At 47.8% G+C, this 69,441-nt stretch overlaps 5 protein-coding genes across 8 annotated transcripts in view; 4 read left to right on the top strand and 1 right to left on the bottom strand.

The window, feature by feature from the left end:
- The first annotated feature begins 2,097 nt into the window (after positions 1–2,097).
- LOC130888382 (lymphocyte antigen 6D-like) lies at positions 2,098–3,864 on the top strand. The gene is made up of 3 exons (XM_057791289.1): positions 2,098–2,146; positions 2,940–3,041; positions 3,680–3,864. Exons 1-3 carry the CDS (start codon positions 2,098–2,100, stop codon positions 3,862–3,864), a joined length of 336 nt encoding a protein of 111 aa, XP_057647272.1.
- A 16,129-nt stretch (positions 3,865–19,993) lies between these two features.
- LOC130888950 (cytochrome P450 11B2, mitochondrial) lies at positions 19,994–25,031 on the top strand. Of its 2 annotated transcripts, XM_057792348.1 has the most exons (9): positions 19,994–20,232; positions 20,633–20,788; positions 22,273–22,472; positions 22,587–22,790; positions 23,058–23,212; positions 24,034–24,200; positions 24,416–24,494; positions 24,582–24,770; positions 24,918–25,031. In XM_057792348.1, the coding sequence occupies exons 1-9, from the start codon at positions 19,994–19,996 to the stop codon at positions 25,029–25,031; spliced, it is 1,503 nt and encodes a 500-aa protein (XP_057648331.1). The 2 variants fall into 2 exon arrangements, with proteins under 2 accessions (XP_057648331.1, XP_057648332.1); XM_057792349.1 differs by lacking the exon at positions 24,582–24,770.
- A 13,162-nt stretch (positions 25,032–38,193) lies between these two features.
- On the top strand, positions 38,194–43,998 carry LOC130888945 (cytochrome P450 11B1, mitochondrial-like). 3 transcript variants are annotated; one of them, XM_057792342.1, is made up of 9 exons: positions 38,194–38,438; positions 38,839–38,994; positions 40,486–40,685; positions 40,808–41,011; positions 41,266–41,417; positions 42,751–42,917; positions 43,129–43,207; positions 43,295–43,483; positions 43,885–43,998. In XM_057792342.1, exons 1-9 carry the CDS (start codon positions 38,194–38,196, stop codon positions 43,996–43,998), a joined length of 1,506 nt encoding a protein of 501 aa, XP_057648325.1. The 3 variants fall into 3 exon arrangements, with proteins under 3 accessions (XP_057648325.1, XP_057648324.1, XP_057648326.1); XM_057792341.1 differs by having other exon boundaries at positions 38,200–38,438; positions 40,808–41,017; XM_057792343.1 differs by lacking the exon at positions 43,295–43,483 and having other exon boundaries at positions 38,200–38,438; positions 40,808–41,017.
- An 8,340-nt stretch (positions 43,999–52,338) lies between these two features.
- On the bottom strand, positions 52,339–55,128 carry LOC130889199 (lymphocyte antigen 6K-like). The gene is made up of 4 exons (XM_057792815.1): positions 55,110–55,128; positions 54,722–54,804; positions 53,801–53,902; positions 52,339–52,700 (listed from the first exon to the last, which is right to left on the bottom strand). Exons 1-4 carry the CDS (start codon positions 55,121–55,123, stop codon positions 52,393–52,395), a joined length of 507 nt encoding a protein of 168 aa, XP_057648798.1. The 5' UTR covers positions 55,124–55,128; the 3' UTR covers positions 52,339–52,392.
- A 13,533-nt stretch (positions 55,129–68,661) lies between these two features.
- Positions 68,662–69,441, top strand: part of LOC130888859 (glycosyl-phosphatidylinositol-anchored molecule-like protein) — a 4,215-nt gene continuing 3,435 nt past the window's right edge. Inside the window, exon 1 of the mRNA XM_057792222.1 lies at positions 68,662–68,785. Within this exon, the coding sequence (XP_057648205.1) occupies positions 68,662–68,785 (124 nt within the window). The remainder of the gene's footprint in view (positions 68,786–69,441) is intronic.

The following is a 69,441-nucleotide window of genomic DNA, read 5'->3' as shown; positions in this document are numbered from 1 at the left end:
GCATCCCCAGCCCACTGTCCCCCAGCATCCCCAGCTCACTGTCCCCCAGCACCGCCAGCCCACTGTCCCCCAGCATCCCCAGCCCACTGTCCCCCAGCATCCCCAGCCCACTGTCCCCCAGCATCCCCAGCTCACTGTCCCCCAGCACCGCCAGCCCACTGTCCCCCAGCATCCCCAGCTCACTGTCCCCCAGCACCGCCAGCCCACTGTCCCCCAGCATCCCCAGCCCACTGTCCTCCAGCATCCCCAGTCCACTGTCCCCCAGCATCCCCAGCCCACTGTCCCCCAACATCCCCAGTCCACTGTCCCCCAGCATCCCCAGCCCACTGTCCCCCAACATCCCCAGTCCACTGTCCCCCAGCCTCCTTGTCCACTGTCCCCCAGCATCCCCAGCCCACTGTCCTCCAGCATCCCCAGCCCACTGTCCCCCAACATCCCCAGTCCACTGTCCCCCAGCATCCCCAGCCCACTGTCCCCCAACATCCCCAGTCCACTGTCCCCCAGCCTCCTTGTCCACTGTCCCCCAGCATCCCCAGCCCACTGTCCTCCAGCATCCCCAGCCCACTGTCCCCCAACATCCCCAGTCCACTGTCCCCCAGCATCCCCAGCCCACTGTCCCCCAACATCCCCAGTCCACTGTCCCCCAGCCTCCTTGTCCACTGTCCCCCAGCATCCCCAGCCCACTGTCCTCCAGCATCCCCAGTCCACTGTCCCCCAACATCCCCAGCCCACTGTCCCCCAGCATCCCCAGTCCACTGATACCCAGAATTCCCAACCCACTGCCCCTCAGCATCCCCAGTTCACCGACATCCAACATCCCCAGCCCATTGCCCCCCAACATTCTGAGCTCAATATTCTCCATTGTGCCTCATTTTATCCTACCTGTGGCATGAATGTCACTGTGGATCCCTCTTCTGTCCCCTGGCAGGCCATAGAGGGAACCCTCCCTGGACTTATTGGAGGAACTGAGGGGCCTGAAGGTGCTCTGAGGAGGTCAGTTTCATACCCTTCTCTCTTTCACACTTTGTAATTATGAACAGGGTCTAGACCCTGTTGAAACTTGGGGAGGAAAAGGCTTATTTTGGTAACACTTCTGTACCACAGTTCATCTTCAAAGGCAATCAAACAGAAAACTCAAATAAATAAGAACTCAAACAAGGCAGGAAACTGGAGGTGGGAACTGATGCAGAGGCCATGGAGGGTGCTGCTTACTGGCTTGCTGTTTATGCTCAGTCTGCTTTCTTGTAGAACACAAGACCACCAGCCCAGGGATGTCCCCATCCACAATGGACTGGGCCATTCCCCACCAATCACTAATTAAGAAAATGCCCCCCTACAGGCTTGCTCACAGTCCCATTTTATGGAGGCATTTTCTCAACTGAGGCTCTCCTCTCTCAGATGACTCTAGCTTGTGTCAAGTTTACATAAAACTAGCCAGCACGTGAGTTGAACTCTATCCCCTCAAAGTCATATGTTGAGACCCATAGCGCCCAGTCTCTCGGGTTGGGACTTTTGGGAAACTGCCCTCTAATAGACTATTAAGGTACGTGGAAGTTACTTATATGATCCAATCCAATCTGGCAGGCATTCTGTCTAGAAGAGGTCAGGGCACAGGCTCATAGAGAGGGTGACGTGTGAGGATATAAAGGGGAAGTTGCCCTCTATATACCAAGGAGTGGAATTTTGAAAGGATGTCACCTATAGGCACTGTGACCTCGGGCTCCTTCCTCCTCCACCAAGAGAAGACAATTTCCCAGTGTTTCAACCCAGCCTGAAACATCTTCTAAGATGGACAAGGGACTGAAAATGGTCCCTGGACGATGGCCTGACTGGAGTAGGAGCAACACAGCCGGATGGGGTTAGGAGGAGGCTTAGGGAGCAGGAGACAGGGAGGATGGACATGTGGAAAGGGGATTGGAGCACCAGACAAGGCAATCCTGGAGGTATTTACCTTTCAACCACACCCTTAGAGGTGACACACGTCAGAGGTGGGGGAGGGACTGAGGCCCCACCCACCACAGCAGGAGGAACTATAAAGACAGGCTGGTCCAGCACTAGCCTCATCCAGACACAGGCTCTGCTTGCCCATTGCCCAAGATGAGGACTCATCTGCTTTGGTTGTTGCCCCTGATTCTGCTGGGCTCAGGTAAGCCAGGAAGTAGGAACCCTGTCCTAGGTCACCAGAGTCCTTCAGGACTCTGGCTGACATCCCAACCTGGCTGGACCTGCCTCCAGATGATGTGGTCCTGCTGTCCAGAGGATGTGCTGGTATAGGGGACAGAACCTGCTGGAGGCCTCACAGCCAGGCTGCCTGAGCTGGGAGTGGGACACAGTCTAGCCATGGAACCCTTTTGTGATACCTTCACTAGCCGTAAAATTCTTTCATTACATTTATATTCTCTCTCTCTCTCTCTCTCTCCCTCTCTCTCTCCCTCTCTCTCTCGTGTGTGTGTGTATGTGGTCATGTCAAAGTGTGCATGTGGAGATCAGGGGACAACTTGTTGGAATTAATTCTTTTCCACCATGTGAGTTTTTGGAGATCGAGCTCAGATCTTTGGGGGCTTGGCAGCAAGCGCCTCTACCACCTCACTGGTTCTCCCTACCCATCTTTTCTATTAAGTCTGGATATTCTGTTGGACTTGCTGTCTCTTTTGCCAAGTCTTGTGGGATTAGCATCATGTGGCTGGTGACCTTCTGCTGTGGGTATGACCAGCAGCATGGACTGCTGGTTGCTTAGAGCTTTGGTTTCCTGGACCAGAGACAGAGCCCTATGCCCCTGTGCCTTAGTGTGGCTGCTGAGGGGCTGTCCATGTGGGTGATTGGGGGACAGAATGGGCTGCTCGGTGGTTAGTGCTTCCCACAGAACTGTCTATGCCTCCTGTGCTGTCTGGTGTGGTTATGGAATGCCTCCATCTCTGACCCCAGCTGTGTCCCTCCAGCTCAGGCGCTGAAATGTCACGAGTGTAGTACCACCACAGGAAACTGCTACAACCCTAGATCTTGCAGCGATAAGAGTCGCTACTGCTTGACCAGCTGGTATGGTGAGTACCTTGGTCCTAGGTAGGTGGGACAGGGGATGGAACCTTTCATCTGGCACCCGAGGATGCTAGGGTAAGGCAATTTGCTGATAGAGTTGGGGGGGGGGAGATATGGCCCTGAGAGTTCTCTCAATTGTTGAGAGGTTTTGAGTGCACTGCCCTCCCTTCAAAATGGAACCAACAGTACTGTTTTAGAGTGAGTGGGATATTCCAAGTGAGCCACCGGATGTAGCGCAGACATGTGAAACGTGCAATTCTAACCCTTCCCAAGAGTGCTGGTGGCTCAGAAAGGAAAGGGGAGAAAAGTAGGGAGTGGGTAACCCTAGTCGCATTCCTGAGCCCTGACCTTGGATCCCACTTTAAGTCTTAATTCTGATCATATTCTGAACCTTATACCTGGTCACAATCTGAGTCTTGGTCTTCATCACAATGATCTCCGACCCTGGGTTACATATTAATCCTTAATCTTGACCACATACTGAGCTCTGACTCTGGTCACAACCTGAGTTTGACCCTCCTGACTTCTTGCTGGGGGTCCCTCCGAACTGGAGGTTGTAGGTGGCCTGGGTTTGTTAATAGGGCCAGGAGTGGGTCTTATAGGTCTCTTAGTAAATGGCTCCCCTTCTGCCCTCTGTTTCCAGCACCCCCAGGCCAGCAAACGCTCATCACAAGAACATGTGGATTTACCTGTCCTGATGTCCTTCAGAACCAGAATAACTCCAAGGCCTCCTGCTGCAACACAGACCTCTGCAACAGTACCGTGAGCCTTCACGCCAGCTGGGTGCTGCTGATTCTCAGTGTCTGCTTTATCTATCTCAGCCGATAGGCGCAGAACACCCACGTAGGCTTAGACACTGCTGCTCGGAGCCAGGTGTCACCATGTGACTGAAATGTTTCATAGCCTTAGGTGTGGTACTTCTACTCCAGTCAGAAGGATTCTAAGAGAGAATGTTTACTGAGTACAATCACAAGAGCTGAAGATGGGGGTCCTGGAGCCGGACCACAGGCAGAGGCTTTAGGCTGAAGGAGACCCTCGCCACTGTCCAGGGTGCTGTATGTGGAGCTCTGTCTCCAAGGTCGCCATCTGCTGGCCTCCAAGTGCTGGTGCAAGGAAGACATCATGGCTGTGAATCTGTTACCGGGGATTGTGGAAGGCCCCCCAGGAGGCACAGTGAATTGTTTGGGGGGCTTCTTCTTTTCATATATCCCACGGCTCCCTCCTTGCAACTACCTCAGAGGACCTGTGTCTGAGCATCACCACTTCAAAAGAGCTGAGCTCCACTGTTACCTGCTGATTCCTGGACCGGTAGTGAAGTTTGCTGCTTTAACCTGAGTTCAAATATTCTTGGCAAATGGAAACCCTGTGGAGAGGCCCCCAGTCTGGCTGTGGACGAAGGGCAGATGCTGGGACAGTTTTTCCTTGAACAAGGTGTAGGTCAACCCTGGTATTAGCACAGTTGCTATGTGCGATGCCATCTGTGTAGCCTACAGCCCCAGGATACCTTACCCTTTGGATGGACCCTGAGGATTCTATTCTAGGATGACAAGAATCTCATCAGGACTTCGGGAGCTTCTGTGATCTCTAGTCTATTCGGAAACAAAGGACAGTCACAACTGGGAGGGTGAGGGCAGGCTTTGTCCAGCTGTGAAGCCTGAGGGATTTCTGCTGTGGAATAATCCTTCTGTACATTGTGAACATGTGTCTCCCTCATTGTTAATAAAAACGGACTGGCCAATAGCTAGGCAGGGCTTTCAGGGCAGAGAGAATGCTGAAAAGAAGAAGGGAAGGGTCTGAGGAGTTTTGAACCAGATGTGGAACATGGGAAGTTCATAGATGAGGTAAATGAACCTTGAGGCAGCAATAGACTAATAGAAATGGGTTAATTTCAGTTGTAAGAGCTGATTGAAGATAAGCCTAAGCTATCGGTCAGTTATTTATAATTAATATTAAGTCTCTATGTGGTTATTTGGGAGCAGCTGCTAGGACGCAGAGAAACTCCACCTACATGTTTCCTCCCTTCTCTGCCTGTGGTCCAGCCCCAGGACTCCATCAGTCAGCTCTAGTGATTGATTGTACATCCCCCATCAAAGAGGAGCTGCCCCTTCCAGTGTGTGTCTGTTTCTCTGCCCATATCTGAAAGCCTGGTCAACACCATACCCCCATTAAGGGAATGAGCCTGGGAGCTAAATTCTAGGCTGGCAGTAGTTTGGGTGGTTAACCCCATTGATTGGATTCTCCCTAACTTTCCAGACATGTATAGGGCAGAGAATGAATTCATGCTTGTTCATTCACTTCACGCCCTTGTTCCATTCTGAGCCCTTTTACTATGGTGTTTTCCATGCACTGTGCCTCATCCAGACCTGATCACAAGGCACCCACATGGTGCTGCTGCCGCTTTATTACACAAAGCTGTTGCTGGGAGGCACCAGCTCAGTGCCCTGGGAATGACAGAGGGCTGAACTCAGGTGGCCTCCCACTGGTCGCCTCACCAGGTACCAAAGAGCAATTCTAGCCAATGGAGGCAGATGGGCTGTCCCTGGACATAGGGTTGGTTAGTAAGGGCAGAGCTGGGGCTGAGCCCAGGATCTTCCTTGGTGCAGGTCACAAGGATCCTAGAGAAGAGCAGACCTCTGCTGGGGGTGGGGACTGGCGCTGACATTGGTAGGCTGATGAATGAAACTACAGGGCTCCAACAGAGGGGAGGTCATGAGGTGAGAGCAGAATCGCAACAGGGTGTGTGGAGCTTCTCGAGGGACATTGTTGCTCCTGAAATGGAAACTTCCACACACGCCTTGTCTGGTCCCTAAGGTCCTCGGGTTGATGGGCTCTAGTGCAGAGCATCCTGTGGTTGGGGCTTCCCACGTGCTCTCCCCGCAGTCCAGGCATTCACTGGCTTTCTTGGCAAAGTGTCCAGGTGCCGGGGACCCACTGCTGCTGAGCTGCCCACCCCCGAGGCTGATGCCGCAGAGGTCTGGAGGCTGGGGATGGGGCTGGGGGCTGGTATTCCATAGGTTTCAGAGGTCCCACAAAATTTACCTTATTGCAATGTCCCTCTTTCAAGCATTCACTAAAGGATGGTTTTCCATGCTGCCACCGCTCATATCCCACTACCCACTGGCAAGATAGACCCAACCTGGCAGGAACCACCCCATGCTGCCTTTCACTCCTGTGTTCTCAGGCACAAGCCCTAATTTCTCTGCTTATCAACAAAATGAAAGCACGAGACTTTGTGTCAAAAAATGAAAACAACAAATTAAGGCCCGAGGAGGCGGTTCAGATGGTAGAGGGCTTGCTTTGCGTTGGGTGACTTCCTGGGTTCCGTCCTCAGCGCTGTGCTGACAGAACCTTGCCCATCTGTAGCCCCAGCACTTGGGAGGTGGAAGTTGGAAGACCGGAAGGTCAAGGTCATCTTTGGCGTCACAGCAAGTTTGCAGTCACATGAGGCTGACTTGGATGGCATGTGACAGTGTTTCCTAACCCCTGGCAAGATCTTTGCAGCACCAGATTTATGGAAATGATGAGGACCAGAGAAACTGGACCCCAGGGTCAGGCTCCACAGCTGCTCCCAGAGCTGGAGCTGACCATCTCTTAGGCAGTATATACCACTGAGCATCTGGGCTAGGCGCTCACTCACCAGCCTGGAGAGCATGTGCTGTGACTCAGAGGGCTAACACTCTGTCTGGTGTTGCTGGCCAGACACTGAGGGTCAAAGGGGGTTTCTCAGTGCCCAACTCTGATTGTCCAAGGATAGGAGCCCACCGCGCTGCTGAAGTCGCCTGAGCTAGCTGCACCAGCTACTGCTTACCTTTGATCCCGGGTTCCTCTCTTGTCAGTTGGCGTCTACTTCAGTCAGTGTGATTGATTTCTCAGTTCCCTTGAAGTCCCTGGTCCTTATCTTATCTATGATCATTTTTCTTTCCTTTTTAAAAGCAATTTCTGAAGGTTCTTGGGATGAAGGTCTTCTGATTTCCAAACTGATTCCGTCATCTGTTGTTTGAAATGTTTCATATCCCGTCCTTTTTTTATTTTTATTTTTTTATTTTTCGAGACAGGGTTTCTCCGTAGCTTTTTGGTTCCTGTCCTGGAACTAGTTCTTCTAGACCAGGCTGGCCTCGAACTCACAGAGATCCACCTGCCTCTGCCTCCTGAGTGTTGGGATTAAAGGCGTGCGCCACCACCGCCTGGCCTATCCCATCCTCTTGAACAGACCCTGAGCTATACTTAAACTGCCCCTGTCTGCTGACATTTAATGGTGCCACCAAAGTACATTCTAGGTCATTTGTCTTTGCTTCCCAGGGACTCTGAACACATTTCTTTCATTATAGACCCATGCAGAAACTATGAGAATGCTGGTTTTGCTACACAGTTGCTTCTGGATTTGGGCAAAATTGCTTAATCCATGGCCCACTTTATATTGACATGTTGGCTTGCTTATGTCAATTACTGTGTTCCAAAAGGAATGGCTCTAGAGGGGTGATAATTCGTGGTTATAAAGTTGATGAAGAAGGCACTGCCCACACCACAGCAGGGATAATGAATGCCCCAACAAACATCTGCTTTGTCCACCTCCTTCCTCCTTGTCGAGCATGCAGACTTCCTCCAAAATACTCGTTCACTGGAGATGTAGCATCATAGACAAATATGATCGTACTGAGCATTGATCCCCTCTTTTTTGGGGAGGGATGGGATGGGGGAGGAGTTCAACCTGAAGGCCAGAAAAACAAAACAGCCAGCCACTGACTCTTGTCTCTACCTCGGTCCGAAATGGCCATCCTGCCTCCCAGAATCTCAGAGTGAGACAGAGACAGAGAGCTGTCTCCTCCAGTTTTATAATCCTCTCTAGATCTGGGATTAAAGGTGTGAATCATTGTTGCCTGGTCTGTGAGGCTGGCCAGTGTGGCTGTTTTACTTTCCCCATCCCCAGGCAAGCTTTATTTATTAAAATACAAATGAAATGCCACTACATTACCGAAGGCAGAGCTACAGTGAAGAAGAGAATGGCGTATGGATTTATGTTCACACTATCACAAAATCAAGACACTGTAGGCCCAGTTGTTATAAATCGGGAGCATCTGGGCATTGTGTCTGTAGGGTGTATTTGAAAAAATAGATAGGCAGGACACCCCTACACCCTCCTATGTCACTCTGTTTATTGCCCCATGAGTAATAGTCCCATTGAGTGTTTCCACGTGGAGCCACTCTTCCTGACGTCTGGCCTACACGATGGGTGGCGCTGCACCTCAATGAGTCCTTGTTTTACCATAAGCAATCACATTACGTCTATATTTGACATCACCAAAATATTTAGTCTTGTTATGCTAGCACCCCTTTCTGTAGCTTCGATTCACTGTATATAGTCACCCTGAAATCGGAGACTCCCCTTTCACTGACACATCACTCAGTTCCTGACACAGTGTTCTCAGCAAATACATGTTGACAGAGCACGGAAACAGGTGGGGCTTGGCTACTTTGAGTTTTTATAGGCAATGACACCGCTGGCCAGTATTCTACAGAGACCAAAAGGCCAATTAGCAGCCATATGGTCAGATTCCTGCAAGGAAAGCTTGGAGGAGGCACAGAGTAAGGAGACTTCACCAGCACTGAGGCAAATGCTGCCGTGTTCTACTTGCCTCTCCGGTGCTGCCATGGGGGCTCTTCCACAGAAACTGCAGCAGATGTTCATAGGGCCCCCCTGATGCAGAGACTCTGGAAGTGCTGACCCTCTTTCTACCTCCATCAATTTCAGATACTCAAAATCATGTTGAAGTGCATCTCTGGAATGCAGAAAGCGCATAGCATCTTCTGGAGCTCGTAAGGAGGAGGGACCTGGACAAGGGATCAGCTGACATAGAAGCCAGGCTAGCAGGCCCTTGGTGTGGATGCAGTTGACACCTGTTAGTGTCCAGTGGCCTGATATCTAAGGTGAAAGATAAGGGGTTGAGTCAGATTAGAAACTAGAATGGAAACACCATAGAGGTCCTCAGTCCCCAGAACTGTGGATTCCTAAGAAGGTACAGCCATAAAGGGTCTCAGTTCCAGGACTACAGATTCCTGAGAAGGTACAGCCAGCCATAGAGGGTTTCAGCCCCAGGACTACGGATTCCCAAGAAGGTACAGCCATAGAGGTCCTCAGCCCCCAGGACTGTGCATTCCTGAGAAGGTACAGCCAGTCAGAGAGGGTCTCAGCCCCAGGACTACAGATTCCCAAGAAGGTACAGTCATAGAGGTCCTTAGTCCCCAGGACTATGCATTCTCAAGAAGGCACAGCCATAGCGGGACTCAGCCCCAGGACTGTGCATTCCTGAGAAGGTACAGTCATAGGGGGTCTTAGCCCCCAGGACTGTGGATTCCCGAGAAGATACAGCAGCACCTGTCCATCCACAGTGGCAGAAGAAAGTCTCTTTCTTCTTAAATATATAATAAAAGTTTAGTAGGAGACATTTAGGGGGAAGTATGTGAGAACTCTGCTTTATTGTTCTGAAACTGCTCTTATATGAGCAAAACAAATCCATTAAAATGAAACCATTTCCCAGGTAAATAAGCATTTAACAAGTTCAACTCAAGGTATCAGGAGACACCGAGGATGGGTAAGACCCTGCACACTGTTAGAGGCAAGCTGATTTGTCTATAGACACTTCATCATTTGTCTTAGTAGAAACGGGAGGATGGATTCCTAAGGACTAATGACCCTTTTTGTTTTGTTTTTTTTTAAGTCATTATCAGGAACACAGAAGGTTTCTTTTTGCTTCTTCTAAGTCCTTCAGGTCAAAATAAAACCTTGTTGTTATCTTGAGTGGCCTATTTGGGAGTAGCATAGTGTGTCTCTGGCACAGATTCTCTCTCTGGTGACAGTTATTTCTGTCGTGATCTTCCTATTCCTTTGAACACATTCAGGACATTGAACACTATTTTTTCTTTTCCTGGGGACGGGAGAACACAGGCTGGTAACAGGGAAAGCGAGTTCATGGCCTGGGGACAGGAGAACACAGGCTGGTAACAGGGAAAGCGAGCTCATGGTCTGGGAAGTACCCCTGACCCAGGTCTGGTCCTTGTGAACTTCAAGTACACTCAGCCTGCTATGTCTGCAGAAAGCAGTCTGCCCTGGATGGTGTACCCCTGGCACTAGGGACTTGCAGCACAAGGCCTCCTCGCAAGCAACTCATGGCTCAAGGCTGAACAGCTCCAAACATGGACTCCTGAGCTGAAGTTATAACTTCGGCTTTCACTTGCTCCTCTCTTACACTTTTTCAGGTGTCTTGAGGTCTTGGTCTCTCCCTCATTCCCTTCTTGGAGTCCGACTTCAATGCCTCAGATAATGAATTAGAATATCTTTTTTTTTTTTTTTGAGGAAATGCATGTCTCTGAAATCTCAGACAAACCTCTATTAAACTGTTTGACACCAGTCCCTCATGGTGGCATTGACAGGATCAAGGCAGCCATAGGGGAAGCACTGGTCTCTTGTATCTGAATTTTTCAAGAGAGTTTGATTTGCTCACAAGTTGGCCCAGGGGGAAAATTGGTTATTTGAGATTTCTGGTGGATGAAATGTTTGATTTCATTGGATGTTATGTGGCAGGCTCCTCAGTAACTGGGTCAAGCGTTAAATCACACTCATGGAACAAATGCCTTCTCCACGTTGTTCTTGTCAGTGTCCTGACTGGTGGGGCTGGGAGAAGGCAGCTCACCTCTGTTACCCAGAGAGTTCCCAGCACTTCCTCCTTTATGCCTCAGAGAGAAAAGCATTCCCTTCAGAGAAGTAGACAAATGCCATTACATGGCCTTAAGGCTTATTTATTTACTTATTTAGGTTTTTTTTATTTTTTAAACAGGGTCTCAGATTGACCAGAAATTTATAACATAACATAGCCCAAGATGGCCTGGAGTAGGAGCATGCAGGAATTCTTCTGTCTCAGCCTTCGGAAGTGAAGTAGTTCATGTACAATGTGTGCCTCTGCAGAAGCGCTCTTGGGAAAAGCAAAAGAGATGATCCCCAGCCCATCCACATAACACACCTAACAGGTACTAGAATCTGGAGAATCCAGGGGCTACAAAACCCAGAGTCAAGTATGTGATGGAGTCTCTGGACATCTGCAGTTCTCTCAAAAGACCCAAATCTCCAGTCTCCTTGTGGGTGTACTGTGAAGGGCCATGGGACCCTATGCAGAGCAGAAACCCTCCAGGATTAGCCAGGGATTATGCAAAAGGGTAGAGTTGGGTAAAACATTCTGAGACTGGAGGAAAGAGCTGACTGCTCTGCTCCCTGAAGGCTGCAAGTTTCTGCCATGGTCGTCTTTGATCTCATATGGACTGAGGCATACAGCAGGCCTGCCATATATTACAGTTTGCAAAAGAGCTATGGCAGTTCTGATACGCCACCTTCCCCTCCCCACGGCCATCCTGCAGAGAAATATGGAAAATGGGGAGCTGGGGGAAATTAAAGAGAACTAAGAGAGCCACGAAATTATGACCATCCCTGATAACACCCACACAGTTCCTCCTGGCCTCCAACACTGAGCCCGGGGGTCCCCTCACCCATACCTTGCTCCTCTTGAACACGGAGGATCCATCTGTCCTCTCTGTCCAGAGGCTTCTTCTATTCCAACTCCCTGGCAGCTTCATTTTCTTCCTTCATATCTGGGTGGAATTCACCTCCCTCCACTTTCCCTTTTAGTCTTAGGGATTCTTGGGGTCTCACTGCAGCAGCAGCAGCAGCAGCAGCAGCAGCAGCAGCAGCAGCAGCAGCAGCAGCAGCAGCAAGAGACACGCAGGCAGGAACCCCACATGCTTGGGTATCCTGAGGCCTGTGTCATTTGGGAAGTGTCTCAGCTTGAGTCCAGATAGTCTAAAGGGGTGCAGATGTGTGAACCTGACCTCAAAGGGAATCCTATCTGATTACAGCCATTGTGGTCCATGGGGAGTGCAGCCCCTGAGACATCCCCACCAGCTAGAGATGGAGTGCCTGCTAAGTTTGCCTTGGAGTGCCAGTTCTCTGGAGTTTTGGGAGCCTCTGTGCTGGCAAGGCTGGTGGAAGAGTCACCTAGTAGTTTTTGAAGAACTGAGAGATCGATGGGATAAAGCTAGACTGTTCCCTCTGAGAAATATGTAGAATCAAAATGGAGTCATGTTTGCTAATGCCTAACCTATCCTGTCCTGGTTACTTTCAACTGTTAACTTGCTACAGTCTAGAGTCATCTGAGACAGCCTCAACTGAGAAACTGCCCAGGTCAGATTGGCCTGTGTTCATGTTCGCAAGGGATTTTTTTAAAGGGATGTGTTTAAATTACCTTTCTGTTGAGTAAAACACTCTGACCAAAAGCAACTTAGGGGAGAAAAAAATTTACTTCTGCTTATACTTCCGACTCCCAACCCATCATTGAGGGAAGTCAAGGCAGGAAATGGAGCGTTGCTTACTGGCTCACTATTTGGCTTACTCACCTGGCCTTTTTATACAGTCTAGGGCCACCTACCTAGGGATGGTGCTTCCCACAGTGGGCTGAAGAATCCCACTACAATCTTCAGTCAGGACAATTCCTTGCTTAGAGTAAGCATCGGAGAAACCAGGACTGTCAATCACGTGGGGCTGTTTCCTTCAACGGAAGGAAATGAATGATGTCTGGTCACCTGGAACGCCAGTGTGTGTAGTTGTATCAGAGTTTCACAATAGTCCGGAATGGAGTATAACAAAGGTTTATTTTGGGGAATAAACTCACAGTACGGGTAGTCTACAGTCCTCTATGTATGCTGGAAATTGGAAACTGAATCCAGCAGGAAAAAGGGACACCCACACTTTTTATCTGCACTTATAGTACCTGAGACCATACCCAAAGTGGGCCAGTATCTTATAGGCTATTGATTGAAGGAATTCCCACACCAAGAGTGAAAGTGGTCAGGCAACCTGGTGATCCTTCCTATTCTATCAGGACTTAGCCTCCACCAAGATTCCCCTCAGTATCTGGAGAATTGTTTAGGCTTTAATCCTCAGATTTGTCTCTCAGTGAATAGAACTCATCCCCATGAAAGAGGCCCTGTGTACTCTGCAGCCTCCAGCTACAGAATCTGTCCTTATGCTTACCACAGACCCTTCCTCTAGGCCCTAGCCCCAAGCTTGGCTTATCAGTCAGTAGAACTCATTCTTATTGTAAAGGTCACAGGTGCTCTGCTACTTTGCTAGGGAGTTTAGATGTAGCTCTCCCTAAAGCTCTGTTGTGACAATTGCCACATGCAAACCCTTCTCGAAGGTTTTACTATGCTTAGAGTGTAAGAAGAATAAACCACGAGGGCGAGAACTTGGAGGTTTTCACCCAGGGCCTGCAAAGATGGTACTAACTCGAGTTTCATCCTTCATCTCACAAGAACCATTCCCCCACTGGCTGTGAGGCTTGCGGGGGGGGGGGGGGCCAAGAACCCAGTGTTTGCCCTGGAGGCTAGATGTCTCAACAGCCAGAGAAGCACCAGAATGGCTGTCTCTCACAGAGAGGGCAAGGATGCTGGTGGATGTGAGATGGTGTTAATTTCAAAGATGGGAGGAGGAAGACCCCTGTCTTAGGGTTTCCATTGCTGTGACGAGACACCATGACCATGGCAAGTTTTATAAAGGAAAGCACTTCATTGTGCTGGCTTATAGTTTCAGAGGTTCAGTCCATTATCATCATGGCGGGGAGCATGGAGGCATGAAGCAGACATGGTGCCGGAGAAGAGAAGCTGAGGGGTTTATATCCAGATCTGCAGGCAGCAGGAAGTAACTGTCTTGCACTTCTGAGACCTCAAAGCCTACCCCTAGTGATGCACTTCCTTCAACAAAGCCATACCTGCTCCAACAATACCACACCTCCCAATAGTGCCACTCCCTATGGGCCTATAGGGCATTTTGTTTTCAAATCTCCACAACCATCAACCCAAATCATCATGGCCAAGTTAAAGCAAGCAATTAATTAAAGCAAGCTTTTTAATTCATGTACACAGGCTGCCTCTTCCTAAACCAGGGTCCAAGAGGTCTGCATTAGATGCAAGGAAGACAAGACTTTTATAGTTCAGGGGTAGGAGGTTTCCAAATGGGGGATTTGATGGGCAAAGTAGGTGGGATTACAGGAGCAGAACATAAGCCCAGCAAGTTAGTTCCTGGGGAGATAAAGACATTGTTGTAAGGTGGGCATAACAAGGTAGTCATAGGTGGTCACATAACCTTTTGAAACAAAGGTAAGGCTGCAAGATGGTTAAAAACAATGTTTTGAAGCAGACATGATTGGCATTCCTAGAACAGGCAGTACTGAACCATTTGTAGCTAAGGTTACAGGTGGAGTATAGCCCAATCCTTGAGAAACAGAGATTTAATCATAAGCAGGAATGAACCTAGTTTGTCCTTACTATAAGATGGCTTTGAAGCCTAAGATGAAGGCAGGCTGGTTTAGTGGCTCCCCGCATAGCAGCATTGTCATGCGAGCCTGGTGACCTGAGTTCAGTCCTTGGATCTCAGAGTGAAAGGAGAGACCTGACTCTTGAAAACTGTCCTCTGAGCTTGGCTTAGGGCTTCTACTGCTGAAACAAAACACCATGACCAAAAAGTAAGTTGGGGAATAAAGGGCTTATTTGGATTGCAATTCCACATTGCTATATATCACTAAAGGACGTCAGAACAGGAATTCAAAAGAGGCAGGAACCTGGAAGCAGGAGCTTGCAGAGGCTCTGGAGGATGCTGCTTGCTGGCTTGCTTTACTTGGCTTACTCAGCCTGCTTTCTTATAAAACCCAGGACCACCAGCCCAGGGATGGCACCACCCCCATGGACTCCCCTCCCCCACTGATCACTAATTGAGAAAATGCCTCACAGCTGGATCTCATGGAGGCATTTCCTTAACTGAGGCTCCTTTTTTCTCTGATGACTCTAACATGTGTCAAGTTGACACAAAACCAGCCTGCACAGGCCTCTACACAAGTACTATGGCATAAGAACATCCATACACATGCATAAAATAATAATAACAATACAATTGAAGTTTATTTTTCTAAACAGTCTTAGCTAAAATGTAAACAACATGTTTACCCCAGAACTCATTTGGGAGAAAAAAGGTAAAAAGAGAGGTTTTAAAAGGAGACTTACTTATTTTTAATTAAGTATATGTGTCTGGGTTTGTGTGTGCATTGTGTATGCCACTCCCGGTGTCAGATCAGAAGTCGGATCCCTGGAGCTGAAGTCACAGGCAGTTTTGAACTGCCTGGTATGGTGCTGGGAACTGAACACGGATTCTTTGCCAGAACAGTGAAAAGTTTCTGTAACCTGATGAGCCTCTCCGCTGACGCAAAAATCCAAATCAGACCAAATTAAAGTGAAATAGAAAAAGCCCAGGTTTAATGGATACAATGCTCCCGGATGATTTGCCAGCTCCCCAGAGAGGAGACGGGAAAGGAAGATGGAAAAACCGCGTGTCTGTTTTCTGGGAGGGGGGCAGTTTAAATACCCTGTGGGAGTAATCTTGAGCATCTCTGGGGGAGGGGTCATCATCTGGCAGGCTTTCTGAGATACAGCAGGGTTTGGAGAGAGATGGGGGAGGGAACTTGGAGCGGAGCTTCCACCCGAACATTCCAGACTCTTTGGATATATGGATGCCAGGGACTGGGGTGAAGCTTCCACCAGAACATCCCAGACTTTTGGGTATGTGGGCACCGGTTCAAGTCTGGCTACTTCCTGCAGGCATGGAATGATGTAGGAGGGGGAAGAGTTGGGAGTTTGTGGGCTCAGGCTCAGCGGGAGGTGTGGGTGGAGAGCCATCCAGTTAACTGCCACCCTGGAGACCTCAGGCATCTGTTCCTCGAGAGAGCTGAGAAGGCAGGCTGCAGGAGAAAAAGTAGATTGTTATCATCTACCATCGGCCCTGTGAACAGGGCTGGCCACGGGAAGGGTCACACTGTCAGAATGATAGGACCGGAGAAGAGCCCCGGTTCTGCAGGAGAGGAAGGGTGATGAGTAGTCATGAGAGCAGATGAGCCCTTTAAAACCAGAGTCCAGTTGCTGGGTAAGTGCCCGCTTGAGCCTGGAGAGGCGGTACCAATGGTGAAGTGCCAGGAGCTGGTGCAGGTGCTGGCATTATCTGGAGAACCTGGTTGACCTTAGCACGAGTCTGGTAGGAGGAGTGGGCCTGTCGGCGCCCATGTGGGTCCAACATAGATTCCCTAACCCGGCTGAAACGGAGTCGCGAGGAATAAAACTGACACAGCTTACAAGGTCATCTTGGAAAAGGCCATAATCCCTCTTTATTCTTGGAACATCTTATATCTACATTCAGTGGGGGAAAACACATTAGGCTGTCTCCTAGGCAACCAGGTGCCTGGGCTTAGGTCATGTCCGCATCTAGCAGTCAGGTAGACCATGAATTAGCATCTCTATAAGACATCCTCTTAGTTACAAAAGGAAGGAAGCACCGAACCTCTGAAACTCTTTTTTTTTTTTTTTTTTTTTTTTTGGTTTTTCGAGACAGGGTTTCTCTGTGGCTTTGGAGCCTGTCCTGGAACTAGCTCTTGTAGACCAGGCTGGCCTCGAACTCACAGAGATCCACCTGCCTCTGCCTCCCGAGTGCTGGGATTAAAGGCGTGCGCCACCATCGCCCGGCTACCTCTGAAACTCTTGAGTCATCAGCTTTAGCCAACATCTCTCCTCAAGTAATCCACATTCTAACAAAAGAAACTAGGAGCAGCACATCCTGGCTTTTGTTAAGGAAGCGACAGCTTGTCTGCAGAGCTATGTAACTAGCTCAGACCGGGCTAATGGCTACTGTGCCAAACTGAAATATGGGCCCACATGGACCTGCACAGAAACCTGCATGTATCTGTAGAACAGCTGGAACAGATTCACCCCCAAATTTTATCCATATTTACTCCATTTAGAATGTATATATATTTTAAACCAAGGATCATGTACTGAAGATATGGTCACCAGCCTGTGGCACTAATGGGAAACAGTGGACTTTTTAGGGGTTAGGGATTTTTAGGGTTAGTGGGAGGAACTTAGGTTATGCTGGGAGAGTGACCCTAAAAGGATCTAGACCCTTCTTCTCTCTGTAATCAGATTGGTGACTACCCTAATTGTCATCATAGAATCTTCATCCAGTAACTGATGGAAGCAGATGCAGAGATCCATAGCCAATTACTGGGTTGAGCTCCCGAAGTCCAGTCAAAGAGAGGGAGGAGGGTCAAGGGGTAGGGGTCAAGATCATGATGGGGAAACCCACAGGGACAGCTGATCCGAGCTAGTGGGAGCTCATGGCCTCTGGGCTGACAGCCTGCATGAAACAGAATTTGGTCCTCTGAATGTGGGTGACATTTGTGGGATTTGGTCTGTTTGTGGGGCCCCTGGCAGTGGGACCAGAATTTATCCCTGATGCATGAATGGGCTTTTTGGAGCCCATTCCCTATGGTGGGATGCCTTTCTCAGCCTCCGTGCAAGGGGGAGAGGCTTGGTCCTGCTTCAGCTTGATCTGCCAGACTTTGTTGACACCCAATGGGAGGCCTTACCTTCTCTGAGGAATGGATGGAGTGTGTAGGGGTTCTGGAGTAGCTGAAGGAGGGGGATGGAGAAAACACAGTTGGTCTGTAAAATGAATAAAAACCAAAACCAAACAAACAAAAAACGAAGTTAAAAATGATAAAAAAGAAGCCTATGTGTAAAGTCTACAAGACTTAGCGCTATGAGAAAAGAAAGCAGCAAGAGAGCCTGGGACGGCTCTGCCCGGCATCAGGCTGGAGAGATGGCTCTGAGGTTAAGGGCACTGGCTGTTCTCCCAGAGGACGCGAGCTCAGTTCCCAGCTCTCATGTCAGGCAGCTCACAACTGCCTAGGACTTGAACTCCAGGGGTGATCTGACCCCTCTGACCGTGGCCAGTACCTGCATTCCCATGCACATGCCTACATGCTTACACACACACATACACATAATTAAACATGATAAGAATAAGTCTTTGTATTTAAAAGCCCAGAATGCGGCATGCACTTGCAATCCCAATGCTGGGGCAGTAGAGAGAGTTGGGTCCCTGCCACTCACAGGCTAGCCAGTCCTTCCAGCTCGGCAAAGATTCAGGCCAGTGAGATATTCCTGTTCAAAAAGAGAAAGAAAGGGTGGGCAGTGTCTGTAGAATGATACCCAAAGTTATCTCCTGACCTCCAGTTCTCTCTCTCTCTCTCTCACACACACACATAAAGAAAAAAAAAAGGGAGATTAGAAAGGTCAGTGGTTCTCAGAGATGTGTGAAGGGCACCGATAAGGCAGAGACAGACATCTAAGGAGATGACAGCATCCTATATGGGACGCCATTGGTGCCACAGCATCCTGTATGGGACGCCATTGGTGCCACTCTACAGGTGTCAACCCCACAGCATGTGGAGCCCCAAACCCCCGTGGAAGCTGAGTCATGGAGTGATGGAAATATGTCAGCCTGGGTCCGTCGACTATGAAGAGCACTACTGACATACAGGTTGACGGGGGAGGCTGTGCCAGGGAGGGGCGTGTTCGCGGGAGTTCTCTGTGTTTTCTGACCATTTCTTCAATGAGCCCAAACAGTTCTTAAGGAAAGTTCCAGTAGTCACTTCTCTCGTTGTAGGTTCTCACAGTGTCACACAGAATGCCAGCTTCATTGCAGGCAATCCTATTAGATGTATGTGCCTGGGACTCTAACCATTGTACATGCTCACAAGAACGTTCCCAATACTTTGTGTATACTCTGACCCGCTAACATAGTGAGAGAACGAGCAGATGCTGAACTGTGACATTCCTGAGGTAGAACTAGGGGTATGTTACTATGAGTCCTGAGAGTTTTCTCTAGATGTGGAGATGATGTCCGTCCTCCTCTTTATAAAGTCCCAACAGCAAGCAAAAGCACAGTTCTACCAAAGTTCGCCGCTGGGGAAGCAATGAGTTTATTAGATTTACTTACAGAGCAATGGGTGAAGGCATTTGGGGCAGGAGATTCGTGGCCAAAAAGAAGCCACGTTGGAAGGTCTGCACCCAGCTGGGATGCTAGCTTTCCCCATGGCCTTAGTAGATGGAGCCCTTCCTCCCCTTCTTCCCATCACATATCCTCTAGCCTCCCTCGGAGATCCTGAGGCCATTTGCGATTAGGGTACAATGACATACAGTGGGTTTGGAGGGGTGATGAAATATTTAGATGAGGACCCTTCTATGAGGGAGTGCCAATAGTCAGCAAGCTCGGGTGAGAGGATCTTCTACAACCAGGCCCAGCAGATCTCCTGAGGAAGGTGAGAATTTGGTTTGGAGGATAGATCTATACAACACCATTGCCCCAAGACAGCAGACACCCCCGCAGTCTAGAGGCCCAGCTACTTGTTAGAAGGGGATGAGAGCTGAGGGTGGGACTTGTCAGACCAGACTTAGGACTGTGCAGAGGACAGTCCTGGCGCACGAGCAGAGTTGCCCTCAGGGTCTCACGTGTTACTGGAATGTCACCTGCAGTGTTGTTCTGTTTCACATGTAGGGACAATGAGACGTTGTCTTCCTTTTTAAAAAAGAAACTGAATTCAAACTTGTTGTGGAAAAAATACAATGCTTTCCTACACTTTCTAGTCCTTAGATTTATTTTTACTAAAGTCACTAAAAAAAGACGAAGTCTATTAAAAGAAACCAAGGTCTCCTATTATATCTTCAAAAGATAAAGAATCCATCCATCTTCCTTTTTCCATCTATAGGGAGAAGAGAGAGATCTCTGTCCTCCTCTTCCTCAGTCAACATAGCTCCCCCCCCCCCCATGTGGACACTGTGTATGTTCCCAGTCCCCACCCACCAGCAGACTTTAGTGAGATACACGGCTACTGACAGGTGAGCCCCAGCCATGATCAGAGCCCGGATCTCTCAGGCAAGTCCAGGGACAGTTTCTTCCATGACGTGATCAGTCGAATAGAATGGTCCATAGGCAGGATAAAAGGCTGTGGGCTAAAGAAGAAAGGAGGAAGCGATGGCACTCAGGGTAAAGGCAGATGTGTGGCTGGCAAGACCCTGGCAGTGCCTGCGCAAGACAAGGGCACTGGGCACCACAGCAACCCTGGCTCCCAACACACTGCAGCCCTTTGAAGCCATCCCGCAGTACTCCAGAAACAGGTGGCTGAAGATGATACAGATCCTGAGGGAGCAGGGCCAAGAGAACCTGCACCTGGAGATGCATCAGGCCTTCCAGGAGCTGGGGCCCATTTTCAGGTAAGGGCCTTCCTGACCCTTAGCTGAGCTCAGACAGAGCTTCCTGGGCCCCTGGTTGCTCAGGCTCTGCAGGGTATGAGGGGCTGCACTCCCCAGTAGGCACCAGGCACTCTCTCCTTAGGGAGACAGGGAAGGAACGCAGGAGGTTATGGACCTGACTCATGGAGACCATGGTTCTCCACATGGACAGAGAAAGGCACTGCTCATGGCTGAGAGGACAGAGTGTCAGGAGTGCTGAAGTGGAGAGAAGTCAGTCAGACAGTGGGAGGAGCCCTCCTGGGGGGAAAGCCAGGGCTAGGGGAGGCTGAGGTGAGGAAGCACACAGACAGGGCTGGATTCTGTAGGGTCCTGAGGTGGAGGACATTCCCCCCACAGGAAGGCACTGTTCTTCACCCCATAGGTACAGCATAGGAAGAACACAGGTTGTATCTGTGATGCTGCCGGAGGACGCTGAGAAGCTGCACCAGGTGGAGAGTACGCACCCTCGTCGGATGCACCTGGAACCCTGGGTGGCCCACAGAGAACACCGTGGCCTGAGATGTGGCGTGTTCTTGCTGTGAGTGGACATTGGTCATGAGGAGGGAGGTGAGATTGGTAGCCCAGACACAGGTTGCAGCTCCTACTTGGGTGTGGAGACCAATCACTGCCAAGCATGGGTTGGTACCATGCTATGTAGATCCTGGGCCTGGGGAGAAGGGAGGTGGCAGAGGAATGCCTCCTGCCCCAAACTCCTGCTCTGAATAGACTTTTTCAGGCTATGGTTCTCCCTCCTACCAGTTTCAAAGTTGGCCCAGAAAGGGGAGCCCCTGGCTGAGGGCCAAAGACATCTTTAGCTACAGCTTGATGTTTGTCAATGCAGTTTCCCTTTGGTAGGGGCAGTTTCACTCACAGATTTGAGGTAGGCAGTGGAGAACAGGAAGTTGGAGCTCCTATGGACTCAAAATCAAACATCTCCTGAGTAAGAGAGCATTCCCCCCTGCAGCAGGGTCCATACTTGGAGAGCTAAGCAGGGGTTTCCGGTGCTTGGGGTGGATAGGCTGCCAAGAGGCCACTAGTGGGCATGGGGAAGCCTACAGGAGAAAGTCAGGCTGCACACAGGCACACCAGTCCATGTCAGAGTGAATCCTTTCGTTAATAAGATAGCTTTGGGAGGTGGGCATGCTGGTTAGGCCCTTAATTGAGGGAATCTGGCAGGGAGGCCAGATGCAAATGGCAGCTGAGGGCGAAGTGTGAGCATGTACCCCTGAGAAATCAGGGAGCCTGTGTGTGTGTGTGCATGTATGCCCCTGCGTACATTCTTGCATGTGTGTATGTGACCATGTGTTTTTTCTAGATATGAAAGTGTGTGCTGTCTGAATCTGTGACTCTCTGTGTGTATTTGCATCTTTGTGCATGGCTGTTGTCTTAGTTTTGGGCACACAGGGACTAAGGTGTCCACACGTGTTTTTGAGGTCCTGTGTGGGCACGTGTACATGTACATGTGCATGTGGTCACTGGCAGTTGTTGTGGGTTTTAGAACACCAATGGACAGGCCTTCTGCATGTGTGGCGCAGGAGGCAAACTCCTGCTGTCATTCATTGAAGAATCTCCATGGGAACCCTGTGTCCTGGGCTGTGGTGTGTGCATGTTGTAAGTGGTCCTCTGCTGTGCTTCCTGCCCTAGGGAGGATGGGATCCCTTAGCTGAGACAGGCAGGTGCTGATGACTCAGAGAGTACACACTCCACAGTGCTGACAGGGTGGGTAAACTCAGCCAGGGCTTCTCCTCTGTGGGGAGGTGGTATAGGTCAGGTGGGCAGAGCTTGACAGCCCAGCCTCCTTTCTGCATGGGTGTGGCTATGCCAAGTCCACCTTAGACTTAGTGACCTCTGTCCAACACACGGAAACTATGTTGGAAGAAAGAAGTGGAGACAGTACTTGCTGAGCCTGCTTCTGAGCCTGCAACCCCTCTGCCCCAATTTCTCTGAGGGGCAGAAAGATGGGCACAGCCTGGGCCAGGCCTTTTCTGGGAGGTGTCTATACCTCTACTCTGTGCTCTGCAGAAATGGGCCTGAATGGCACTTTAACCGACTGAGGCTGAACCCAAATGTGCTGTCACCAAAGGCTGTTCAAAAGTTTGTTCCCATGGTGGACATGGTAGCAAGGGACTTCTTGGAGGCCCTGAAAAAGAGGGTGTTTCAGAATGCTCGAGGGAGCCTCACCATGGATGCCCAACAAAGCCTCTTCAACTACTCAATAGAAGGTATGTGGCCCGGGGAAGGCCCCAAATTAAGGCTGTTAGGGAGGGGGTTGTGCAGTTTTGAGTCCAGGAACTGCCTTGTCTCAGGGATATCATTTTTTTTTTTTATTTATGCAGCCAGCAACTTTGTTCTTTTTGGGGAGCGACTGGGCCTCCTTGGCCACGACCTGAGCCCTGGCAGCCTGAAGTTCATCCATGCCTTGCATTCCATGTTCAAGACCACCACACAGCTCATGTTTTTACCCAGGAGCCTGACTCGCTGGACAAGCACCCAGGTGTGGAAAGAACATTTTGAGGCCTGGGATGTCATCTCTGAGTACGGTGAGGGTCACTGACCTGCGCAGTGCCATGGGGCAGGGACAACGGTCAGTTAATTGCCATTCCCCTTTACTTGTGGTTACTTTGGGATCGTCTCAAATGACGGTGACTGCTGCTTCCTGTACTTTTAACACGTTCTCTCCAATCCTATGGCTGAACTGACCCAGAGATAGTGGGAGAAGATCAGGCATTGCCACGGGTCATGGGGGCGGGGTGCACATCGGGAAAGTGGGAGCTGCCCTTTCTCAAGCTCCCATCTCACATCTCCAGCCAACAGATGTATCCGGAAGGTGCATCAGGAGCTAAGACTTGGCAACCCTCAGACCTACAGCGGCATCGTGGCAGAACTGATAGCCCAGGGAGCTTTGTCTCTCGATGCCATCAGAGCCAACTCTATTGAGCTCACCGCTGGGAGTGTAGACACGGTCAGACCATCCTGTGGGAATCCCCTGTGACTCCCTGTCTGTGTATCTCCCAAAGCATTTCCTAGGAACTGAATTCCCAGGTTATTTTTGCCAGGAGCCTGTTGCCCTTGACTGTAGGCTGCACCCAGAGGTGCAGGAAGAGAGATCTTCAGGTGAAAATACAGGAGCAGTGCAGAGAACAAGGGAGCTTAAGACAGGGGACCCTTCAGGGCAGAACCATTTGCAGGGAGCATCACAAAACTCATGGGGGTGGCAGACTGTCTAAGGTAAGAGACAGGAAGACAGATGAGGCCATCAGGGGTGAGGGCCCCATCAGGAAGGGCCATGGATCAGGCCATAGATCAGATGAACCCAAAGTCAATAAGCTGATGACATCAGCAAGAGACTGGAGACTGCTTCTGTGGACTGAGCCATAAAGAGAAATTCTGGACATAGGCGCTTAGGGCTCACTCTGGGGCGTCTCACTGATGGAGGGAGGAGGTAGCGTGGGGAACTAGGACCCATTTCAGGCTTGAGCAGTGAGGTCAGTGCTGAGGGGTCTATGGATGACCATCAGGCACTGGGAAAGGTAGATGTGAGTGGCAGTGTCTGTCCCTAAGTGACACTGAAGGTCTACCCCAGTACCAGAGCGGGTTGTAAGCAGCAGACCCTGCAGGTGCTGAGAAGGTGGCCAGGACTGGGATGTCTGTGGCTTGCCCCTCAGGATTTAGGGTCATGGTTCCCAGAGTCATACCCTGCACAGAGAGGGGCACTCTTTTGTAGTAGGGGTTCTCTTTGTAGACGACAAGGGACAGTGACGGAGACTTCTGTGGCTCCTGCAGACAGCCTTCCCCTTGGTAATGACTCTCTTTGAGCTGGCGAGGAACCCAGATGTTCAGCAGGCCATTCGGCAGGAGAGCCTGGCAGCTGAGGCCAGCATCGCTGCAGATCCTCAGAGAGCTATGACAGATCTGCCCCTGTTGCGGGCTGCCCTTAAAGAGACCTTGAGGTAGGTGCTGGCTGCCCATTCCCTGCTGTTCTGTTCCCTGTCTTTTCTGGGGCTGAGGGCACCCATGTTCTCTGCTCTTCTTCCTGTGGCTGGACGCTGTTGCTCCTCTGGAGGTTGGCTGGGGGGGAGGGGGGGAAGATCTGAGGGAGGGAGGTGCAGATGTGGACAGAAGTCCTCCAGAGCTGAGGCCTCTCCTGTTGCTCCCCCACCTTTAGGCTCTATCCTGTTGGTGGCTTTTTGGAGAGAATTCTAAGCTCGGACCTGGCGCTTCATAATTACCATGTCCCTGCTGGGGTGAGTGATCCTCATACAGCCACCAATTGCCCTGTTCTGCACCTTCCCAAAGAGGCAGCTGACCTTGCCCTTGGCGTCTGCCCACAGACATTGGTCCTGCTCTACCTCTACTCCCTGGGCCGAAACCCTTCAGTATTCCCGAGGCCCGAGCGCTACATGCCCCAGCGCTGGCTGGAGAGGAAAAGGAGTTTCCAGCACTTGTCTTTCGGCTTTGGGGTGCGCCAGTGTCTGGGGAAGCGCCTGGCACAGGTGGAGATGCTGCTCCTGCTGCACCACGTGAGCAGCTCTGGGCGGGGCCTGTGGGATGGGGGTGCTAATGGGCAGGATTTGTATTAAAAACATAGGCCTTCAGGGTCTGTCTGGGCTTCCAGTGCTCTGTTGAGGAGGCCAGAGGGAGCGTCTCCTCCCTACCTTGTGTTCCAGGTGCTAAAATCCTTCCGGGTGGAGACACTGAGGCAAGAGGATGTGCAGATGGTCTATCGCTTCGTTTTGATGCCCAGCTCCAGCCCCCTCCTCACTTTCCGGCCTGTCAGCTAGTCACCTTTGCCCCTGGGGTCCCAGTCGGGCCACCAGCCTACCTCTGTCCCGACAGGCGAGGTGACACTTCTTTGCCAACGGGTTGTTGTTTTGGGGCCACACTGTCAACATTAAGCACTTGTGCAAGGGTCGCAGCTAAAGACCTCCAAGGTCAGGGACTGCAAGGCCTGGAAAGGGACAACAAGCAGTCCCTGCTGTGTGATTGTTCTGTCCCTTTCCAGCAGTCACTCCAGGCACCAATGACCTTCAAGGGCCTCAGAATAAAGCCAGAAGACACTCCCTTTCTTATGTTCCCATTATTATGACACGAACCACAAAAATACATCCCACCTTTTCACACACACACACACACGCACACACTCACACACACACGGGTTTGAAGGCGGATAGATTATGTGTAGATATAGATGTATAGATACCGATAGACAGATAACTAGGTATCTCTGTGTTTTGGCTCAAGTTAGCTTGACAACGGAGTCAGAATATACAAACTGGTGACTCGGTAAAGCATATATAAGCCTATGCACTCGCTAAGGACAGGGTAGTGGTGAGATCAGAGATGCAGGCAAGAGGACTTGCTGGAGCCCCGAGAAAGAGTGAAATCTCTACTGGGATGGTTGTCTTTTTTCCAGGAGGTCAAGCTGCTGACTGACTTGGGTCAGTGTCCCCTGGACAAAACTTCCATCTCCTGAATTGTGAAAGTGGCTCAGAACACAAGGCTCTGGGGGTTTCCTTTCAGATGTGAGGGTTTAGGGGGAAAAGCTTTGTCCAAGAGCAGCTATTTCCTAGGCTCTCCTGTTCTCAGTACTAAAGTGTGTCTGCCTGAGTTTTGTGTGCCAATCTCCAAAGTTCACGGCCTTTGAGTGTGGGTCACTGTGGAGACAGGACCTTTAACCAGGTAATTTCTATGAAATGAGGCTACTGGGCTGTGCCTCATCCAATGCCCCAGCTCCCTGCCCCCACCCTCGTAAGAGAGTGAGGTCACACGTGGGCAGAGATAGCCTCTACATGGAAGACAAGAAGCTGACTTTCTGCAAGCCATGGAAAGAAGTTGGGGAATTCCTGCTCTGTCAGCTCCTTCACTCTCTTCCACTTGGTTGTGGAAAGTAACTTCTGTTGTTGAAGTCTTTCTCCATGACTGTCAGGGTCAAGTAGCAGGACTCTGCTAAACAGAAAGCACCTGTGGCTAATAGTCCCCTAACACCAAGGAAAAGTGTCTAGGTCATAACACAATTGTGGGGTGGTGAGATTTTACAGGATATAGATCAATGGAAGGAAGTCCAGGCTTTAGGGGTGTGTTCTTAAAGGGGCTGTTAGGATCTGGGGGCTCAGGTCTTCCATTTCCTGAGAGTCACAAGGTGAGCCGCCTCCTCTGCCTGCCCTGTGCTTGTGACATATTATCTCATTGCAGGCTCGAAGCAATTGGCCTGTATGTTGTAATGATTCAATCTTTAGTATCAATATTATTTAAATTAGTGCACCGATGTTGGCTCCATTGTGATATTCTCATACGTGTGTTCTTCATGATGGCTGATCTTGACTTGCACTTCTAGATATGGCTCTGGACCTGGGAAAGCCTCAGGACTTCACAAAGCTCTGAGGTTAAAAAGCCCTGCATTTAAGAGAGTGACAAGAATGTTGTTTGTCCATACTGAATTTACTCAGACAAACATTACAAATTCTTTTCCTTCACAGTTGCCCAAAATACCCCTTAGTAATAAAGTAGCCAAGGAAGTGAAAAGAGACAATAAAAAATACAAAAAAAATGCTGAACAAGACCCAATGTTGCTGAAGTGTGTTGAGTTTCTCTTTGAGTGTTGATTTTGCCGCTTACTAAGTGTTACCATGTTGTAGGGCTGTGTTTTAATTTCGTTTTGGGTCAAGGCATTTTCTGACTCCCCAGCTCCTACTGAACTATGGTGTCCAGTATGTGTTTACTATGTTGTTTACGTTCGAAAATTTCCATTCTTACTTGTAGCTTTTACTTCAAACCTTGTCTTCCTTTGTGTCTATAAAAGAGGTGTCATTTAGGGACTGGTGTTCTTGATCTTGTACTGTGCAGCCTCTGGAGCTGTCATCCACAGAGGTCTAGTTTATGTCTCCTGGGCTGTGCATTTTGTGAGGCAGCTTATACAGGCTACTGCACTGACTGACATGCATGCCATGTCGTCAGGGAGCAGAAACCAAAAACAGTCGTTACTCTTCACCTCTTGTCGTCTGAGCACCAGTCCACAGCTCCTTACACCATAGTCAGTCTCTACATAAAACTGCTTCAAGCTCCTACTTCTGCAGAGCAATCGGGTAGTGACACAGCTCTTGCTTTACGAACAGAAATATAGCAAATGAAAAACACCTGTAGGATCACAAGGAACCGACTGATGGCTGTAGAGACAATCTAGAGACCGTAAGGAACGAAAAATAGAGCCACACATTTTATAAGCCCTATATCCTCATGTAAGACATACATCTCCTGAAGTGTCCCAGCCTCCAAAGACAGCCACCAAGTAGGGAGTGTTCAACCAACTCAATTAGCAAGAAAACAAATGACAGGTTCAGCAAATGGGCCAAGGACTTGAAGAGATATCCTTAAAAGAAGACACACAGATGACAGTGGGTACACGAAAGATGCTCAGCTCCACCAGTCATCCAATTCAATCCACCGTGAGAAACACCTGATGCTCATGAGAGTGACAATTATAAAGAAGAGAAAGATCCCAGGCACCGAGAAGGGAGGAGGGAAAGTGGACATCTGTGCATTGTTGGTGGGAAAGTAAATTGGCATACCCACAGGGAAGAGCAGAGGGACCTCGGAAATCAAGTCTGGAGCCCTCACACGTGCCCAGTTAACACCCAAAGGAAACAATTTTTATTTCAAAGAGAGCTCTCCCTTTGCTGTAAATAGCACTGTCTCAGCAGAGCACTCAAATTAGCGAGGAAAGAAAACAGTCCAAGCTGGGTGGTGGTGGTGCGTGCCTTTAATCCCAGCAGAGCAGATTTCTGTGAGTTCGAGGCCAGCCTGTTCTACAGAGTGAGTTCCAGGACAGCCAGAGCTGTGACACAGAGAAACCCTGTCTCAAAAAACCAAAAGCAAAAACAAAAACAAGAAAACAAAAGTCAAAGAAAACAAAACCCCCCTCCCAAGAAAGAAAGAAAGAAACAGAAAAAGAAAACAAAACAGTCCATCGATAAGGGAACACCCCTTGCCTTGCACAAAGAGGAGAAGGAAGCATGGCATTGACATCAGCACTGAAGGACCCAGAGGGTGTTATGTTAAGTAAAGCAAATGATGCTCAGGGACAGACACCAAGGATGTGGGACGTCCTTCCATACGCTACGAATATGTGTTGCTTTTATTGGTTGCTGAATAAAGCTGTTTGGCCTATGACAGGGCAGGAAGTAGCTAGACTGGAAATCTAAACAGATAGAGGAAGAAGGAGGGTGGAGTGGAAGAGATGTGATGTAGCTGTCAAAGGAGAAAGATGCCAGAACATTACCAGTAAGCCACGGCCACACATGGATTAGTAGAAATGTGTTAATTTAAGTTGTAATTTAGCTAATAATAAGCCTGAGCAAATTTGGCCATATAGTTTGTAATTATATTAAGTCTCTGAGTGTTCATTTGGGAACTGGTGGGCGGAAGAGAAACCTCCATTTACACACTAAAAGTGGGCATATAAGTAGGTGAGCTAAGCAAAGCTCTGCTCACAAAAGCAGAAAGTAGAAAGACAGTAGTAACAATTGGTTGGGGCCTCAAGACAAAGTAACAGTTGGCCAAAGGCACATAAAGTCAGTCAGCAGAGAGAATAGGTTCTAGAGACTTACCGAGCATCATGGTGGGACCATTGTCAACATGTGTTGTGTTGATGTTTACAAACTGCCGAAAGATCAGACTAACTTCTCACCACCAAAATAGCTGCTTGTGAGCTAAGTACGAATATTAGCCACTTTTTCTTAATACTTTTTATCAGAAAATCTGGTAAAAGCAACTTGAGGGAAGGGAAATTATTTCCGTTCATGGTCTGAACATTGTGTTGGCTTCATTCTTGCTGCTGTGATGAAACACCCTGACCGAAAACCAAAACAATAACTAATAAAGGGATTCATTTTAGTTTAGAATTCCAGGTTACAGTCCCATTACTGTGGGGAAGTAAAGGCAGGAACTTCAAACTGCTGGTCCCATCACATCCACAGTCAAGGTCAGAGAGACACAAATGCACACACGTGTTGTAATAGGAGTGGCGGGCTAAGTTCCTGGCACCGGGCTGCCCGCATGGCTAGCTTTATACCCAAAATAATTACACGGAAATTGTATTCTTTTAAACACTGCTTGGCCCATTAGTTCCAGCCTCTTATTGGCTAATTCTCACATCTTTAATTAACCCATTTCTAATATTCTGTGTAGCACCACAAGCTGGCTTACCAGGAAAGATCTTAACCTGCGTCTGTCTGGAGTGAGAGAATCATGGTGACTGCTTGACTCGGCTTCTTTCTCCCAGCATTCTGTTCTGTCTACTCCACCCACCTAAGGGTTGGCCTATCAAATGGGCCAAGGCAGCTTCTTTATTAATTAACCAACGAAAGCAACAGATTAGAAAGAAATCACTCCCACATCATTTCCCCTTTTTCTGTTTAAACAAAAAAGGAAGGCTTTCATTTTAACATAATAAAATTACATATAGCAAAACAGTTATAAAGCAAGAATTACAGTTACAATATTTATATCTATTTTCTTTTATCATAACTAAGGAAAACTATAACTATTTATTTATTCTTCAACTCCATCAAAGACTCCAGAAGGATATAATATTACCTAAGCAAACAAGAAATAAGTAACTTCCAAACTCTAGAAATGACAGAGACATCTCACTGCCTGGACAGTCATCCAAAGTTCCTCTGTACCACTGGGGCATCCATCTTCGGCCTACAGGCCCATAGTATCCAGAGACATTTCCATGAAGCAGGAAATTTTAAAGACAGTCAGTCACTATCTGCTGTGTCCTGCAGAATGTCTCGCAGACTCTTTCATGAATCAGGAACCCCAAAAGACCATCTCACCTTTAGGTAAGTTCAGTAGTCCTCTCTCTGTGGGTTCTTTGTGTCTAGTTTATGCATCAGTCCAGGCAAGAGCAGTTTCTTGCCCAAATGGCTATCAAACTCCATAAGGTGCCTTTTTCGATGCCCATCTTCCTCTTGAAGTAGATTGGTGCTGCCAGGAACAGACGTGTTTCATTGTCATGAAAAGCCCTAAGTTATTAAAACATTAAATGCCATATTCTGTAGTCTTTGAAAGATATGAAGAATACCTATCTTACTGAAATATATCTCTATATATCTAGAAAATCTAACTAACATGATTACAAGCTTGACTATTGATGATTATCCATTAGCAACCTATATTTCCTAATTATACATTACATTCTTTTTTTATTTTTATTTTCGAGACAGGGTTTCTCCGTAGCTTTTTTGTTTTGTTTTGTTTTGTTTTTTTGTTTTTTTTGTTCCTGTCCTGGAACTAGCTCTTCTAGACCAGGCTGGCCTCGAACTCACAGAGATCTGCCTGCCTCTGCCTCCAGAGTGCTGGGATTAAAGGCGTGCGCCATCACCGCCCGGCCTTATATATTACATTCTTAAATGAACTACACAATCACAATACCTTAATCAAGATCAGAAATACATATACATATAACAAAATTGACCTTAAAATCCATACCAATGCAAATTATTCATATCTATATCATATCCCCCTTTAAATGTAAAAGAACATTTATAAACAATATTTGGGAACATGGGCACAGTTTTTTCTCTCCAAACTGCTTCCTGCTGAATGGGAGCGCTGTTATTCAGGTCTTTTATGGGATAACCTGTCTGCTAGGTTCATCTCAGTCGGCAGTTGAGCAAAGTAATTTTTTGAGGGTGTTCACAGCAACTTTTCAGGAGGGCGTGGTCTATCATACCATATTGGGATAGAAGCGATCCACGGGGTCTCATCCTCTGTGAAAACAAAAGAAGACCCTCTCCAAAGCATCATATCCTTAGTCCCAAATTCTGAAATCATAATACCCTTATATCCATTCTGGTTTAACTTGGCAGCCCATGTAATGAAATGTCTCTCTGTACTTAGCTCCTTTACAGTCAAAAAATTTAAAGAAAACACAATGTACATAATCCAGACTCTCTGTGAATTTTTCATTTTTACGTGGCTCATTTTCCTTTATTTCTTTTAATCTATAACTGTACTCTGTCCCTTTAAAGACTTTACCCTTTTTTTTCCAGGGCATTAATTTTTTTTCTCTCTCTATCTTTTTTTCTTTTCTCTCCAAAGCCTATGTCTGAATCTGTCCTATTGTGAATCTGTAATTTTTTTACTATCAAGAAGCATTTCTTAAAAAGTTAAGCACTTCTTAAAACTTAAGTTGTACCATGTAGGGGTAATATGGTACTGCCTGTTTACTGCCAGTCTAAACTTTAACTGCGCTGTTGTTATGGTAATTACGATCGTTACTGCCTGAGGTTCAGCACAGACCAGCATAGTGGAGTGGAGCCGGAGCCGCTCCTGCCTCAGAGCCATTTGGTGCCCCTGAGCCGCTCACAGTTCCAGGCACACAGCAGTTCACATTGCCATCAAACAAGCCATAGCACTTTACTTCAAATGCTCCATTCAAAAGCTCTGTCTCCCGCAGGAGCCAGGCAGAGATCACAATGGTGGCACAGCCCAGAAAGCCGGCATTTTAAAACAGCCAGTTTTTTCCTGCTGCTGAGTCAGGAAAATTTCTTTGTGGCAAGCCACCCACAAACAGCCAAAAGCTGTGTTAAATTCTCTCTCCCCATTTTTTTAAAAGCCCTCTCAGGTTTTTAAGTGGATTTAGTCCATCACGTTGAAGCACCACTCAAGAAATCACTTCCACATCACACACGCTCACTTGCTTGCTTTGCTTGAGATAATTTTATTTTTTCCACTTTTATAACAGTGCTGGACTCCCTGTCTAGGTAATGGTCCTCCCCACAGTGGGTTGGGTCTTCTCACATCAATGAATTTAATAAAGACCTCACTCATAGACACGCCCACAACCAAATGCAGACAATCTCCCATGGAGACCCCCTTTCCAGGTGAGTCTAGATTGTGTCAAGTTAACAAGTAAAGACCAGCTGTCCCAAGGGACAAAGTTCATTGTGGCAGGGAAGGCACAGGGCTAGCCGATTCCATGCTGGCAGGAGTTTGAGGCCTGGATTTCTCACCCCTTTGTATCTTGATGGAACAGGAGACAGAAAACATGGGTAAAACATTGATAGGCCAGACTATAAATCTTAAGGCTTTTTCTCCAGAGATCCTCTTTCTCCTGATAGGCCTTATCTTCTCAGCATTCTACAACTTCCAAATCCAGAGCCATCAGTTTGGGGTCAAGCATTCAAATACATGAGCCTGTGGGGACATTTCACAGACAAACCATTGCACTCTGTCCCTGACCCCAGTAAGCCTATAGCTACCTCACAATCCAAAGTTTTTCCAGTTCACTTTAAAAGTCCCCATGACTAAGTAGTTGCAACACTGTTCAAAAGTCTAAAGTCTCTTCTGGGGTCCAAGGCCATCTCTTAACTGTGAGTCCATATAAAAATAAGCACCAAATAATGCATTTCCTATCAGTCTTGCTCAGAGCGACTGTCTTCATTCTAAAGGGGAGAAATAGGGCCTGCCCTAGTTTTATCTCTGCTGTGATAAAAACAGCCCAACAAAAAGCAGCTTAAGAGGGAAAGGGTTTGTATGGCTTACGATTCCAAGTTACACCCTTTTCACGTCATAGCCACAATCAAGAGCAGAAGCATGTGCCCGACTGTTCATTCTTGCTTTCTCTCAGCTTGGCTTCTTCACTTGTAGATAGATTAGGCTCTCTGCCTAGGGAATGGTACTGCCCACCGCAGCCTGGGTCTTCCCATATCAAGGAACTTAATTAAGACCTCTTCACCCACAGACATATCCACAGGTCAATCAACGCAGACAATCCCTCTTCTCAGCTAATCCTAGGTAGTGTCAAGTTGACAAATGAGCTAGCCATCACAGGGACACAGTACATGAGGATCACACCAAAACAAGACTGGACTCAGCAGGGTAAACATCAAATTCTTAAGTTCCACATTTGGTCAGAATCTTGAGCTCAAGATGGCACCATCAGGGCTCCGTAGGTTTGGCAAGCCCTCCATCTGTAGCTCTTTTGATTGCAGAACGTTTTCTCTATCGGCCGAGTTCTGCTCACAGCTGCAGCTCTTCTCGGCAGACCTGCACATTTCTGGCACCGCCAGCATTCTGAGCCCATTGCAGCTTAGGACTCTTCCCCACTGCTTCCTGCATGGCTATTTCAAGAGCTTCCCATTGTCTGGCCTCAGAAGTGGTCTGGAAGCTTGACACAAGCCTCTCTCACCCTCCCACGGGTGCATACTGCATCATGTAGATGAGGCCGGAGTTCTGCAGTTTGAGATACAGCCAAGGGCCCCTTCTAACACAGCCTCACTGATCTCTGAACATCTCCCTGTAGGAAACTGGCAAAAATTCCCTAGATGGACCTGCTGAAGAAGGATGCCCTGGGAGTTCTCTGTTAAGTTCCTTTCTTTTGGGTGGAAGCTTTCCAAATGAGTTTGCATTTTGTCCTGAGTCTCAGAAAAGACTGGATGTTTGCTGCGGGAGCTCCTCCTGCTCCTTCAGCCAATAGCGGTTGAGATACCAGCCCCCTGGGGGCGTGGTCTCTTTCTCTTTAAAAAGCAGCTTCAGCCCTCTACACGCACGAGCTCTCTCTCTCTTGCTCCAGCGGCTAGACTCCTTTCCTGGCTGTCGTGTAGGAAGGTGTTCTGTAAGTTTTTTCCTCTCAAATAAATAAACCTTTAAATCCAAACTGGTGTGCAATTGTTTCGTGCTTTAGATGTTTAAGCTCCCCAAGAGTGGGGGTCTTAGCTTCTAGATGCCGTCCCTCTTATTCAAGTGCAAGTGTGTGGGTTCTCCTTATGTGTCAATCTCTCTAACAGCACACCGCTGACCTCGTCTCTGCTGTGAACAGCATTAACTCCATTTATACCCCTTTCTTTGCCAAACCTCAAATTTTCACATCTTTCTGCTGTAAATCTAAGTGCAGTGAGCAACCCGCCCCAAGCTCAGTGTTGTGCTGTCTTGAAATTGCTTCACCAGACAACTTAGTCTATGACTTTTGCTGTGGCCACATTCAAATTTCCATGGCATGGGTGGAATGCCACCAGATGCTTCCTAGACTCTAACACAATAGTCTAAACCCATTTGCAACAAAGTCCTTGCTCTCCTCTAGAGCCCCACAGGCCTGGACTTCACTGCCCTAAGACAAGAGAATGAGACAGGTTTTCTTTTAAGATTCTACAGAAGTGAGTGTCAGGGTGGAGAGAAAGTAAAAGCGACAGGCATGAAACTGTGCTTCCCATAGTCCCTAAACTAAAATCTATCCCTACTGTCTCCCCCACCCCACCCCCAGGCTTGTACTCCAGAGAGTTACAATCTTCCCATATTGAGCTAGCACAGCTTACTGCCCAAAATTCCCATCTTCCTGTCTTCCTGGAGCTCAAGATTCCCCTCTCCCCTTTTTTTAGGATACATGTGAAGGCGTAAGTCACAAACAATCCCACACCAGTTTGGAATTATGACCAATAGAGAAGCTATTTATTTAAAAGGAAAAAACTTACAGATCACTGTCCCAGACAACAGCCCTCTGCTCAATCAGGAAGGGAGCCTAGTCGCCGGAAGAGGAGCTGGAAGCCAGAGCAAGTGCGGAGGGAAGTGGCCGCTTTTTTAAAGGGAGAGAGACCACACCCCAGTGGGCTGGTATCTCAGTGGCTATTGGCTGAAGGAGCAGAAGGAGCTCTCGCAACACCTCCCCCTTTTGTTTAAGTAAGAGAGTTCTAAACTTACTATGAAATTATATACAATAAGTACAAATATCCTATTCTAACTAGCTTAAGTCTTGTATAATAAATAACTTGGCCAAGTCATCAACCCCATCCAAGATCTGAGAAGGGAAATAATGTTATGCAACAAATCACAGAGACAGCTATCTACCTGGGCAATCACCCAAGGTCACATTTGCAGCGTTGAAGCAACCAACTTTGGCTAAGGCCTAACATGACTGACATACCATTTTCAAAGGCAAGAAACTTGTCAAAACTATCTTACCCTGTCTTGGCAGGATATGACAGTCCTGTTTTATCCATTTACGGATACTCTGTATCTCTGTCAGTGGTTGAGGCATGGGCGTTTCTTTGCCCAAAGGCCAGTTCAGCCAAAAAGAAAGGCTCCAGGTGGAGTGTCTTTGGTGCTCAACATTCTCTCAGGAATAGATCAGTGTTGCCAGGAGCAATTGTGTCTCACTACCACGAAACTCTGAGTTAGATTAAAGGTCATTTCTGCAGCTCTTTGAAGAGGTTGAAGATTATCTGTCTATACTGAATATAATCTCTCTGTATCTAAAGAACCTGATTAGTCTAATTATAAATGACAAACATAGATGACTATTGATCTATATAATTCTCAATACCTATCTAACTTAAAGACTAAGACAATGAACAACTGTGCAATAAATGAGGACACTATGACCTCCAAATATAAACAATGCACAAATACACAATGCAATATGGTAAATATATATCAATATATAAACAATATATAAGTATCTTAATCGGAGGTAAAAATGCACAGTGCAATATGGTAAATTTATACAATATATATATATATCAATACAATATATATCAATACATAAAAATGTTTTAAACGGAGGTAGGATGCATGCATACAATAGTCAATATAATTTAACTTTGTATCAATATACAAGAATCGATATCAATATATTTGTCTAAAAACAGTAACTCACAATTACAAATCTATTAATCCATCATTCAATTATCTCTCTCTCTTTTTTTTTCACAAAGATCCCTGAGTTTATAAAATTCCTCCCCCAACCCTCAACCGTATACTAATTATAATCAACCCCTAAATGATGTCCCTAAACTCAAGGACAAACTTTACTGGGAGAGGGGATATCGTCCTCTAGAATTACTTCCAATTGTCATGGGGGCGACGTTCTTTCTGGGGGATCCTGTGAAAGTAAAATGATGGTTAAATTTCAAGATCAATGTCTTTTAAAATTGCAAATAGTCTCTGAGTATTTTGTGCAGGTCTGGCCAGAATGTTGTATAAGATGTGCACCGTTTCAGCTAACCAAGTTGGAACTGTCTTGTGCAGCTGGTACCCAAAACAGGTCTTGTAGTAGCGCTATCAGTATCATGACGTCATATCAACCAGGTGGAGTTGTTGTGGGGCCCCATCTTTTTCCTGGAAACTTCAAATGTCACTGCAGGAAAAACTCATTGTTCATTGTGAAAAACTTAAACATTAATCATATAGACATATATAGACATACATATATTTAATGAAAGGCATGGTTGATATATTCAATGAAAGATATGATAGATATGAAGAAAAGCAAAGATGTTTTCTAAACTCATATTTCTTTCTGTCCCATACCATGGCTCTTGACATGAGACAGAAACTCCAGAAACTCTGGGTTTTTGTCTTAACAACAGGCTTGGAATTAGAGAGGGACTGAGCCAGAGTCCATCTCCAAAACCAGCTCTATAAATTTAGAAATATGATTTTGTATATCTTAGATTTTTATACTTACAGAACCTATTTGGTTTTCTTGATAGTCCCTTTTGGAGAGTTATTTTTCTATTTGTCAACATTCTGAGAGGGTCCTACACCTTGCCTGGGCAAAACAGTAGAGCTGGCCCTGGTGATGCTGAGTGTGGGTGAGCCAGATATGAAGACCCGAAGGCAGGAGAACTGGCCTCACTCATCAATTCGGGTGGTATTGGGTGAGCTAGCCCAGGCAGTGCTGGAGAGCTTGTCCAGGTTTTGACAGTGAGGGGAACTAGTAGCTACCACCCAGCTCCAGAACCAGGTCTACGAGTTAGCCCACCCTAGCATCCACCTCATCTATGAACTGTTGGAACATGTGAAGGGGCTGAACCTCCAGTTCCAAAGCAGCAGGATCTCCATGACAACACCAAGATATTGAAGACGAACCCCAGTGAGAACCCATTATCAGCAGGGTAGCAGAAGCCAGAGGCCTTGAGCCAGACCAATGACGCCAATGAGTCATGGCAATGAACCCTTGTAAGAGATGAATGGACTCTGTATGGCTCAGCAGGCCCCACTTCAGCTTCCACAGTGATATTTCTCTCCTTTCCCTCCCCTTTTGGCATGCTATGTTTGGTCCCTGGTTTTTCTTTTAAATTTTGTTTTCGGGGGAGGTTGCAAGGGCAGAGGGAGGATGTAAGGGGTCGGGCAGATTAAGTGGGATGGGAATGCATGATGTGAAATTCACAAAGAATCAATAAAAGTTAGAAGTATTTAAAAAACCCCTTTCTGCATGGGAAATGTGTACATAAATATATGCACATAGATCTGTGGGGGAGAGGTCTGGCTCCGTGTGTGTGTGTGTGTGCACGTGCGTACACACAGGGTTTTGTACTAAACCTAGAATGTTCACATTTGACTGTAGACTGAAGCTCCGCCTGTTTTGACTACCAAATGTTGGCCTTTCCCGCTGATGGACCTTGCTTTTACGTGGTTTTCAGGGGTCTATACTCGGGTTGTCATGCTTGGCCAACTAAGCCATCCCTCTACCCAATGATAAATATATTTGTTAGTTCTCAGTCTGAAGAGATATGAGAAATTTTCAAAGAAGACATTTAAATGTGAGTCAGGACAGTGAGCAAAAATCCACCCTCCTTATCAGGCTAGTGATCCTCAAAGCAAAAATGAGGGTGACTCATTCAAGGCTCCACAATAAAGCACACTCTCTTCATCTGACTGCTCTCAGCTTGGGGAGGAGAAAGCGGGCTGTGCCCTCCAGTGGAAACTCTTCAAGTGTCCATGTAAACTCTGCACCTGACCTTAACGGCCACCCTCCTACAGGCATTGCAGAGACGGGCCCTGGAAGGAAGCCATTTCCTTCCTCTACCTCCAGCAGAGCCATCTGCCCTGAATAGAATTCGGGGTCAAGCCCAGGGACATATCCAGCAGCGACACCCTCAGTCTGCAGTTCGCGTCCTCAAGGCAGGATAAAAGGCCGTGGACTGAAGAGAGGAGGAAGCAATGGCGATGACACTCAAGGTAAAGGCAGATGTGTGGCTGGCAAGACCCTGGCAGTGCCTGCGTGGGACAAGGGCACTGGGCACCACAGCAACCCTGGCTCCCAACACACTGCAGCCCTTTGAAGCCATCCCGCAGTACTCCAGAAACAGGTGGCTGAAGATGATACAGATCCTGAGGGAGCAGGGCCAAGAGAACCTGCACCTGGAGATGCATCAGGCCTTCCAGGAGCTGGGGCCCATTTTCAGGTAAGGGCCTTCCTGACCCTTAGCTGAGCTCAGACAGAGCTTCCTGGGCCCCTGGTTGCTCAGGCTCTGCAGGGTATGAGGGGCTGCACTCCCCAGTAGGCACCAGGCACTCTCTCCTGAGGGAGACAGGGAAGGAACGCAGGAGGTTATGGACCTGACTCATGGAGACCGTGGTTCTCCACATGGACAGAGAAAGGCACTGCTCATGGCTGAGAGGACAGAGTGTCAGGAGTGCTGAAGTGGAGAGAAGTCAGTCAGACAGTGGGAGGAGCCCTCCTGGGGGGAGAGCCAGGGCTAGGGGAGGCTGAGGTGAGGAAGCACACAGACAGGGCTGGATTCTGTAGGGTCCTGAGGTGGAGGACATTCCCCCCACAGGAAGGCACTGTTCTTCACCCCATAGGTACAGCATAGGAAGAACACAGGTTGTGTCTGTGATGTTCCCGGAGGACGCTGAGAAGGTGTTTCAGGCAGACAGTACACAGCCCTGCCGCATGGTCTTGGAACCCTGGGTGGCCCACAGAGAACACCGTGGCCTGAGACGTGGCTTGTTTTTGCTGTGAGTGGACATTGGGAATGAGGAGGGAGGTGAGACTGTGGTTCTGAACACAGGATGCCAAACTGGCTGGGGTGAATGTGAAGACCAGTCACTGCCAAGCATAGATTGGTACCATGCCATGTAGTTTGTGAGTCTGGGGAGAAGACAAATAGGTTTGAGAGAAGCTATGATTCTTCATCCAGCACTTGCTCTGAGGTCTTTCCCGGAGTATGACTCTCTTTCCAATAGCGTGTAGCAATGCTCCTAGAAAGTGTGTGTGTGGGGGTGGGGATGGGGAGAGCCACTGACTCAGGGTTATAGACATCTGTCACATCCTGATGTCTAGCAAGGCAGATTTGCTTCCTTAGGAGTGCCTTCACTCACAGAGATCTGGGATAGACAGCCCTCAAGATGAAGAACAGGTAGGGGTGGAGAGCAGAAAGTTGGTGGCTCTTGTGGGCTCACAATCAAGCATTGAATGGTGTGGTGAGAGAGGGGAGAGATTCCTTCTGCAGCTGGGTGCACATCTGGAGAGGCGATGGGGGCTTCTGGTGGCTTAGGCTACTTGAGCAGCAAAGGGGTTATTACTCTGGGAGTATAAAGGAAGTCAGACGGTGGACTGAGACCACACAAAGAGCAGTATTTTCTTAGTCATGGTTTAGAGAAATGAGTTCCTTGGAACCTTGACTGAAATCATCTGGAAGCAAGGAAATGCTCAACAGGCAGTGGGGCAGAGCCATATGTACATATATGTGCACGTGTCTTGCATCTGTATATTTGTGGTGTTTAATTTGTTAGTAATTACCCAAAAGTGTGATAATATGTCCTGATTTAAGACTTCACTCTCTGAATGACTGTGTATTTGCCTCACTGTGTGCAGCTGTTCTCTTAGGTTTATGCACACAGGGACTAAGGTGTCCACACGTATTTTTGAGGTCCTGTGTGGGCATGTGTGCAAGTACATGTGCATGTGGTCACTGGCAGTTGTTGTGGGTTTTAGAACACCAATGGACAGGCCTTCTGCATGTGTGGCGCAGGAGGCAAACTCCTGCTGTCATTCATTGGAGAATCTCCATTGGAACCCTGTGTCCTGGGCTGTGGTGTGTGCATGTTGTAAGTGGTCCTCTGCTATGCTTCCTGCCCTAGGGAGGATGGGATCTCTTAGCTGAGACAGGCAGGTGCTGAAGACTCAGAGAGCACACACTCCACAGTGCTGACAGGGTGGGTAAACTCAGCCAGGGCTTCTCCTCTGTGGGGAGGTGGTGTAGGTCAGGTGGGCAGAGCTTGACAGCCCAGCCTCCTTTCTGCATGGGTGTGGCTATGCCAAGTCCACCTTAGACTTAGTGACCTCTGTCCAACACACGGAAACTGTGTTGAAAGAAAGAAGTGGGGACAGGACTTGCCGAGCCTGCCACCCCTTTGCCCCAATTTCTCTGAGGGGCAGAAAGATGGGCACAGCCTGGGCCAGGCCTTTCCTGAGAGGTGTCCATACCTCTACTCTGTGCTCTGCAGAAATGGGCCTGAATGGCGCTTCAACCGACTGAGGCTGAACCCAAATATGCTGTCACCAAAGGCTGTTCAAAAGTTTGTCCCCATGGTGGACATGGCAGCAAGGGACTTCTTGGAGGCCCTGAAGAAGAAGATGCTGATGAATGCCCATGGAAGCTTCTCCATGGACTTTCAGTCCAGTGTGTTCAACTATACCATAGAAGGTGTGTGGCCTCGGGAAGGTTCCAGCTTGAGGGATATGGGGAAGGCAGAGGCCAAGAAGGAGGAAAGGGGAGATCACTGAGACCAGGGACTGCCTTGGTCAGCAATAATATTCTCTCTGCAGCCAGTCACTTTGTTATTTTTGGGGAGCGACTGGGCCTCCTTGGCCACGACCTGAACTCTGGCAGCCTGAAGTTCATCCACGCCTTGCATTCCATGTTCAAGACCACCACACAGCTCATGTTTTTACCCAGTGGCTTGACTCGCTGGACAAGCAGCCGGGTGTGGAAAGAGAACTTTGAGTCCTGGGATTTCATCACTGAGCATGGTGAGGGTCACTGACCTGGGCAGCACCATGGGACAGGGGGACAATGATCCCACGATTCCCATTCACATTCATGTCCTTCAAGGAGCGGTGGCCGCTTAAGACCCTTCTGTGGTTCCACAGTGAGTTTAGGATTGTGTGACCCAGCAAGGTGGCACACAAGCAGGGATACTGAGGTGCCAGGGACACGATAAGCTGGGACAATGAAGGAAAAACTATCCCAACATCATGACCACATGTTCTCTCTTCTTATTCAGTCATGAAATATGTCAAGAATGTGTATCAAGAGTCAGCAAAGGGTTGCCCACAGTCCTGGAGTGTCATATCAGAGCTGGTAGCAGAGGGTGCTCTGCCAATGGATGCCATCCTGGCCAATTCTCTGGAACTCATCGCTGGAAGTGTGGACACGGTCAGGATCCCACGGAGTATAATTCCACCGTGATGCTCCCTGGTGTTCCCCCAAAGGGCAGTTTCCTCCTCACCTGGGTCCCCCAATCTTGTTCCCTCATCATAGCCATTCCCCGCGAAGCCAATGAAATGTCCGAGTAAAGGGAAAGGAACCCTAGCTGGAGAGTTTGTAGAAAAGACCTGCACAACCAAGTCCAGGCACAAATCAGGTTAGAAAACCCACACAAGCAGCAGACTGCTCTCACTTCCTCCAATGCATGAGCATGCTGCGGGGCTAGGAGGGCAGCCCAGAGTGAGCAGAGTGAGCAGCCCAGAGTCCTCTGTTGAACTGTGGAGCAGACATTCCAGTCAGTGGGAGCTTGAGACAGATGGAAGGAAAGGCAAGGCAGATGAAGCGACAAACACCCAAGCTGCCTACTGACGGAGAAGGGGGAAGATCGCAGGTCGGCCTCTAGGAAACGTGGGTCCAGGTACAAGATTCCTGGCAGTCAAAGGACCCTTCTCTGAGAGACTGCTCTGGGCTAGGCTTCTTGTTAGGAATAGAGGCCTCAGGTTCTGGAGAAGGAAGAGTCCGTGACACTCCCACCATGGAGAGAGTAGTATTTGGGAGGGGATGAGGACCAGCACAGGGCTTGTGGGAGTGAGAAGCCAGAGCTGCAGGAACAGAGCAAACAGAGATCAGAGAGCCTATGAAAAGGAGTCTGAAAAGCCAGAGCTGTATGCACAGACAAGGCTTGGGGAGGCAGCAAGCTACCTGAAGCAGGGGACAGAGGGCCAGATGAGGCCAACAGGGATCTGGTCCCCATCACGAAGGGCCAATAAGACAACACAAAGAGCGGCTGATATGCCCAAGGTGGAAGCTGGAAGCAGACCAGTGACTTCAGGGAGACACCTAGGAGACTGTTTTTATGGGCCATACCAATGAAAAATGCATTCTGGATCTAGAAGCTTAGGGCTCACACCAGTCAGGAAGAGTCAGTGTGAAAAGCTGTGACCCTTTAGAGGTTTGGACAATAAAGCCAATCTCGAGGGGCATGTGGACAGCCAAAACAAATCAAGTGTTTGGGAAGGTAGATGTGGGTGGCACAGTTTCCTTTAGTGACACAGAGTCCATCTCAATGGGCACCAGATCAGATTGTGAGCACCCAACTCTGAAGGTGCTAAGGTGTTGGCCAGGACTGGGATTTCAAGGAATGTTACAGGAGGAGATCAGGGTCTGAGGGTCCTACATTGCTGTGGCCATGCACTTCTCTAGGAGAAAGGTATCTTCACAGTAGGGATGCCCTTTGGGAGGGTCAGGCTTGATATCCGAGATTGCTCTCTGGCTCCTGCAGACAGCAGTCCCCTTGGTAATGACTCTCTTTGAGCTGGCGCGGAACCCAGATGTTCAGCAGGCCATTCGGCAGGAGAGTCTGGCAGCTGAGGCCAGCATCGCTGCAGATCCTCAGAGAGCTATGACAGATCTGCCCCTGTTGCAGGCTGCCCTTAAAGAGACCTTGAGGTAGGTGCTGGCTGCCCATTCCCTGCTGTTCTGTTCCCTGTCTTTTCTGGGGCTGAGGCAGCCATGTTCTCTGCTCTTCTTCCCATGGCTGGACGCTGTTGCTCCTCTGGAGGTTGGCTGAGCGCCCTGGGGGAATCTGAGGGAGGGAGGTGCAGATGTGGACAGAAGTCCTCCAGAGCTGAGGCCTCTCCTGTTGCTTCCCCACCTGCAGGCTCTATCCTGTTGCTACCTCTTTGGAGAGAATTCTAAGCTCGGACCTGGCGCTTCATAATTACCATGTCCCTGCTGGGGTGAGTGATCCTCATACAGCCACCAATTGCCCTGTTCTGCACCTTCCCAAAGAGGCAGCTGACCTTGCCCTTGGCGTCTGCCCACAGACATTGGTCCTGCTCTACCTCTACTCCCTGGGCCGAAACCCTTCAGCATTTCCGAGGCCCGAGCGCTACATGCCCCAGCGCTGGCTGGAGAGGAAAAGGAGTTTCCAGAACTTGTCTTTCGGCTTTGGGGTGCGCCAGTGTCTGGGGAAGCGCCTGGCACAGGTGGAGATGCTGCTCCTGCTGCACCACGTGAGCAGCTCTGGGCGGGGCCTGTAGGATGGGGGAGGTCTCCATCTGCACCACGTGAGCAGTTCTGGGCGGGGCCTGTGGGATGCCGTGTAGGCTGGATGGGTAGCAGTGGTGAACTAAAACAGACCCTCAGAGTTTATCTGAGCCTGGGCTTGAGCACGCACAGAGCGCACACAGCGAGGGAAGGGCCTTAAGAATAAGGTGGATCAGGATGGGACCTGCCAGGCAGCGTGCGTAAACACTGCCCAGACAGGTCTTTAACGGTTGCTTGGTGGGTGGGTGGGTTGAGCAGGGCTAGGTGTGGTGCAGGAGGTCCTCTCTGCAGCATGGTGGCAGCACTGAGCAGTTTAGCAGGAGATGGACCAGTGCTCTGCCTCCCACCGTGCCCCCTTGTGTTCCAGGTGCTGAAATCCTTCAAGGTGGAGACAAAAGAACAATCAGATGTGCAGATGGTCTACCGCTTTGTTTTGATGCCCAGCCCCAGCCCCCTTCTCACTTTCCGGCCTGCCAGCTAGTCACATGGCCTGTTTTTGGTGTCTCAGGAGGCCAGCAGCTCCCTCCTGTTCCTTGGGACACTATGCCTGTGGCCATGGCTAGCTTCTAGGATCTGACAGACTGTGATTCAAAGCCAGGGAATGGCTCTGGAGGATTATTGTCCCTTCTTTGCCACCTCCTCCCCGCCACACCCAGCCTCCAACTGTGGGTCCATTCAATTGGGTCCATTTAATGGCTTTGCCTTCCTGTCTGGTCCCAAACATCCTTGTTACTCTCTTCCTGAACCCTCTCCTAAGTTTCTTTGTATTGTATGATTGTTGTACAAGAGGAACCCAGCATCAGAAAGGACATCTCATGTCAACAGTGAAAGCCCAGGAGATCACACGTGACACATTCTCACATGTGAAGAGAGACAGAACTGGCTGGCTGGGAAACTACTGTGCATATTGCACACCCCAGATGTCATGTGATATGGCTCAGAGCTCAGAGGGCACAGTGGATGCTCAGCAATCACCCTCTAGTCCAGTCCGTGCGCAGACCCTGAGGAAATGTCCTGGTAACATAAGGTTCAGAAATTGGTTTGCAGGTTTCTCTGGTCATCGCATGAGCACATATCTCAAGTCAGACTGAGTTGGGGCATTTGGAGCAGCAGTGTGGTACCCTTCAGCCCCTGTGTTCCTGGTCTTACAGACACCACTGGCCAAAGCACAGTGCAGGGAGGGAATGTGCCCAGGTCACAAGCATACCTAACCACACTCTCTTTGCCTCATTCCTTCTTAGCAGCCCTGATAAAATAGGAACTGTCTCTTATGAACAATAGAAATGGGTCTGTTTCTGCACTGAAAAAAAATCAACCCACCCACCAAGCAACCAAAATCCAACTGGTGAATAGGCAGAAAATGCTTATGACATATGACATTCAGTATAAGGCTTTAAAGTCCTCAATATAAAAATCACTTTAAGGGCTGGAGAGTTGGCTTAGTGGTTAAGAGCACTTGCTGCTTTTGCAGAGGATTTGGGTTTGGTTCCCAGCAACCATGCAAAGCAGCTTACAACAGCCTGCAACTGCAGCTCTCAAGGATATGACACCCCTTCTGGACTCCCTGGGCACCTGCCACAAGCATCTAAAGAAAGAAAGAAGAAAAGTCACTTTGAGAAGGAGAGAAAATGTCAAAATCCATGGTAAAACAGGAAAAATCTGTCAACACACACACACACACACACACACGAAATGCAGAGTAACCTCCAGCTCTTTCTCTCTGTAGTGGTTTCTCCCAGATGTGAAAGCATTCTACTCAGGAGGAAACACCATAAATAAATAAAAAATAAATAAAATAAAAATAAATAAAAAAGAAAACACCAGATGATTTCACATTCATTGATGTGCTGCAGAAAACTCCAACAGAGCCGAAGGATTCAGTCAGAAAGTGCACAGAAGAGAAGAGCCTAGGGACATCCACTGTACCACACACTGCACAAGGTGTCTTGGGTTTCTACCTAGGGGCAAAGCTAATGGCTGTTACTGGAAAAACTGGTGAAAAATAATTGTCTCCTTTGATTCAATTAATATCGCTCTATAATGGAGGTGTGTGAGCACACACATATGCATGCATGCATGCATGCATGTGAAGACAGAAGTAGGCACCAGGCACCTGCCTCTGGCACTCTTCAACTTATTGATTGAGGCAAGGTCTCTTGCTGAACTGAGAGTACACCAGTTGGTAAAAATATCCCACTAGCGAACTCCAGGAATCCAACCACCCCACACGCAGCTTTCATGGGGTTTGTCTAAACTCAGGATTGCGAGAACTCAGCAGACATTTGACCAACTGTGCTATCTCCTCAGCCTGTCAAAGTTCATTTTTTGTATTGATAAACACCACATTGATTATATGAGATGTCAGTTCCAGAGGAATTCAGCCAAACGAGAGAGTAAATTCTTTGTACTTGTCTACAACTCGTGGGTAATTCTAAAATCACAGCAAAATGAACAGGGAGAGATGTATGCATGGGCTATGTCATTGCCACAATTTAGTAATATGTGCTGCATGTTTATATAAAGCAGAGTGGTTGAATAAACCACGATTTGTTCTCAAGTGGCTGGACTGCCCAGGTCTCGCAGCTTGGCCTTGCAGGGAACAAGATGAGTCAGGCCAAGGCCACAGAGACCAAAGCGTCCCCTTGTTCCTTTCCTCTCAACTTTGAGTCACTTTATATCCCTGATCAGAAACATCAAGGAAGTGAGAGATAGCTCAGCAGTTAAGAGCACTGTCCTTGCAGAGGCCATGGGTTTGGTTCCTAGCACCCATCTGGCAGCTCCAAAATATCTATAACTCAAGTTCCTGGGGATCAACACCATCTTCTAAACACTGCAGTCTCAGCACACATGTGGATCACAGACATACATGCAGAAAGCCATTTACACACATAAAACAAGAGAGAAATTTAAAAATAAAATGTGTATGTACAAGCACACCTGCATATACATCTGCGAACAAGCCCACGTGCAGAGCACTTTATAGTCGGAGCCCTGCTCAGGCCTCAGGACACAGCTTGCTGCTTGTAAACCTCACCCAATTGAATGATGTCTGTGTGACACTCAGCTCAGACAAAACCCCACCGAGTTTTAAATATGCAAATCTCAACTTGTCCATTTCTTCTGTCTTCATCTCAGAGTCTTTTAAGACAGTGTTTGTTGATGTTGCCTTGAGCGAGTTAAAATAACCTGTAATAGATCAGCGTGACTCAACGCTTACCTTGCTGGTGACATGAATCAGATAATCGTCATTTTTAAACTCTCATCTTATAAATTCATTTTAATATCATGAAACTTAGTGACTTTAAGAAATTAACTTGTGACGCAATTAAAAGGAAGTTGTACCCAAACTACAGTCCTTGGAAGAGGACTATATGAGAGCTGTCAAATAATTTCAGATTCTAAACTATCTTGCTACCAAGAAAGGCCACAAAACTGTGTGTTAACCATGCGCTTCTTGGTCAAATTAAAATTTTTGAGAACAAGTTTTCTGAATAAAACCAATACATTAAAAAAACAGAACTTAAAAAGTCAGCTCTGAAACACCTATTTATTTAAAAAATAGGCAAATGTGTTATGAGCTTAAGAAAAAAAGTCTTAGTATCCACATCAAATGTTTTAAATACAAAATATAGCTATTAAACAAAGAATCACAAAATAAATTATATGTTATGTGACAAAGGCTGGTAGGCAGACAGCTGATGAAAGTTACTGGGGAGTATGGACCAGATTCTGGAAAAGAAGCTGTGTTAGGAAAGACCGATTAAAACTGCAGATGGGGCTTGAGAGATGGCTCAGCACTGGCTGCTCTTCCAGAGGACCCAGGTTCAATACCCAAGACCTCATGGTGGCTAACAACGACCTGCAACTTCAGTTCCAAAGGACCTGACAACCTCTCTGACCCCACTGTCACTGCGCACACATGGTGTATGACAAACAAATGTGCAAAGCACCCACACACATAAACAAAACAGAACAAATAAAAACAATTCAAATAAATTTAGAGAAAGCTGCAGCGATGTGGCGTGGCTCCGGATCGCTGCAGCTCTGGAGGCTACCTGCCTCACCTCCAGCTGTTTCGTGCTCCAGGACTTCTGTACCCAGGGTCTATCAGATGGGACTGAATTAGAAAACAGAAACCTCACACATTATCCTGGATTCTCACTAGGAACTTCTTTCTTTTCTCATGCACAGCCTACACTGTGCATGGCGTGTGCTCCCCTTATTTTATTGCTTTTTTTGGGATGTCTCCTCCTAAACTTTTCATTTATGATTTCATTTTAGTTTCCCGTCTTTCAGAGCAGTGCCACCGTCCTCCTCCAGGTGACACCACAGAGCCTGAGAAAGCAGACTCTCTGGAGGTGGCTGCCAGCTTCCTGAGGGAGGTGACCAGGGCCAGGCACCATAGTTCATATGTCATCATTTCTAGACTTTACTGTTTTATTTTATGCTTCTGACATACGCACAAATAGATTGGAATACAGTTGAAAAGCATTTTAAATGTTCTTCACTGGATGATTCTAGAGTTTACAACAGGGATTTTCTGAGTCATTGCTGCAGTTCGCATGTCTGGATCTCTGAAGAATTCAAGCAGAAGCCCAACGTCATGGTCAAGGAGCTAAACAGAGGAAGTCTGTGGTAGGTGGACAGGCCACACAGGCCATCTCTTGTGAATGAGAAGCCAATACAAACGGCATGAAGGGAGAGCCCGGGCCCATTGATCCCTCTACTATGTGTGGACGCAGAGAAGGTGACCGCCATGAAGGAGACCTCTCAATAAGGCATTACATCTTAGACTTTGCCCCCAGTCTTAGACTTCCCAGACCCATATTTGCAGGCATTAAATATATAATATTTATAAATTGTACACCCCAAGGAATATTGTTATAGTAACCTAAAGCGATTCAAGCAGCAATGTAGTGAGACATCTTGTTGGAAACAGGCAAACAACAACAACAACAACAACACCCCACTCTTCCTGTGGTTCTCATTCTATTTTTCTTATGGGCTAAGTCCTTCATCTTAATGCTCTGTGCCCTGGAGATAACTCTTGTTTATTTTGGTTTTGGTTTAGGTGGATCGTTTTAATCCTCCAGCACTAAATCTGGTGTTTGTTCTAGGCTTCGTGGGGGTAACCCTTATCCCATTGTTGATGTTTCAATCAGCTCTTACTTAGATCTCTGAGGTTAAAAGTCACATAAAGGGACTGATGACATTCCTTTGTGTGTTTGCTTTTCTGAGGCTGGATCTTACGATGTAGTCCTGAGTGGCCTCGAACTCTCTGTAGACCAGGCTGGCCTCAAACTCCTAGAGATCTGCCTTCTTCTGTGTCTTAGTCACTGTCTATTGCTGTGAAGAAACAGGACGACGAAGGCAACTACTAAAGAAGCCATTTCACTGGGGGTTTGCTTACAATCTCACAGGGTGACTGCCTGAGCATCAGGGTGGGAAGCACAGCCGCAGCAGGCGGGCAGGCATGGTGCTGAGCAGTAGCTGAGAGCTTACACCTCATCAACAGGCAAGAGGCAGAGCAAGGGAGACAGCATGGTGGGTGGGGCTTTTAGTGGCACACCTCTAACAAAGCCACACTTCATAATCCTTCCAAAAGAGCGCCACCAAGTGGGGAGAAAGCATTCAACTATATGAGGGGGTCATGCTCATCAAACCTCCATAGGCTTCCTCTGTTGGAGGCTGAGGTTGAAGGCATGGACCACCACATCCAGCCTAGCAAGAGTTTTCTTTCTTATAGTATTCTTTCTAAAAGAATTATGTCTTTTTATTTCATGTGTAAGAGTGTTTTGCCTGCATGTATCTGTGTACCACATACATGCAATGGCAGAAGAGGGTTCCAGATCCCGGAACTGGAGCTACAGGAAGTAGAGGGAGATGCATGCTAGTGCTCGCCTTGCTTTCTCCTTTTATGCGGTCCTGGACCCCAAACATGGAACGGAGCTGCAGACACTTAAGTTAGTTCTTTTGATCTCAATTACCCTAATTTACAAATCTTCTCACAGAGATTTGTCTTGTAGATGATCATGGATCCTGTCAAGTTGACAGTATTAACAGTCACACCCACGCACCCTGCCCCTTTGACTACTCTTTTGAAACAGTTATTTCTTACTCTGTGGCCCTGTGGAGTGGCTCGCAGTGAGACACACATCAGCCACCTGCTTTCCCACTACTGTCCACGGACAGTTACCAGGGAAAGTCTGAGTTCAGTGGCCGCCACAGTGCTGGGGTCCCTTATGAGTGCTTCCTGCCTCCTACCCCATGACCTCCCTTCTCTCTTGCCCTTAAGGAATGTTCCAGTTTGCTATCATGCTACTCAAAGGCCAACCTCATTTGAAGTCTTGTTCTGAGTCAACCAGAGAGACACAGAAACAAGCATGGTTTCCGAGTGTGGTGGCTCACACCTGTAAACCTAGTACTAGGGCTGCTGAGGTAGGAGGGGCACAAGTCTGAAGCTATCTTGGGCTACATAACAAATTCCAAGCCAATCTTAGGTATAGAAGGAGACCTTATCTCAAGGAGAAAGGGAGGTCTTCCCCTCCACAGATCTAGTTCATCAGTGTCATGTACTGAACTTCGCCAACCCTCAATCCCCATCCCCCACCCCCAGGGAGTTTCTGTGCTCTCCCCATTGCTCTGCCAGGTTGACCGGAGAATGTCCCCAGCCTTCTTGTGGTGTCTGGCTCAAGACTTGTTTGCTCCTGTACAAGTGGGGCTGTGTTTATTTGCTCTTAATGAGCTTTCTTCATATAAGCTAGTGCCCATCCTAGTTCCTGACTTTCCGAAATACTAATCTCTGCATCTCTTTCCTTCTGCAGAGACCTTTCTAGAAAGAGAATCTAACACTTGCAGACAGCATATGCTTATTTCATTACAGCTCTTCATCCCTCTGTCAGTCCAGTACAATCACAAACACAACTTGGTTGCTGAAAACGGTTCTTCCTAATGTGTCTGGAGGCACAACAATTCCAAACTGAAGCCATTTCTGTGTCTGCTTTTACAGGCTGATTTTTCACTAAAGATCACACCCATTTAAATAAACTACAACCAGACTCTGCCATGTGGCCTCGTCTGCTTTCTGTTGCTGTGATAAACACCATTACCAAAGGCAGCTTGGTGAGGAAAAGGTTAAATTCCCTTTGCAGTTGTCCATCATGTAAGGAAGGCAGGGACTCAAGGCAATAACTTCTAGAGGAAGGAGCTTAAGCAGATACCACAAAAGACACGTGCTTCTTAGCTTGCTGCCTGTAGCTTGCCCTTTTCTTTTTTTTTTTTTCAAATGGCATTTTTTTATTCTTTTTTAATTAAAATTTCCACCTGCTCCCCGTTTCCCATTTCCCTCCCCTCCTCCCAAATATTGCCCCCTCCCTCCAGTCCCCTCCCCCTATCCCCACTCCTCTTCTCCTTCCCCCACACCATTCCCCCTCCCTCTCGATACTGGAGAGCAGTCCAAATTCTCTGCCCTGCGGGAAGACGAAGGTCTTCTATCTATGTCCAGGAAGGTGAGCGTCTAAACAGGCTAAGCACCCACAAAGCCAGTTCATGTATTAGGATCGAAACCTAATGCCATTGTCCTTGGCTTCTCATCAGCCTTCATTGTCCGCCATGCTCAGAGAGTCCAGTTTCAACCCATGCTTATTCAGTCCCAGACCACCTGGCCTTGGTGGGCTCACAATAAAGCTTGCCCTTTTCTGATACAACCCAGGCCCCCATTGGTGGCACCACCCACAGTGGGATGGGCTTTCCCACGTCAGTCATTAATCAAGAAAATGTCTCCAGGTAGTCGGATATTAGCCAATCTGATGGAGGCATTTTCTCAATAGATGTCCCTCTTCCAAGTTGATAATTGGGTAAATCAATCAGCTAAAGAAACAAAAACCCTCGACAGGCCATCATATTAATTCTCGTGTATGTTCACCCTCCCCCACCTGTTTCTTCAGGGTCTCAACTTTTCTCTGCCTTCACAAAAGTAGCACTCCTAAACTTCACTCCTGGGGTATAGAAATGGCCTAGCTGTTGTTACCAGGTGCTCAAGGGCAGGGTGTGAACTCAGAGCCTGTGATAGACAGATGATGTTAGAGGTCAACTCTAGTCCTGAAGATACTGTCCATCCCTCAAGGACCCTTCCTGATCTCTGTCCCCCAAATAGGCTTTGAGTCCTCTGACAGAGATGTCTCAGAATCAGTACAGAGATTTTCTAGAAGGTTCTCCAGTGCTCTCCATCCCAGCTGCCTAAGACCAGAAAGAAGATGGAGTGTATAGGCACCCCTGCCCTGACAGGAGCTAAAATGCAGGGCAGGAAGTCCTTGTTTGGTAGCGGTCAGCTCCTATGGATGGCTGCAGCTCACTAGAAACACGGAGGACCTATTCCTGCTGCCATCTATGTGGCCCAAGCTTCTGATGCCAGATCGATCCATGGGTGGAAATTTACAAATGGATGCACAGTGTCAGATAGTTGCATAGATGGCGGAGAGGAGTTTTATCTTGAGGATGTTTGCTGCTGTTATTCCATATTTCCCTTTGATCCTGGGTCCCAGTGCATGTTGTGTTTGTGGAGGAGGTGAGGGTTCCCCCTGCACCAGCTTAGAGGCACTCAAAGGCACTCAGAGGTAGTGGAATGAAAAGGGAGGGGCAAGGGTTAATTTCAGAGACACTGAGCAGCAACACTGGCAAGACCAGTAACTGGCTCTTATGGAAGGCAAGGAGCTGCTGGGCTGACAGCTATGGAGCCTGGCTTCCCACCTACCCATCCAGAGATCACAGGACTTAAGTCAGGAGGTTAACAAAGGAAAACAAATTTAATCAGAAGGGTCCATCAGGGTCCAGGGAATTCGTGGCCCACAAGGCATGCTCCAGGCCCATCTGCAGCTTACATTAGGCTTAGGTCTGTGAGCCCAGGAGCAGCCAGGACCATGAAGCCTGGCAGGAACAGCTCAGTGTATCTGTTTCTTCTCTCACTGGCTTTCCCGGGCTGCTCCTTGAACTGCGGGATTGGAGGCCCATAGTCGTTACACAGGTCCCATTTGCAGCACCTTGCATATAAGAAGGGCAAGGGCTTTTGGACCACAAAGGGCTTTGGCTGCGGCGCTCCATCAGACGAGATAATAGTTTCATCTACACGCACTGGACAGTATCTGCTGCACTGTTTTGAAGACATGTAGAAACGTCCATAGAATTCTAATAGGAAAGAAAGGAAAAGATATGATGAGCTCGAGGTTCTGATACCGGAGTCTCTAGGGGTTATTTGCACCCTTGAGACCCTGTCAGAGATCCTCACTTAAGGAGAGCATCAGTCAGAGGGCCGGAGCCACCACTCGGGAGGAAGAAGTCCAGGCTGTTCCAGGATGGACTGTGTGGGGCTCCACGTGCTATGGGATTTGTGCCTCTATTTGGAAACACAGGATCCTTGAGCCTCAACGTTTTAGAAACACAGAATTGACTCAAGCGACTGAAACAGAGAAGCAGATCAGAAGGAGCTCTGGTCATCCTGACTGAGATCCAGCTGAGAGGCTAGTCTTTGAACGTCATCTTGCATTGCACAAGAGAGTTTTCTTCACATTAAGGAATAAAGTTCCAATTAGCTGAATCCAGTCCTGCCTACTGCTCCCCCATCCTACAAACTTCCCAGAACACAGAGAAACACACAGGGATGTGTGTGTGGTAGTGGTGATGGGGATGGAATTTGAATGCTCATGCGCTGAAAATCCTCATGTAGGTAGAATGGTTCCCTGGATCCACTTTGGGAAGGAAGCCCTTCTAGTATCCAGAATTTCTGTAGTGAATCAAGGGGTGGGGGGTAGGGGATTGAGTCAGTCTGCAAACACCAAAGCGATGTCCACTTCTTCAAGGGGATGAAGGTGTAACTGACCCTCATCAAACCTACCTAGATGCTGGTCTCAGTAAGGCATTTGACATCATTAGAGTTCTGTTTCTTTTAAAGAGAAATAGCTGCAGACAAATCTCTACTCTTCTCCCAGCTCTCTAGTGCCCATGGCTGATTCTGTTGTTCCTGCTTGGCTCGTGTTTCCCTGCACTCAGGCCGGCACCTGATGCTCATGACTTCATGACTTTCTCTTCTCAGATTTTGTCTGTTTGGTTTTGTTTTGTTTCGTTTTTTTTTTTTTTTTTTTTTTTTTTTTTTGTGTGTGTGTGTGTATGTGTGTGTTATCGTTGTTACTGTTTTTGTTTTTTATGGGTCACTTTTGATTGACAGCTCCCATTCCTAACAGCATTTGCGTAATGCCCACAGGACGAACCCAGAATGAAGCAACACTTACGGATGGCAGCCACCACACAGAACTGTTCTTCAGGTTCACACTGCTTTGGATTTGTGCAGTTAAAGCTGTTCTCTGCCTCACAGGAGTGACAGGTGATTCTGTCTGAAGTCAGGGATTGGAGAAGAGAGAAAATAGGACATTGTTCCTCCTGCAGTACCAAACCCGTCATCCTATTCCAAGTGGCGGCCAAGTCCAGTGAGCTCCCACTCTCCCCATGCCCACAGTCTGTGCATGCCACCTAAGTTCTCAGCCTCCCTGTGGAGGCTGCCCGACCTGTCCACTGGGTATTTCACATGGTCCTTCACATCTGGACACACTGCATGAACCCACGTTCTCAAACAGACACGCTTGTGTGTCCAGAAATACCAAAGGGCATCCATTTCCACAGCCACCCTTTCTCCTCTCCCACCCTCCTTGTTTCCAGGTCCCTTCCTAAGTGGGCAATATAAACTCTCCTGCGTCAGGATTGGCGCAGGTCCAGCTTGGGGAAGACAATGGAGTCACCCTCTCCACTAATTTCCCATCCTCAGGCAGTGCTGAAGCTCCAAGGTTAGGGTGGCCTTTGGTTTTCTAAACTACCTTCCAAGAAGAAGGAGTGATGGGAGAGACAGACCAGGAGCCCCAGAGAATGAGTGCACAACTCTCGCCCCTAGGGGAAGTTCCTAATCAGAAGCACACCCTTGCTGGCCTTCACCAGCATACCCCAACTCCTCCATCCCCAGGAGGCCCTCTCCCGCCCAGCCCTACCCCCTGACCACCACCCCTTATCCCTCCTCCCACCCCCCCCACCACACTGTAGCCTTCATGACATTGGGTCTCTCATTCCTGGACTTTAGTGTGATATATCACAGTGGGCTCCCTCTGGCATCACTAAACTTCATCATCTTGGCTCTTCTAGGGGCACAGGGATGCAGCACTTACTTGCTCCTGCGGTCGGCACCCATGACAAGCCCATGACTGTGAGCAAGGCCAGTAGGACCACCATCTCCAGAGGGCGCCTGGTCCTGTAGAGGAGAGGAGAGGAGAGAGTGGCTAGCTCTGCTCCCTGATGTCCTCGTTCTGCCTCTCCCAGAAGCCTCCAATGTCCAGGTCCGGAATCTGCTCCCACCTCCCCACCCTCCGGACTCCTGCTGCCCTCTCCCGTGTTCTGTCGCCCCACCCCCACCGCCCCATGCGCTCATACCTCGGAGAAACCTCCTCACACTTTTTGCCCCACAGAGTCTATGCTCTGGACCACTTGCTGACCTGAGAGATCAGCGGTTAATTCGCCTACAGCCCCAACCACACTCCCTTCCTCAGCAGTTGGTACCTCAGTGTGTCCATGAGTCCTGGCTTCTGACTGGAGAAGTCTGAGAAGCAGCTGGTTTGGGCCCGCTCTCCTCACACTGCCCCCTACAGGTGCCGCTGGTGCTCCTTCTGGAACATTCCAGCTCCTGCCCTTCCCGCCAGTGAGGTTCAACCAGAGGGGGCGACTCAGGGTCTGCGTGACACCCGCCAAATGGCGCCCCCTGCCTGAGCCCACTACAATCATTCTTCATGACTTAGGACCCTGTTCTCCAGGGAGCTGGGCCCCAGAGAGCCCCACCCTGACCTTCCTATGCCACCTGGGGCAGATGTGGTGCCAGAGTCTGTGTTCAGATTCGTTCCATGAGTGAATATACAGCACACACTACAGGAGGGACTGTGTTAAGGAACACAGCACAAGAAGCGCTACTGCGGATTTGTCAGCCAGATGTCCCTTAGAGAATTCCAGCCAAACTCATTCCCGTTTCTCTTGCTCCCTTTTTACTTTGCTTTCTCCCCACAAGCTTGTGATAATGTTTCTTATTTTTTTCACAGCTGCATGTATCCTGTATCCGAAATTTAACACGGCGTGTCCTTTAAAATAACAGTAATGTTGGGGGCGGTATTCTAAATGTTATATGCAGTACTAAAGTATCTCGAACGTCACTCTCGGTGTATGAAAATATGCACAAGGGCAGCATTGCTAGGAATGAGGTACAAAGTCAGAGGGCTAGTTGCATTTGCAGCTGAGACCAGTGTTCTCCAGTTGTTGCGTCGATCAGTGGGTGACTTTGTCAGTCTGTTATCATAAACGAATACCTGAGTCCATGATCTCTATTCCTTTTTAAGCAAAGAGCATTCTTACCCATCCTTTGGATTCTCACTCTCTCACGATATTAATAGAACCTGGTGTAATTTTTATTCTCCATTTTGAATGAACTAGGTTGAACAAGTATCTTTTTTTTTTCTAGTGGATATTAGCAATATCTATTTTCAATCTATCTATTTTTCTATATATCCACCCTCCATCCAGCCAGCCATTCATCCATCCTTGTGTGTCTGTGGTCCATTTCCTATTGATTTCTTTATGAAGAGATTACTTTGTTGTGGCTAAAAATAGACTGTAGGGACATAGCCCCACCCATTGGGGGCGTGTTCGCCTCGGGCTAATGTTTACGGATAAATCTGCCGGGCGTGAGCCCAGCAGCCCTTTTTTTTGTCTTTTGCTCCGCCGCGGGAACCTGTGGTCCTGTAAGTCTATTTCCTTATTAAAGCTGTATATATCTATATAATCTGTCTACATTCATTTGCTCCGCCACATTTGGCGCCCAACGTGGGGCTCGAACCCACGACCCTGAGATTAAGAGTCTCATGCTCTACGAAGGGGGATTAACTGGTTTTTTGGGATGATTGGTATTTGTAAATTACTGTTTATAGAAAATTGTACTGGTACTGTTTCTTGTATACTGATATGTTGAATATTAAATGTGAGTGTTCCTACCTCTATTTTTGTATGAGTATGCTTATAACTTTGTCTATATTGTATTGATACTTCTACCATATTACATTGTACATTTCTACCTCTGATACTATGACATTGTTTACAGTTAAAGATCATTGTCTTCATATATTGCACAGTTGTTTATTCTTTTAGTCTTCAAAGTTAGATAGGTATTAAAAATTATATGTTTGTCATATTTATTTTTAAGTTTATCAGGTCTTTTAGTTACATAGAGATTATATTTAGTATAGATAGTATGATCTTCAGCCTCTTCGAAGAGCTGTAAAAAATGGCCTTTAATCTAACCTAAAATTTCTATGCCAAAGAGACACAATTACTCCTGGCAACACCACTCTACTCCCGAGAAAACGTTGAGCACCAAAGACACTCCACTGGGAGTTTGTCTTCTTGGCAGAACTGGCCTTTGGGTTAAAAAAAGCCCATACCTCAACTTCTGACAAAGATACAAAATATCCCTAAGTGGATAAAACAGGATTGTCTTATCTTGCCAAGACAGGGTAGGATAGTCCTAAGAAAGTTCCTTGCCTTTAATAATGGTATACCAGTTATGTTAGGCCTTAGCCAAAGTTGGTTGACTCAACATTACAAACAAGACTTTGGGTGATTGCCCAGGTAGTCAGTTGTCTCTGTCAATTGTTGCACATTTTGGATATCTCTCGATTGTTAAGTAATCTTTATTCCCTTCTCAGATCTTTGACGGAGTTAAAGATTATATAATTGTAGTTACTCTCTATGTTATTTAAACTCCTTGAGATAGAATGTTTAGCAAAAGTTTTGTTCTCAATATTGTTTGTTATATTTATTATTTGTTATTATTGTATATAGTTGTATTTGGTTTGGTTCTATCTTATTTAGACAAAAGGGGGAGATGTAGGGACATAGCCCCACCCATTGGGGGCGTGTTCGCCTCGGGCTAATGTTTACGGATAAATCTGCCGGGCGTGAGCCCAGCAGCCCTTTTTTTTGTCTTTTGCTCCGCCGCGGGAACCTGTGGTCCTGTAAGTCTATTTCCTTATTAAAGCTGTATATATCTATATAATCTGTCTACATTCATTTGCTCCGCCACAATAGACATTCACTTCTCTTCCTTTTACCATTGACTCTCAATACTTTATACCTGGATATGTGTTTATTTGAATGCATGTGTCCCAGGCTCCTTGGGCAACTCTAGCAAATGCTAGAAAATGAGGGTAGGAACAAGAGAGAGTTATGTCTCACAGCTTTGGAGGCTGAGAAGTCCCAAGATTAAGGTGCCAAGAGTCTCTATGTCTGCTGAGGTCTTGTTGGTTTTAGCTGGCTCTGCCTATGGTTGCATGGTAGAAGGGAGGAAGGATTGAACTCACATCCAACAGCCCTTTTATAAGGACAGCTAGCTCATCATGGCCTACCCAGTCTTCAAAGACTCCCTGTCTCAATATCACCGCAAAGCGCTCTCCTCTCTCTCTCTCTCTCTCTCTCTCTCTCTCTCTCTCTCTCTCTCTCTCTCTGTGTGTGTGTGTGTGTGTTTTGAGGGACACCCACCCTGAAGCCACAGCAGGATATGGATGCTACTATGCTCACCATCTTGAAGGATGGATCCCAATGAACATCCCCAGCTTGACTTTGAGATCCAGGGCTGCCTGTTGAATTCTCTGATATCCCCCAAATTAATGCATTCACAAACCTTGCTCAAACAGTGGGAAATAAATCTCTCTTACAGATTCCTTCAATCGCAAGGAACAGAAGGATGCCGACCTGCTGGGTCAACCTGTGGGTTGCCTTCTTTTGGTCAATGTGCAGCAATGAGAATACATGCTGCATATCAGATATTGGCATTCCAGGTCATAGCAACTGTCAAATTAAATTCATGAAGCAACAGCGAAAATAATGTTATGGCTTGGGCCAGTACAACATGAGGGACTGTAGTGAAGGCTCAAAGCATTGAGAAGGCTGATGACCTCTGATGTCAAGATTCAGAGATCACAAATGCCCTTCCTGAGATAATGTGTTTCCTTGTTACTATAACAGAACCCGTGGCAAATGCAGCTATTTTGAGAACAGTGGTTCTCAGCCTTCCTAATGCTGCGATCCTTTCCTATGGTTCCTCATGTTGTGCTGGGCCCAACCATAGCATGGTTTTCCTGACCACTTCATAACTATGATTTTGCTACTATTATGAATTGTGATGCAAATATCGGATGCTTCTGTTGGTTTTACACAACCCCTATGAAAGGGTCCTTCAGTCCAGGAAGGGGTTGCGACCCACAGGTTGAGAACCATGGAACTAAAGGAAGGAAGAATTTAGTTTGGGTCCCAGCTGGCTGAGGTGCAGTGAAGGCATGGTGGGAGCAGGTGGGTGATGATGGTAGGTGATGACGGCGAGGCTCGGAGACTCACAGCTCCAAGAAACAGGCCATGGAGTTCTGAGAAAGAAGAGGAACTAGGCCCAGGGTTTAAAACTCAAGTCCCCTCCTCTGAAGCAACTTCCTTCCTTCATGTAGTCTCCCTCACAAAGATTCTCCAACCTCCCCAACCAGCATCCCCAGCTGAGGACCAGTCAGCCCATGGAGGTGTTTCACATCTAAACCAGAACACTGGTCCTGCCACTTGGAATGTTAATGACACCCTGAGCACAGATAAGAAAGCATTAGCCAGGGGTTCCCCTCAAGCCTCTGATCCCATCATCCACCTGCAGTTGCCAGTGTGTGCTGTCAGGAAACCTACAGCTGGGAGCCTTGTCAGAAGCTCTGTTGACATGTCCAGGCTTTTGTGTCACTCCCCTGAGAGGACAGGACAGAGAGCAGGAGCAGCAGCAACTGATTCTGCTCACAGGTCAGCCAGGCCACAGCTACTCCATGTGATTCTTGTCCACCAATCACAGCCAGGATAAAATGCCCAACCAGCTCACCTTGAGTGCTTTCAAGGACCAAGGTCAGGCAGGTCACAGACACCAGGATTTGAAGTTTCCCCATGCTGTTGCTTTCATCTTGGCCTTAGGTTGTCCTCACTTCCAGGATCAGAAAGAGCACATCCCTAGCGTGAAGATTCCCGGCTGTTTCAAGTCAGCTCAGCTCAGGTGTCCAAGCTCAGAAGATGGATCAGCATTGCCTATTTATTTCCTCAGCACCTGGGAGACAGCTGGTGAAGCACGCTAGCATATGGTTTTCCAACCTGCATCCTGCCCTTGTAACCTGCCTGGCAGGAATGAAGATAAATCAGAGAAACACCTGTGTCCCCCCTTTTGGTTAGCAGACCCTTGCATCAGGTGACCCCAAGAAACTAGAATATCCCCCAAGAATCTCATGCTGACAAAAAGAAAAGACTGAAGCTTAGTGGCGAACAAAGCAGGAAGTTGCCTATGAGGAAAGAGATCTCCACAGTGCTGACAACTTCTCAGACTACCTGCTCTAGCCTGGTCCCTCAGCCAGCGCCCTGGCCTAATCTAGTCACACATACTTGCATGGTCCTCAACCTCCAGGCATGGGCAAAGACACACCTGGCCCACCCTCAACCCACAGGCCCCTCTTGCACTGTATTTCAATCTCTCTGGGCAGCCAGACGCGGTGCATCTTGCAGCATGGTCTAACTGGGTGAGTTCTCTTGATCCTCTCCTCAGTTCACCATTCCTAAGCCCCAGATTTACCCCCAAAGTTTAGGCTTGGACCAGGATGCGCATTAAACACCAGCCCAGCCCCCTGTGTCTCTTTCACTTTACTAAGTTTAATCCAACCTTATCCACACATCCTGTGTTCTGACCCAAGCTGTTTTGTCCATATCAGACACAGAACTAACAAAAGAGGTCCCTATGTACAAATTTCGTGGTAAAAATATAAAAAATATGAAGAATCAAGGCAGAATCTTCCCTGTAAAATCCACCAGTTCTGTGGAAATAGCTACCAATGAGAATTTCCTAGATGAAGCCTAGGACACAGAATTTAAAAGAAAAATCATAAACTTCATCAAAGAATTCAAGGAATTTAAGAGAGACACAAATAAACAGCTCATGAATTAAAGAGAATAAACAGCTGAATGAATCCCAAGAAAATGCAAGCATAGGACTGATTTAAATCACAAAGACAATCCAGAAATTGAAAACAAAATTTAATAAATAGCCATAAACATTGAGGAGACTTCAAACTGAAATGAATATGTAATCAAAAGTTCCAATAACTCAACTAGAACACTCAAGGGACAGCCTTTCAAGTAGAATAAATAAATCAACCAGAAGACGGTTTATCAGGGCTTGAATATAAAGTAGAGAGTCTAGATGGAATAAGCAAAGAATATGAAAAAAATAAGAGAAATAGGAAAGGAACAGACAGGAAATATGGGACACTACGAAAAGCCCAAACCTTCAAATTATAGGAATAGATGAGGGCATAGACAGATCTTTAACAAGAATAAAGAAAAACGTTCCCCCCAAAAGAAAAGACACTCCCTGCAGATAACATGAAGCCCACAGAACCCCAACCAGACAAGACCTGAATGAAAACCATATCATAGTTCAAACACTAAGCATAAGTCACATATAAAGGAAAACCCTTCAAATAACATCTGATTTCTTCCTGGCATTTTAAAAGCCAGAATAGGCTGGAGCAATGCACTCCAAGTCCTCAAAGACCGTGACTGGAAACCTGTACTAACATACTCAGCAAAACTATCTGCCATAATTGAATTAGAGAAAAAATATTCCATGATGAAACAGCCTAAAGTGTTATGTAAGATCAAACCTAAGGAAAACATGAGAAACAATACTTCAAGCTGAAGCTCTCTTGAAGTGTGCATAACCAACAGATTGCAGAAAGACAATAAATCTATAATTACTAAAACACAAAATACTGCTGAGAATACAAGCAACACCACCAAAAGTCAACAAAACAATGACTGCCATCCATACTCACTTTCAGTAATTTAAATATTAATAACCTCAGTTCCCAAGCAAAAGATACAGGGCTGTAATCAGATTTTCTCTGTTCCGACTGCCAGTTCCTAAACAACCACATGGAATCTTATTATTAATTATGAATGCTTGGCCAATAGGTGAGGCTTGATTATAGCTAGCTCTAATAACTTAAATTAACTTTTCTACACTAATTTATGTGCTGCCCTGAGGCTTGCTTACCTCATCTACATACTTCCCATCCTGCTCCTTCTGCATCTCTGGAAACCCTGCCCTTCTTTTTCCCAGCATCCTCCTAGTCTGGCTCTCCCACCCAAATTCTTCCTGCCCATTGATAGGTCAGTCAGCTCCTTATTGACCAGAGAGTAATACATATTAATAGTATACAAAGAGTATTCCCAAGAATCTCCCACTTTTTGTCTAATAAAAAGAAAGATTTTAACTTTAACCTAGTAAAACTATATATAATAAAACAATTGTTGAGTAAGAATTACAGCTTTAATATACAGTCCAAATGACCAAAGCAGACTACTTTACAAAGAGGTCTACAGTGGTGCATAACTCTGGAGGTCTAGAATGCTGATGGTCTTCTTGGTGACAGTCCTAGGGTGGTGAGGGGCACCACATTGTAGAGACAGGAAGCACATATGTGCCCGTTTCTTCCAATTCCCCTCTGCTTCTCATAAAGTCTGTCACAGGGTTGGGGGTATGGCTCACTGTAGAACACTTATCTAGAATGTTGAATGTCTGTGTATAAATAAGGGCCTGGGTTCAATCTTTACCTAATATTACATGAGTGCGCACGAACGTGCACACACACACACACACACACACATCCACCCCCACACTCTAGCAGCTCAGGCTGGAGCTAGGGCTGGGGCTGGAATCCCTACTTTGCTGGTTTACAGGCCTCACCTGCAGGAGGAAGCAGACCTCATCCATGCTCGGGTTCTCAGAGATGAAGTTCTGGAGAAGCAGGTCCAGGGCACGCATTGTCTTCTTGTACAGCACCTGGCAAGCGACAGGGACAGCTGGCATCACATAGCCAGGTCACCTCATGGTCTCCCCAGCTCCTCCATGAGGGCCACAAGGTATCTGCTTCCTTGGGCCCAACTCTGGCAGGTGAGGCTGATCATGCCATTGGTGGCAACCGGGATAGTGCGTTCTGCCTCCAGACTTTCCCCAGAGGAGCTGTGGTGTGAGCAAACGGGTCCCTCTAGCTGCTCAAGCATGTCTCCTCCAGCTCTGCCCACCTCTCTCCTGAGGCCACTGAGGTAGTCTGCCGCTCTGACGTCTTTCCTGCTGACCTGCTGTTTCCCCAAAGAAGGACTTTTGGCTACAAATTAAACACTTGTTTGTTGGTTGGTTGGTTGGGTTTTCAAGATAGAGTTTCTCTGTGTAGCCCTGGAACTTGTTTTGTAGACCAGGCTGGCCTCGAACTCAGAGATCTGCCTGCTTCTGCCTCCTGAGTGCTGGGATTAATAAAGTGAGACATTGCTACCTGACTTTCCCCTGCTTTTTAATAAAGATTAAAAGAGAGAGGAAATGGTTTTAGATGGAAAGAATCTTGAGATGATAATCTTGTCTCCAAGTGAAGGAAGGTTTCAAATGAAATAAGACCAGAAAGTGTAAATGCAAACACACCGGAAGGCCCAAGCAAGGAGCCAAGAATTCCTCCCAGCTCACACCATCCACAGAGAGAGCTTCTGACAAGGAGGTAATACTCTTATGTGGAGATATTTCAAATAAGACTGCTAAAATGGCAATGAACACTTAAGGCTGAGCTGACCTGAGGATGGCCTTCCTCCTTTCCCAAATACAAACTTCCACTTATCTAGGAATCTCAGAAGCAAGAAAGGAGACTCCATTTCCAGTGAAGGATACAGTTTGGTCACCTTGTGTGACCCTAGCAACCTATGATCTCACCCTAACAGATTGCTGTTCTAACCACTTCAGGAAGCACCTTAGAATCTCATTTACTAAAAAGAGGGCGTGGAGGAAGCGCTCTTAGCAACCCTGTAGGTGGAGCTAGTGTGCCCAGGGCTAAGATAGTTAATCCTGACTTCTTCACACTTGGGTGTGTCTTATCCTTTCTTTGGGTACCTCTACTTCTATCAACCCCATGCTGAGTCTATGTCAAACTGCCTTCCCAATAAAATCCAACTCTGCTCCAAACTGGACCATCCTAAAATTCTTTTCTGAACAAAGCCTTGAATCTTGGCTTTTGAGTACGTCCCTGCAAAGAATTCTTCAGGTCTCTGAGGGCAGCAGCATAGAGCTGGGTCTCTCCCAGGCCCCACTTCCACTGATGAGCCCCAGCATCACTTACTGTGTTGTGGTACCCAAACACTCAACAGGGGCATCTTCAAGGTTTGTTTTGACTCACAGCTCAGCCCCCCCTCTCCACATAAAACTCTGTGTCAATCCGTAGTTAAACTTCAGCTCTCTGTCAGGGATCTCTACTCATTTTTGATGAGTCCACTCTTCATGAGTCATCCAACACACAATATTTCCTCATTGCAGGGTGGGCTGCCTGTCTACTGGCTGCGTGGAAAGTTCCTTCCTGTCAAGGACATGGCAGTCCCTTCCCTCACTATAGTTCACAGGTTAACTGCACTGTGCTGGAGAAAGAACTCTACAGAGCTTCATTATGAGGACCTTGTCAATGCTCAACATCACACACTCCATTAATTTAATGAACCCGTCCATGCAGGAACCGTGGAAAATGTGTGCATTTGGCCATTTCAGTCTTGTTCTCATATGGTGATTTGTACCTGTTAAAGGTATTACCAGGTTGTCTGTTGTTGATATTGGCAAAGTAAACCCTAGTGGGCAAGTCCAAGTCTTCCCAACTCTCAGGAGACAAACCACTGTTGGAACACATCAGCAATGTGTTATCAGGACCATTGTTGTCTGTTCCTTCCCAGACAAAGGTCAACCAAGAGAGGTTGACAAAGATAGGAGGATCCTTGAAGTACACCAAGAAATGGTTGGGGCCCTAAGGGAGAGAAAAGGAAAGTGGGAGGCCCAAGGAAATGGTAGCAAGGGTCAACACCATGAAAAGGTCAGAGTGAGGGAGGCATGAGTGAGAAGGGTCAGAAACCAACATGCCTGCAAAGATTCACAGAAGTTGAACCAGGGTGTCTGCCCCTATGAATAGAGAGATGCCCGGGGACAAAGACCTGGAGGGGCCACAGCAGTCTCATTCCCTGGATACTCAGGGTGTGTAGACTGTCAGCTTACTGTCCACCACAGGCTCTTGGCTCTTGAGCAGCACACACACATTACTCTATGAGTGGGCCGAACCCAGTGCCTGTGAACAGGCTCTCAGTTCAAGGAGCTGCCTGAAGAGCGCTGGATCTGGCTGCAGAGACAATAGACTGACTCTGACCCCCAAGTTTGTATAGGGAGGATTATTCACTCTGTGTTCAGAATGTAAGTACTTACATTTGGCAATTATCAGACAGAACCTTTGATCCATATCAGAAACCTATTCCCCAAGGCATTTGAAAGAATTTGAATGGGCACATGCATAGCAACGCATCTCTGAAGAAAGAAAAAACTACAGTTGGGTTTTTCCCCAAGAAGCCTTTCCACCATCCTACTCCCATCCTCCTCCTCCCACAGCTGCTTCCCAGTGCACTTCTCCACACAAGCCACCCCAGGGCTTCAGAGCTCAGAACCTGGCCTAGACTAAGGCAGAGACAGAGCAGCTCCCAGGATAGCAGTGGTCCCTTCAAGAATCTTTTCTTTTTCTAAAAGGCTGGTCACATGTCAAACAGCTGAGCTCTTCAAAGCTATCCATCCCAGTTGCCAAGGAATTTGTCAGCTCCAAACCTCTTGGGGCCCTTCCCTCGGAGTTCTGAGCCCCTCTTCTAACCCTTCAGATCTCCGGCGGTCTCTTGGTGAACGTATGTAGAACTCTGACCCTGTCTCGGTGCAGTTCCCTCGGGTTTATGACTGTCTTGGCGCTCTTCCTTTCCAGTTCTGACACCTCAGTACTGCTCCTCTCTTTGGTCCACTTTGCCCCACAGCACTCCATCCTTGTCATGGTGTGCCTCTCTCCAAATGTTTGTTGCTGCCCTTCTATCAGAGTTCATTATCTCTTGGTGAACTTCCCCTCAGGATTGAACCCTCTCTTGACTCTTTTGGAGAGTTTCCCTCAGGGCTTCGACCCACGCTTATACTACCTTCAGTATTCTGACCACTTCAGGGGCTCCAATTGTGGTGCTCCTTTTCTTGGCCCATCCCGCAGGACTTTGATGCTCTTCAGGCAGTCCTCGCTTGCGGTTTGGACTCTTCCTTTGATATCATATTTTAGGGATTCACCTCTCTTGACATACACCCCTTAGTTCTCAGAGCCTCTCTGGGCATCCTCCCCCTCAAAAGATTGGAACCTTGAGGGAAGAACACAAAGAGAGAGTCGGAGCCGTGAGGGAAGGGCACCAATTCAGGGTCAGAGCTCTTCGGAAGTGAACCAAAAGACCGTTGGGGAGCTGAAGGGTTAGAAGAGGGCCTCAGAACTGTGAGGCAAGGGCTTCAAGAAAGTTGGAAATCTGAAGGAGAGGTGCCTACAAAAAAATTGGGACACAAAGGCAGGTCCCCAAAACTAAGTTATAGCCCCGAGGTAGGAGCGCCAAAAGAGAACTTAAAAGAGAGACTTAAAGGAAGTGCAGAAAGAGAGGGGTGGAACCCAGAGAAAAGGTTGACAAAGAACAATCTGAGGGAAGGGAGCCAGGTACCCCGAAGTAGGGACATCAGGGGAGGGTTAGAGCCTAGACAGAGGGTGTGCTAAGGGAGATTGGGCAGTCATGAAGAAGAGGTGCCAAGACAAACTTGGATCCCTGGGGGAAGGGCTCCAGGAAAGGTTTTAGGTACTCGCAGAGGCACCCAAGAGAGTTGGAGCCCTAAAAGAAGGGCTCCAAAGAGGTTTCAGAGGCCTGAGGAAGGGCATAAAGAGAGGTTGAGAGAGTTGTAGCTTTTAAGTAAGTGCACCAAGACATGCTTTGAATCCTGAGGGATAAAGAGGGGGGGAAGAGGGTCTGAGGCTTGATAGAGGGTACCAAGTAACAGAGTTCTGAGGCGATATCTAGAGAGTTCAGCCTTAAAGAAGGACACCAAAGACTGTTGAAACCCCGAGAGTGTGTTAAAGCCTTGAAAGAGGGGTGTGTAGAGATGCGCGGCACCATGAGGGAACAGTTGCTATGCCAAGAAAGGGGGAGTCCTGAAGGTGTGGCTCTAAGAGAGTCATATTCCTGAGGGAGTAACTGAAAGAGAGGGTCGGAGCCCTCACTGAATTGATCCTAGAGAGTTTCTGAGCTCTGACAGATGGGGACCAAGAGAAGTGGAGCCCCAAAAGAGTCTTGAGAAAAGTGTGGCAGAGAAGTTCCTTTAGAAGAGAGGATTAGAATCCAATGGATGTGCACCAAGAGAGAACTGGAATTCTGAAAGAGTGGCCCCAAGAGAGCTTCAGAGTCTGAGAGGAGAGTTCCAAGAGAGGTATTGTCGCTGAATGAGGGGTCCAAGATAGTTAGAGCTCTGAGGACAGAAGAACCTGGGCCCCAGGAGAGATTCAGAGCACTGAGACAGGATAGGAGCTCTGAGGAAAGGTCCTAAAGTGAGTGTGAGATCTTCGAGAAATGGGTGTCAGGAGATTTTGGGAGACTTCTTGGGAAGGTGCTCCTTGAGATTCAGAACCTGGAGGAGGGTCACAAAGAGAGATGAGGATGAAGAGGGCCAAGAAAGGTTCAGAGCCCTGAGGATGCTAATAGGATGGACACTTAGAGGGAAGCAGGCCAATAGAAGTTCCGAAGCCAGAGGGAAGGTTATGAAGAGTAGGAGGCCAGGAGGAAGGCACCAGGAGCTGCTTAGAGCCCTTAAAATGGGCTCCAAGAGAGGCTCCAAGCCCAGGAAGAAGGGAGCCAAAGAGGGCTGGATTGCTAAAAGAGGGGCCCCAAGTAAGCGTTAGAATCAAAGGTAAGGATCCTAGGCAGGGAAGGAAAATGAGAGAGAGAGATAGAGAGAGAGAGAGAGAGAGAGAGAGAGAGAGGAAGAGAGAGAGAGAGATAGATGATAGATAGATAGATAGATAGATAGATAGATAGATAGATAGATAGAAAGAGAGAGTTGGATCCTTGAGAGAAAGACACCAAGAGAGGGTTGGGGCGCTGAGGTAGTAGTACCTATAGTTGGTCAGAGGATTGAAAGAAGGACCCCACTATGTTTGAGGACTAAGGAAAGGGCACCAAGGGATGTTCAGAGAAGATCAGAGCCTCAGAGCAGAGCTCCAATAGGAAAGTCTGGGGCAGAGGCACACAGATAGAGGGCCTGGGGGAGGAGTGCATAGAGAGCGCCACGTTCTGAGAAATGGCAACCATAGAGGTTCAGAGCCCTGCAGGAGGAATGCCAAGTGAGGGGTTTCAATCTTGTTTGAACCACTCAGAGTCATGTTCAGAGTTGTGATTGAGGAATGGCACTCCAGAGCTTGGAGCCTGAAGGAAGGAATGGAGGTACAGAGACCCAGTGTGGGGACAATTTTAGGATGGTCTCCAGAATGAAGATGTCACTCATCTTCCTCAGGAAGGGCCTTCTAGAATGTTCCCCTGAGTATAGACATGTCAGTGGGGCCAGCAGCTTGAGAGGTGCTAACAGAGCTTGAGTGACTAACCTGGAACATTCCAGAAGGGCACATTAGATAACAATTAAACAATCAAGCTTCAGCTATGAGATGACGAGATCAAGTCCAGTGGGACAGTTCCATAAGGAAAACACAGGTGATTCAGAAGGATGATTCTAGAATGGGGGAGCAGGAAGATGAGGAAAGATTTTCAACAAGGGTAGCGAAACCTTGAATCCACTGTTAGCATAAAGGACAGGTTGGGAGAGGAGGATGTGGACTATGCCCGTGGGAAGGAGATTGTCTAGAAGGGGGAAGATGGCAGAACCATCAGGACAGTTTCAGAAGCGGGAAGCAAGATCCACATATGCAGCAGAGCAGGGTGGAGTAGGCAAGGACCTGAAGTTCCTGGGGAAGGAGCACTAGGGTAGGCTGCTGAGGCCGAGGCTGTGGCCGTGAATGCCTCCTCTGATGCTGGGGACATGGATCTGGGTCAAGGATTCTTGCCCTCTCTGGTGGCCACGGACCTCTTCATTTTCAGGTTCGCCTGTCTGTTGGAGATGATGCTCACCTTCTTCTTGCTAATTCTCCTGGGGTTCCCATGTGTGGACACCGCAGTCAACAGTTCCCGTGGGTTGGACATCAGTATCCGTAGTTTGGAAGCTACCATATCTCCTCAGGAAAGTAAGTTTGAACTCGAGACTCACAGTGTGTTGGATGGAAGGAGACTTGATTTAGAGCTGACGAGGATTCGAAGAAGGTGTTTGGAATTGGACTCAGCAGAAGCAGGTGGCAGGCACCTTTACTCACTGAGCATCATATTGGATGCCTTGTGGGTTTGAGACAAGGTTTCTTTCTTTAGTTCAAACTCCCAGAGATGTCCCTTCCTCAGTCTCAAAATCCTGAGACTATGTGTGATCCAGGACACTGAACTGTTGCCGCTGTTGCTAATTTAACAAAGGGCCACAGTCAAATTACTAAGAAAGAACTTGAGAGCCTGAACATTCCTTCTAGTGCACTGGGTAAATTGTATTTCTGCAAACATTAGTGTTGCTGGGAACTGGTGGTAGATACCTTTCCTCCCAGCACTCAGGAAGCAGAAGCAAGTTCAAAGCCAGCATAATCCACAGAGAGAGATTCAGGATAGTCATGACTACACAGAGAAGCCCTGTCTCAGAAGAACAAAACAAAAAATAAAACAAAAGGGCATTAGTGTCTACACCAGGCAGCTCTGTTTACTAGACATGGATCATGAGGTCACAGTGACCCTTTTCCATTTCTCACAGCAAAAACAAGGAGGGAAATTAGTTAGATCTTTTTTGCCTCATAATAAACTATAT

The sequence above is a fragment of the Chionomys nivalis genome, chromosome 17 (genome assembly GCF_950005125.1).
Source record: "Chionomys nivalis chromosome 17, mChiNiv1.1, whole genome shotgun sequence".
Taxonomy (NCBI): Eukaryota; Metazoa; Chordata; class Mammalia; order Rodentia; family Cricetidae; genus Chionomys; species Chionomys nivalis.
Note: the sequence above shows the minus strand (reverse complement) of the source record. Positions and strands in the feature narration are given on the sequence as shown.

Coding starts and splice junctions, on each gene's coding strand:
- LOC130889199 (XM_057792815.1), bottom strand. Junction 53,903..54,721: donor GGTGCCGACCGCAGGAGCAA/GTAAGTGCTGCA, acceptor CCCTGACTTCAG/ACAGAATCACCTGTCACTCC. Junction 52,701..53,800: donor CTGTGTGGTGGCTGCCATCC/GTAAGTGTTGCT, acceptor CTTTCCTATTAG/AATTCTATGGACGTTTCTAC.
- LOC130888945 (XM_057792342.1), top strand. CDS start 38,194: ATGGCGATGACACTCAAGGTAAAGGCAGATGTGTGGCTGGCAAGACCC. Junction 41,012..41,265: donor GGATTTCATCACTGAGCATG/GTGAGGGTCACT, acceptor CTTCTTATTCAG/TCATGAAATATGTCAAGAAT. Junction 42,918..43,128: donor GCCCTTAAAGAGACCTTGAG/GTAGGTGCTGGC, acceptor CCCCACCTGCAG/GCTCTATCCTGTTGCTACCT.
- LOC130888382 (XM_057791289.1), top strand. CDS start 2,098: ATGAGGACTCATCTGCTTTGGTTGTTGCCCCTGATTCTGCTGGGCTCA. Junction 2,147..2,939: donor CCTGATTCTGCTGGGCTCAG/GTAAGCCAGGAA, acceptor GTGTCCCTCCAG/CTCAGGCGCTGAAATGTCAC. Junction 3,042..3,679: donor CTGCTTGACCAGCTGGTATG/GTGAGTACCTTG, acceptor CTCTGTTTCCAG/CACCCCCAGGCCAGCAAACG.
- LOC130888950 (XM_057792348.1), top strand. CDS start 19,994: ATGGCACTCAGGGTAAAGGCAGATGTGTGGCTGGCAAGACCCTGGCAG. Junction 24,201..24,415: donor GCCCTTAAAGAGACCTTGAG/GTAGGTGCTGGC, acceptor CCCCACCTTTAG/GCTCTATCCTGTTGGTGGCT. Junction 24,771..24,917: donor TGCTGCTCCTGCTGCACCAC/GTGAGCAGCTCT, acceptor CTTGTGTTCCAG/GTGCTAAAATCCTTCCGGGT.